General features: G+C 33.7%; 1 protein-coding gene across 1 annotated transcript; it reads right to left on the reverse strand.

The window, feature by feature from the left end:
- Positions 1-31,426: 31,426 nt before the first annotated feature.
- Positions 31,427-33,185, reverse strand: LOC114754443 (L-ascorbate oxidase homolog). The gene is made up of 2 exons (XM_028943202.1): positions 31,825-33,185; positions 31,427-31,727 (listed from the first exon to the last, which is right to left on the reverse strand). The coding sequence occupies exons 1-2, from the start codon at positions 33,183-33,185 to the stop codon at positions 31,427-31,429; spliced, it is 1,662 nt and encodes a 553-aa protein (XP_028799035.1).
- Positions 33,186-72,089: the final 38,904 nt, after the last annotated feature.

Below are 72,089 nucleotides of genomic sequence, written 5' to 3' on the forward strand. Positions count from 1 at the left end.
GTGCAATTGGGTGGTCTTTAGCAGATATTCCTGGTATTAATGCTTCAATTTGCACTCATAGAATATTGTTAAATGAAAATGCAAAGCCCATAAGGCAACCTCAAAGAAGACTTAACCCACTCATACTTGATGTTGTTAAAAAGGAAGTAACAAAGCTGCTTAGTGCTGGTATCATATACCCTATTTCAGATAGTGAGTGGGTAAGTCCAGTTCAGGTTGTTCCTAAGAAAAGTGGGATCACTGTGGTTAGGAATGAAAAAAATGAATTAATCCCCACTAGAATCCAGAATTCTTGGCGTGTTTGCATTGATTATAGGAAACTTAATGATTCTACAAGAAAAGATCATTTTCCTCTACCCTTTATAGATCAAATGCTTGAAAGATTAGCTTGTAAATCTCACTATTGTTTCCTTGATGGTTTCAGTGGCTATTTTCAGGTTCCCATTGCACCTCAAGATCAAGAGAAGACTACATTCACTTGTCCCTTTGGCACATTTGCATATAGAAGAATGCCATTTGGACTTTGCAATGCACCGGGCACATTCCAAAGGTGTATGCTATCCATATTTAGTGATTTGCTAGAGAATGGAATTGAGGTGTTTATGGATGACTTTACCATCTATGGAAATAATTTTGATGAATGCTTAGTGAATTTGGAAAAAGCTCTATCAAAATGTGTTGAAAAGGATCTTATTCTGAATTTTGAAAAATGTCACTTTATGGTTCAACAAGGAATAGTTCTAGGTCACCTAATTTCTGAAAAGGGAATAGAGGTAGACAAAGCAAAGGTTGAAGTAATTTCCTCTCTACCCTATCCAACAAATCTTAAGGAGCTTAGATCTTTCCTAGGCCATGCTGGATTTTATAGAAGATTCATAAAAGATTTTAGTAAAGTGACTTTTCCAATGTCTAAATTGCTGCAAAAAGATGCTTCCTTTGATTTCACTGATGAATGTAAGATGTCTTTTGATGAGATTAAATCCAGATTGACTTCTCCACCTATTTTGACTTGCCCTAATTGGAATTTACCATTTGAATTGTGTTGTGATGCCTCTAATAATGCAGTGGGTGCAGTTTTGGGACAAAAGGATGGTAAGGTTTCCAAGGTTATTGCTTATGCTTCAAAGACTCTAGATAAGGCTCAAACTAATTACACAACTACTGAAAAGGAGCTCTTTTCTATTGTTTTTGCATTAGACAAGTTTAGGCCTTACCTAATTAACTCTAAGGTTACTGTTTTCACTGATCATTCTGCTGTCAAGTATCTTTTCAGCAAGCCACAATCCAAACCGAGGCTCTTAAGGTGGATGTTGTTGATCCAAGAGTTTGACATTGACATCAAAGACAAACCTGGAGCAGAAAATGTGGTGGCTGACCATCTAAGTCGCTTACCAGAAACTACAAGGGGAGTAATCGGTTCAGATTCTGTTTGTGATGAGTTTAAGGATTGTTCTGTTTCTGCCTTGTCTCTCTTGGAACCTTGGTATTGCCATATTGTCAACTTTTTAGTTGCTGGTCTAATTCCCCCCTCTTTGTCTCATTTTCAGATGCAGAAGATTAAGAGTGAGTCTAAGCACTACATTTGGGATCCTCCAATCCTTTGGAAGGTATGCAGCGACCAAATCATTCGGAGATGTGTACCAAATGAAGAATTTCAAGACATCCTGCATGCTTGCCACTCTCAAACTTGTGGAGGTCATTTTAGTGCTAACAAGACTGCAAGAAAAATATTGGAAGCTGGTTTGTATTGGCCATCACTCTTTAAAGACTCTTATGAGTATTGCAAGAATTGTGACATTTGTCAAAGATTTGGTGGCCTAACTAAGAAACATGAATTACCCCAACACCCAATGCTTTTCTGTGAGGTGTTTGAAGTATGGGGTATTGATTTTATGGGCCCCTTTCTTCCTTCTATGGGTTTTACATACATTCTTCTTGCAGTTGATTACCTTTCAAGATGGGTAGAGGCCATAGCAACCAAAAAGAATGATGCTGCTACTGTTTTAAAATTTCTAAAAAATAACATCTTTTCTAGATTTGGCATTCCTAGAGCAGTAGTTAGTGATAATGGCACTCATTTTTGTAATAAATTGCTACAAGGGTTATTCACCAAGTATGGTGTGACACATAAGACATCCACACCTTATCATCCCCAAAGTAATGGGCAAGCTGAAAATGCAAATAGAGAAATCAAGAAGGTGTTGGAACGAATAGTTAAACCATCTAGGAAGGATTGGAGTGCCAGATTAGATGATGCTTTGTGGGCATATAGAACTGCATTTAAAACCCCAATAGGCATGTCTCCTTACAGATTGGTTTATGGTAAGATGTGTCACCTACCGGTTGAGATTGAACATAAGTCTCTTTGGGCTGTAAAAGCATGTAACCTTGATTTTGATTCTGCTGGTATGGAAAGATTATTGCAATTGCAGGAACTTGAAGAGTTGAGACTCGAAGCATATGAAAATTCCAGGTTCTATAAGGAGAAGACAAAGATGATTCATGACAAGCAAATCCTAAGGAAGACTTTCAAGGTTGGAGATAAAGTGTTGCTGTATAAAGCACGATTCACATTTAAACCTGGGAAGTTGAGCACTAGATGGGAAGGACCATACTTGGTCACTAAAGTTCACAAATTTGGCATGATAGAGCTGCTAGATGAGAAGAGCAGTAAGACTTTCAAGGTCAATGGTCACCTGCTCAAAATCTACAAGGAGAATTTTGATCCACCATAATTTCAGGTTGTCCCCTTCCTTACACACTTTAGTCTGTGTTTATTTGATTATTATCATTCTTGAACTCCATTTTTGAGCAAGTGTGGGGGAGGGCATAACTAGTAGCAAGTGTAGGTTGTTTTTAGTTTGTTTTGAAGTGTTCTGTTGTTTCTTTCCATTCCTTCCCTTACCAATTTTCCTTGCTATCTTTTGTTCAAATTTGCATTGAGGGCAATGCAAGGATCAAGTGTGGGGGAGTGAATGTTGTGTTTTTGTGTGTTCTGTGTCTTTTGTAGAAGAACCTCAGTTTTCAAAAACTTTTTGAAGGTTTAAGCTTGCTTCAGGATTTCTAATGTTACATTTGTGACTGATTTGATTTAGAAATTAATATCTTGAAGTGAAATTTTCTAATGCATAGAGATTAAGCATGATGTGTTCTTTACCTGAGGTGAATGAATATGGAAGACAAGCCTAGTTGGAAGGATTCTTTGAGCCTTTATATTCATTTCTGGTGTGTGCATTCACTTAGTTCTTATACTCTCTAGAACTTGTCTTAGTTCTTAATCAAGACCACATGTAACATTAGTATTCTTGAACATGATTGAGGCATTCATTCAATTTAGCTACTTAGACCAAATGGCCAACCCCTGCATGATTTATCCCTTGTTACCCATTTGAGCCTTTTTAGCTGAATTTTTCCATTCATTTCACTCTCATTTATAAAACCTCTTTCCTACAAGGATGCATATTTCATTTCATTAATTCCTTTTAGAATTCACTAGCATTTTGATGGATTCAATTGATGGATTGATATGAGGAGATGCATACTTGAACTTAAAAGAAAAAAAAAAAACAAAGAAAAGAAAAGAAAAAGAAAGAAGAAACATGCGAATGTAAAAAAAGAAAGAAAAAAAAAACAAAAAGAGAAAGAGAATAGAAAAGTTGAAAAGAAATAAAAAGGCAAGAAAAGAAAAGAAAGTGGGAATAAAAGCACCTTTATAGCTTTAGACTTCAAGATCAAGAAGTCAAATCCTCAATTGAATATTACTAATGCTATTGAATTCTACACATTGATTCACATATTATCTCTATCCTTCTATGCATTCTTGTGCATTTCTTCCTCACCCTTACATTACAAGCCACAAAAGTCCTCTTGATTCTTGAGTACTTATGTATTAGGTGGTGGAGAGGTAGAGCTATTACAAGCATATGGTAGAGCATTTGAATAAGTGAATTGAGTGAAAGAACCTTTGATACTTGTTAGTTGAGCGATACACTAATTCCCTTGTGTGGTCTTCTATATCTTATTCACTTGGATTAAATTACATATCATTGCTTGGTTTCTTTGCATTAGAATGTTCCATGGATGGATGTTGGTTGAAGAATCATTGTTGGTTGCAGTTGTAACCTGAACTTTTGAGCTTGCTTATTCCTTTCTTGCATCCTTCTCTTTCACAATATGTTTAGACTTGAATTGCCCAGGAGTGCAAAAGCTAAGTGTGGGGGAGTTGATAAGTCTCATTATTTACATACATTTCTAGCCCTAAACACATACTTTTGCGATCTATATTTACATACTTTGGGCATAATTAGGTTCCATTGTGTATAAGAGTTGGTGAGAAGAATTATGAGGTTTTGCAAGTGTTTTTACATGTTTTTATATGATTTTATTTGTGTGTACTTTTGATCCCTGCTTTGGCATGAATTTCAGGAAGTTTCAGTAGCATTTTCGCCATTCTGTCTGAGGCGCCACGGCGGATTGACGGAGGCGCCACGGCGGATTTCCAAGGTACTCTCGGTGAAAAGCGCCGCGGCGGATGGACTAAGGCGCCACGGCGGACGGAGGTTTTCATGAAGCTCAGGATCATTAATCAAAACGACGCCGTACAGGACAGGAGCCGCGGCGGATTGACGGAGGAGCCGCGGCGGATGACCGAAATTTCCAGATTTAAAAGCTGAAGTCGCGCGCTTCAACAGGAGGATCAGATTTCAGTTGCTCACTCTCCCTCCAACGCGATTTTCTTGCTCTCTCCGCCCTCTCTCATTTCTCTCTTCCATTTTCGTCCAATTCCATCAATTTCCACCGATCAACCATGGATCTTTCATCAATTCTTGCTGTTTCTACCCTAATCCAGAGTATGAGTAGCTGAATTTCCAAGTTCTTCTAGCAATGAAGCTGACCTGAGTTCATGGAGCTAAACAGGGAGTCATTTCAGATCTATTTCTACCTTCTATTCTAAGAGTCATTTGTTTCAGTTGAACAATTGTGATTAGAATGAAGATTGAGTGATTAGATTTATGTTTCTTGGAATTTAGATCTGATTGAACATTCAGATGTGAGTTGTGTCCTTTAGTTCAGTTGAATAGAGGATTCTCTGTTGATTTGTAAATCTAATTCGTTTTACTTGGACTGTTGTTCTGTAAATCTGAATTTTGGTTGAATATATTGATGATTCACAGTTGTGGTCATTCTTAGAGAATTGCAACTTGCTTCTCAAGTGTTCTTGTCAATTGATTTTCCTTCTCATAGATCAAAATAATGAATCTAGTAAGATAGTTGTTTCTGATCTATGTTAAGAGAGATTTGAGCAGTAGCTGAATCTATCCATTTAAGTGACACTAAGAGACTCCAAATTATAAGATTGAACAAGGAAGGTTGGATAAATTGCTAGGGGAACTACTATCTCTCATCTGAATCTCATTTGCAATTTACCTTTCATTAGATTTGTTTCTTGTTTTGATTTCTCTTTTTCTGAACTAAAGCTCTCATCTTGGTAATTTGATAATTAATAGTGAATTGTTAAGAATTGAAATACAACTTAAGGCTCCTTGTGAAGAATGACCTAGGTAGTGCCTCACTTGCTGCATTTCCCTAGTAAAACTTTGATTACCTAGCGACAAGGTTTATATGGTTCACTTGACAATGACATTTATATGAAACTCCCTGAATGGCTTAATTGCCAGAAGCAAACAATTCAAGCTCTTGAGATTGATACTCAATTAAGTTAAATAAATCTTTATATGAATTAAAGCAATTAGGGCACATGTGGTATAATCAGCTTAGCGATTATCTATTGAAGGAAGGGTATAAAAATGATACAATATGCCCATGCATTTTTGTGAAAGGATTAGGAAATGAATTTGTTGGTAATCACCATTTATATTGATGATATAAATATGATTGGAATTCCTAAAGAGCTTGAAAAGGAGGTAAATTGCCTAAAGAAAGAATTTGAATAAAGGACCTAGGAAGAACAAAACTTTTCCTTGGATTACAAGTTGAGTATTTGAAAAATGAAATCTTTGTATGCAAAGAAACTTATACAAAAAAGTCCTAAGACATTTTTATATGGATAAATCACATCCATTTTGTACACCAATGGTTATAAAATCTTTAGACATTGATAAGGACCCTTTTAGACCTTAAGAAATTGGGGAAAATGGTGTTGAAGAGCTACTTGTTCTAGAAGTACCATATCTTAGTGCAATTAGAGCACTAATGTATCTTACCAATTATACGTGACCTAATATACCATTCACTGTTAACTTATTAGCAAGATATATACTTTACCAACACGAAGGCATTGGAATGGAGTTAAGAAAATCCTTTGTTATCTCAAAGGTACTATGGACATGTAATTGTTTTACTTGAATGTACCCAAAACTAATCTTGTTGGGTATATATGCAGACACTGGATCTGGGTTTAACCCACATGTCAATAAATCACAAACAAGTTATTTATTCACATGTGGAGGTATAGCCATTTCATAGCAATCTATGAAACGAATTATATTAGTCACGTCATCTAATCATAAGGAGATTCTAGTGATACATTAAGCAAGCCAAGAATGTGTATGGTCACATCCCGAAAAATTTCATCCAGACATAGGGAGTTAAAAATCTAAATGAGGGCCAATATAGAAAGTAGATAGAGAGATGAAACAACTTTTGATATGAAATCCTGATAGGATCTGGGTTGGCATTTTCAGAATTATCAGTTTAGGAAGGATAAAATAGAAAAATTTGAGAAAATTCTAGAAAAAATAGTAAAAAAGTGAATTAGAAGTTTTGAAACCTCGATGGAGGCTCTAAAGGTAAAAATTATGTAAAAATGAATTATTACGGAATTTCCCGAACGCGTCGGTTTTTTAGGAAAATAGTGAAAAATTAGAAGAAAATAATTATTTTAAATAGTTAGAGGCTTCAATAATTCTAAAAAAATATGGATTAATTATCTAAATACTTGTTTGAATTTATAAAATTAGTTTTAAACCTTAGAAACACAGGAATTGATTTTTGGGAATTTATTTCCCACAGTTTTACTAATAGAGGCCTAATCGAGAAAAACTCAAAATAAATAGTTAGATGTGGAGAAAAATTCTAAAAATTTCTAGATCATATCCTTATATTAAAAGGGGATTTCATGTAGAGAAGTGAATTTTTGGAGGCCCAAAAAAATTATGGAATGTTACTAGTGAATAGTAACCAATAAAGTTTCAAAATGGTTTGGGATTGTGATTTAATTTGTGAACCATATTTTTGGGCCATCCTAAACCATAAGCAGGCCCCACAATAGGCCTAGAGAAGGCCCAATGTCGTGCAAGATCTGGACCCTTCAATTAAATTGAAACAAAATTCAATTTTCACACAAAAATCTTGGAATATTTAAGGCTAAATATACTTGGCATGATCTGAACTTCTTTAACACTTGATGGCAGCCAAGTGCCCCTCTGAGGTGGTACTTTGCACATCTAAGAGGGGGGGAGAGTGGCAGATTTGTGGGTCTATAAATACCCCTTCAAAATACTAAAAATAGGTAGAAAATTGGCAAAACAAAGGGAGATTCTGTCTAACCATTTTCCTAACCTAAAAACCAAAAATTGTGAATGATTTAGGACAAGGAATTAGCAAGCTTTGGTCAAGGATTGATCTAGGTATGTCTAAACCTCATTATGGGTAAGAGTAGAGCTTGTTTTGGTTAGGTTTTTGAATGGAAATTCAAGGGAAAATGTTGTGAAATTTCTGTTTGAATGCTTATACTGTAGAGAAGGATAGAAACCTTAAATACGATGTGGAATAAGCATGTTTAAGTGGTGTTTGGGTTGATTTTTGGAAGAAAACTAACTTAGGTTTCCTTATGCATCAATTTGGCCAAGGGAGAATCTTGGGGCAACAGTTTTTTTCACCTTAATTTAATGATTCCAATGAGTTTAAAATGCGTTTTTGTGCAGGGGGATACTAAAGGGAAGTGTTTAAAATCATTGGAATCAAAAAATAGAATTCTTAGAAACCTATATACCCCTATTCAGCCAAGATAGTTTGAAAGGGAAGAAGTTTGATTTTTATAAATCTGATTAGATATTTGAATTCTACATAAAAAATTGTGTAGAAATGAGCCAAGAGGTTATTGAAATCAAAGGAGGAATAATTTTGTTAAAAATCAAAGAAATAGGGGGGAATTAAGGGAGTTCAAGATTAAATGTTGTGTTCAGGTTGAATAATTGTTTATACTTGGATTAATGGGCTTTAAGGAGAGGAAATAAGGAGAATCATATTCTCTTAAGGAGACCGAATTATAAAAGGACTAAGAGGTAGTATTGAATTATAATTTGATTGTTTATCTTGCTTGTTTAATGTGATTATGTTGATTGCTTGAATTGAGGAACTTAAGTTGTGGTAATTGTTGATTTGATGACATTTGATTGTGCTTTAGCCAAATGCATAGAAACATGTCAATGTGAAAGTGTTGATGTTCCTCTTTTGGCATGATGCAAAATATGATTTTATGTGACTTGAGGATGTCTTGAAGTTTTATAACATGTCACATTATGCCTTGCTTGATTTACATGATGATTATAGTTTATTGCTATTGAGATTTCTACGAAATCTCATTTCCTCCTATGTTAAATTATGCATCAATAGGGAGTGAACCAAGTATGGATAAGGGTAAAGAATTAGTGTTGAGCTAAAGGGACCATATAAACTTTGTGACAATACATCAAGTTATGTTGTATTTTGTTGAGCTTTGCTATAAGTTTAAGGGATAAAAATGCCCTAAAAAGGGGCAATCTTGTGTCACATAAAATAATAAGCAAATGGATGAATCTAGACTTGAAATTTGGCAGACTTATATATCTCATTTTTAGCTTTAAAATAAGTAGTAGGTCACTTAATTTGGAGTTTGTACTAAGAGATATGCCCTTCCAAAGTTAGGCTAAAATACTGAAAATTTAAAAATTGACCACACGACTAGTGCAACTTATCAAATTTTTCAGCTCTATTTCAGATGGATATGAGGCAATGTGTATTTTTCTTTTATAGAAGCCATAAGCTTCAAATAGAAATTAGAACCACTCAGTTTCAATTTTTCTACATTTAGTTATGAATTTTCAAAATTTGCCCAAATTGCTGTGAATAGTAAATAGTAAATCAAAAATAGAAATTTCATATTTAAAATTTTTCCATACTTAAGTCTTATATACTAATCCTACAGGGTTCCAATTACTATATAGTAAGGTAATAAAGGAGGTGTGACAATAAATCACACACAAACTACTCATGGTTTATCTTTTAGTAAAATGATCCTGACAATATTTTACAATGATAATATTGTATATATTACCCAATTGAAAGAAGGGTACATCAAAGGAGATAGAATAAAATATATATCACTAAAATTCTTCTTCACTCGTGATCTTCAAAAGGGTTGTGAAGTTAATATCTGGCAAATTTGTTCTAGTAAAAGTTTAGTAGATTTGCTCACCAAGTCACTTCCAACCATAACGTTCAAGAAGCTTGCTCATTATATTAGACTTTGCAGATTCAGAGATATCAACTGACGTTATCAAGAGCGAGAGTAATTCTATGCTGTACTCTTTTTTTTTTTTTACTATGGTTTTTCTTCTTAGGTTTTACTAGCAAGCTTTTTAATGACGCAGCACTATGAAATATATTAATAAATGTTGCACTTGTTTTCTTCTACTAGGTTTTTGTCCCATAGGGTTTTTCTTAGTAGAAGTTTCCTCAATGAGACACATGTTTAGTTATGCATATCCAAGTTCGAGTGTTATGAATATAATATCTTTGTGGATGTCCATGTATCTTCTATTATCTCCTTTATCTCCTATCATTTGTAATATCTCCCATTATCTCCATTATCCACCATTATCTCATATTATTATGTAGATTCTATTGAAGATCTAAAATTGTGCCTATAAATAGAAGTCATGTATCATGTGCAGAGTACCCTTAAATGAAATAAGAAATATTCTCTTGTTCCTCTACTCTCTTCTTCTACTTTTCTTCTATATCTCACCCTTTATTTGATAACATTAAACAAACATATAGTTATCTTTTTGTTAGTGATAAATGGATCCTATGCATGCTTATACATGTTTTGAGAGGACTCAATACAAAATGTTGGTTGCTAACAGAAGTATTGTTAGTCCTTGATGCACCATGGTAATTTTGAGCTCGCTTGATATTCATCAGCGTCATTCTTGTGCTTGTTTTGTGGCTTTAGGCATGCTTGTTTCATAGCTTCGGCTATGCTTGATTTTACTTAATTTTGTGGACTATGTATCTGTACTTGTATTCATGGCTTTAAGCCGCACTTATTACCCTTATTCCATTGAAGTCCTACAAAATGATATGGTTTGTGATGTAAGATTTTATATTTTTTGCAATAACAAGTTGCTCTATGATGAATTTGTTGTATTTATTGATTTAATGAATTTGGGTAATTTATCTTTTAATTTATGATTGTACACTATATAAATCTTAAGTTCTTGCCATATTATATTTAAATTCAAATTTATTTCATTTATTTGTTTAGTATTTCACTAAATTTTGTAAATGGGATGTTATTCACTAGTAGATTATTTTCTTTTGCTTCAAATAGCACCGCTGACCCTATACCTCTAGCTAAATAATAAAGAGCCTCATTGAAGATCCAGAACTTGAAAATCTATTTTGAGTAACTGTTTACTAATGTGAATGCAAAAGTACATTTATGTAGTTATTTTTATAGTTAGATGCTCCATGTAATCTACGATTAGGTCTAGGGAGTAGAGCTCTAAATATTGTAGAGTTTTTGGGAAGTCCGATTTATAATGGAGACTCTGCCAAAATCTTTGCAAATGGCCTTATATTTTGTATTTTAACAATGATGTATAAATAGATGAATGTTTGGTTAGTGAGATATTTCCATTCATAATTACCCTAAAAAAATAATAGGTAAATAAATAAAATGTTTGTTATACATTTTTCTGTATGTGTTTAGGTTTGGGATTATGAGACCTCTCGTATTCCATGCCATTCATCTTCAAAGTTAGGGTGTGACACCTAGAACCTCCAAGCCTACCCAACCATAGATGAGTAGAAGAGATGAAAGTAAAGGTTGATGGTGTCACACCTTACTTTTAAACTATATTTTACTTCAATTGGAACCATTTGAAATCATTTCTTAAGGCTTTAAGTTAGAAAATTTTAACTTTAAAGTTTTATAAATTCGGGTTACTATTTATTATAACCCTAATAAAAGCCAAATTTTGAAAATTCATAACTAATTCTAGAAAAATCAAAATGAAGTGGTTCTAAGTTCTACTTGAAGCTCTTAACATGATCTTTAAAGTAAAAATACTCATCGGTATCTGGAACTTACCAATTAATCCCAGAATTCACACAAAGTAATACTGTTCATATGGTCAATTTTCAATTTTCCAGAATTTATACCCAACTTTAGAAGTGTATAACATTTTGTACAAAACTCCAAATTCAATGAAATACCACTTTTTTTAAAGCTAAAAATATGATATATATATATATATATAAGCCTACCAAATTTCAGCTCAAAACTCAATCAATTGCACAAAATCTCATTGGTCAAACTTTATTGTTTAAAAAGTCAACTTTTAACCCCTTTAATTGCCATTCGTAGTTATTCTTCCCTTTTCAATTCATGTGACCATTTCAACCACATATACCATGCTAAAACATGATTTCTTCATCAAATATCCACATACGTATCACTTTTGGTCATTAATACAAATATTTAACATAATTCACAGCAATCCATAATAATTACAAACATTGTTTTAAGAGGCATAACAACCAATTATCTCCCAAAATGATCTCCTTTTCCTTGTCTTTGTTTGGTCCAACTCCAAGTTGATAGATATTTAAAGACCAAGGAACGAGATTTCATAAAAATCTTAGTAACAATGAATCATAATTATCATCCAATTCATGCTATGTAAAAATGTGACATGTAAGCATAAAATCAACATCATTATGCAACATTTTATGTGCATATCATTTGCTATGGAAAGAGAGCAATCAATCAAGCCATTATTGTCACATCCCACAAAATTTAACCCTAATAATAAGGATGAAAAATTAAGTCAAGGGCCAACAGGAAAAGTAGACTAGCTGAAGAAGCCAGGCATGACATAAAATCCAAAAAAGGTCCAGACTGATATTTTTGAAATTATCGATCTAAGAAGGACAAAATGAAAAAATTTGAAAACAATTCTAAAAAAATTACCAAAAAATGGAAAATTGGTAAATTAGAGCTTTTAGATTTATATTTGAGGCTCTGGAAGTGAAAATAGCATGGAAATAGCTTATTAGGGAATTTTCTGGGGAAAAAAAAGGTTTTTTGAGAAAAATAGTGAAAATTGGGCAAAAATAATTATTTTAATTATATAGAGGCCTCAATAATTCTTGAAAAAATATGAAAAATTTATTCGAGGATTTATTTGAATTTCTAAAATTAATTAATTCCAGGCCTTGAAAGTGCAAGAATTAATTTTAGAATATTTATTACCGAAACCTTATTAGTAAGGCCCTATTTTAGAGAAAATTCAAAATAAATAGTTAGAAGTTGAGATAAATTTCAAAATTTTTAGGAGATTTTTCTATATTAAAATTGAGTTTTTGATGGAGAGAAATGAATTTTGGAGGCCCAAAACTATTTTTGAAAATAGAAACCAAAATAGTGAGTTTTGATTAGAAATTGATATTTGTGATTAGGTCATACTTCTTCTCGCTTTTTAAGTCAAATTTAGGCTTTATACTAGGCTAGGAGGGCCTAAAAATTTCATGCAAGCCATTGCCCAACAATTAAAGAGGCTTAAACCCAATTCAAACCCAAAAATCAAAAGAAAAATAAGAAGAAGGACATATGGATTGATCTGAAAATTTGAGGCATTTGACGAGGGCCACATGGCCCCTTATGTGGCAAAATATGGCGCCACAATAGAGGGAAGAGGGGTTAGATTTTTGCTCTATAAACACCCCCTAAAATACCCCAAAATTCGGCCAAAATTAGAAAATAAAGGGGAAATTCTATCCAAGTGAAATCTCAACACTAAATAGCACCCAAAACCCTCCAAATTCAAGGAAAATTATCAAGCTTCAAGCTAGGATCTATCAAGGTATGTCTAAACTTGATTTTGGGTAGATTTAAGGGTTGTTTTGATTAAAATTTGATGACAATTTTTAAGGTGTGGTGTTGCCTCATTTTAGTTTGATTAAGGTTGGTTTAGGAAAGGATAGGAACCATGAATATAAACTTGGAATTACATGTTTAATTGATATTTGGATTGAATTTTGGAAGAAAATCAATGTTAGAGTTTGTATAGACCCTATTCAGCCACTATGGTTTTTTATGGTTAGAGATTGTTTCAATATGATTTAATAATTCCAATGAGCTTAAAAGGTATTTTTGTGTAGGGAAACACCAAGAAAAAATGTTTAAAATCATTGGAATCAAAAATAAAAATTTTGGAATTCAATACTACTCTATTCGGTCAAGTCAAGATTAAAAGGAAGGAATGTGATTTTGTTAAATCTGAGTTGATATTTGGATTCTACATAAAAAATTGTGTGGAAATGACCCAAGAGATTGATGGGAACAAAGAGGAAATAATTATGTCAAAATCAAGAAAAAATGGGTTTAATTGAGTTTAATGTCAAGCATTAGTGTTTATGCTTGAATTGTTGGTAATTTGGAATCTGTTTGTGATCGGAACGATAGGCACTTTGCAAGAAATCAAAGAGGAGCACAATAATACCAAAGAGGCCGAATTGATTAAGCAATCAAGAGGTCGCATTGAACTCATAATTTGAATGTTTTCTTCCTTATTTAAATGTGTGTGTTATTTGATTTATATTGCCATGATGTGATTGAGCAAATTATGTGACTATGCATGGAATTATAGGTTGAATATGCCTTTGCAATGTGTATGAGGAATAACATAATAGCTTGATTGATTGCTCTCTTTTCAAGGTAATGATATGCACATGAAATGTTGCATAATCATGTTGATTTTATGTTCACATATCACATTTTTACATAGCATAAATTGCATGATAATTATGATTCATTGCTACTGAGATTTGTATGAAATCTCATTCCTTTATATTCAAACGTTCACCAATTAGGAGTTGGACCAAGCAAGGATAAAACAAAGGAAATCATTTTGGGAGATAATTTGTTGTTCCTCTTTGAAATAATGATGTAATTATTATGAATTATTGTGCATTAATGTAAACTATGTGGAATTATTGTAATATTGACCAAAGTGACTATGCATGTGAATATATTATCAATGATCATGTGTGAATATGGGCTATGTGATTAAAATGGTCATATGGATTGAAAAAGGAAATAACAACCAAGAATGGTAAATACAAGAGGATAAAAGTTAACTTTTTTAGGGTGAAGTTTGACCAATGAAATTTTATGCAATTGGTTGAGTCTTGAGCTGAAATTTGGTAAGCTTATAGATCTTATTTTAGCTTTAAAACAAGTGGTATTTCATTAAATTTAGAGTTTTGTACAAAAAGTTATGCCCTTCCAAAGTTGTGCATAAATCCTTAAAAATTGAAAAATGACCATATAAACAGTACCATTTTGCACGAAATCTAGGATTAATTGATGAGTTTTGGATGCTAATGAGTATTTTTTCCTTAAAGGTGGCACTAAGAGCTTTAAGTAGAACTTGAAATCACTTCATTTTGATTTTTTTAAAAATTAGTTATGAATTAATTTTGGCCTTTATTAGGGTTACAATGAATAGTAACCTGAATTTATGAAATTTTGGAAGTTCAAATTTTTTCAACTTAAGGCCATAAGAAATGGTTCCAATTGAGGTAAAATGAGGTCTAAAAGTAAGGTGTGACAATTATGCCATTTCTCATAACATATTGTCAAGGCATATTCAACATAGAATCCATACAAAATCACATAATTTGCTCAATCATATCATGGCAATATAAATTAAATAACACATACACATTTAAACAAGCAAGAAAGCATTCAAATTATGAGTTTAGTGCTACCTCTAGACTAATTATTCAATTCGGCCTCTTTGGAACAATTGTGCTGCTCTTTGATTTCTTGCAAAATACTAATCAATCAAGCATAAACACATTCCAAATTACCAATAATCTAAGCATAAACACTAACGCACAACATTAAACTTAATTAACCCCTTTTTTTCTTGATTTTTGACGTAATTATTTCTTCTTTGTTTCAATCAATCTCTTAGATCATTCCTACACAATTTTTCATGTAGAATTGAAATATTAAATCAAATTTATCAAAATCACATTTCTTCCCCTTCAATTTGATTAGCCGAATAGGTAGGGTTAGGATTCCAAAATTTTTATTTTTGATTTTAATGATTTTAAACAATTTTTCTTAGTGTTTCTTTACACGAAAACATCTTTCAAACTTATTGGAATCATCAAATCATATGGAAACAATCTCTAACCCTAAGAACTCATTGTCATATCCTAAAAATTTCCACTTGGCTATAAAGGATTAAAAATTGGGATGAGGATTAGTGTAGGGACTAGACAGGGAGATGAAACAACTTTTGATGTAAAACCCCAATAAGGTCCGGGCTGGCATTTTCGTAATGATCGGTCTAGGAAGGGCAAAACGGAAAAATTTGAGAAAAATTTTAGAAAATTTTTGAAAAAAAGGGAAAATTATAAATTGGAAGTTTTGAAAACTCGGTTGAGGCCTGAAAGGTGAAATTACGGTAAAAGCAAATTATTACGAAATTTTCCATAAACAGAGGAAAATTGAAGGAAAATAATTATTTTAAGTAGTTGGAGGCTTCAATAAAATTGGGAGAAAGATGAATAATTCATATAAATATTTATTTTAATTTATAAAATTGGTTTTAGGCCTTAGAAGCTCATGAATTAATTTTAGGGAATTTATTTTCCCTCAGATTTACTAATAGAGGCCTAATCAGAGAAAATTCAAAATAAATACCTAGAGGTGGCAAAAAATTCTGAAAATTTTCAGATCATATTATCATATTAAAAGGTGAATTATCATAGATAGAAATGAATTTTTGGAGGTCTAAAAAAATTATGAAATGTTACTAGTGAACAGTAACCGATAAAGTTTTAAATTGGTTTGAGATAGTGATTTGGTTTGTGGGGCCAATATTGAGCCCAATAAGGGCCCAATTTAGTGCAAATTCCAGACCCTATCAAAATTAATTAAAACAAATGTGAAATTAAGGGATAATTGTGTGGAATAATCTATATTTTGGCCACTTGGGATGATCTGATTATTTTGGCACTTGATGACTACCACATATACCCCTTGAAGTGTCCTAAATCTAGCCAATGGAGATTGGCAAGGGGGCAGATTAGATTTTCTATAAATACCCCCTCATAAAAGACAAAAAAATGTTGGAAAATAGAAAAACAAGGGGAGGTTCTGTCACTTTGTTTCCAACACTCACCAACCAAAATTCTTAGGTGTTTTAGGCAAGGAATTACTCAGTTTTTATTAAGAGAACATCAAGGTATGTTTAAGCGCTCTTATCCCTAAGTTCTACACTATTTTGGTTAGGGTTTTGAGTTACAAAATAAAGGGTCTATGCTGCCAAATTTTTGGTCCATTCTTCTGATGTCATGGAAGGATAGAGACCTTAAATACCAAGTGGAATAGACAAGATTAAGTGGTGTATGGATTGGTTTTTTGAAAAAAATTGCACCTAGGGTTCTATATGTCATTTTTGGCCTAGCACTCTTCATGCTGAAGGGAATTGTTTTGGCTTGATTTGATGATTCCAATGGGTTTAAAACATATTTTTGTCTAGTGATATATGGTGGGAAGTGTTTAAAATTATTAGAATCAAAAATAAAATTTTTGAAAATATATACCCCCTATTCAGCCAGTTACTGTTCATGGGGGAGGAGTTGGATTTTCAAAAATATGATTCCATATTTGGATTCCTCATAAAAAATTGTGTAGAAATGGGTTATGAGGTTATTGATTCTAAATGAGGAATCATTCTGTTAAAAATCAAAGAAAAAAGGGGGGAATTATTGAGTTAAAGTTTAAGAATTATGTTTAAGCTGTTTTGGGATTAATGTGGCCTATGTTTATGCTTGGTTTAATAGGCATTGTGAGGATGAACCAAGAGGAAGCTTTGTTCTTGAAGTAACCAATTGGACAAGTATTAAAAAGGTAGTTTTGAATTATAATTTGATTGTTTATCTTCCTTGTTTGATTTTTTGATTGCTTAGGTTAGAGGAACTTATGTTGTGCTTTTGGTTGATTGATTGATTGAACTTATGCTTTGGCTAAACACATTGTGGTATGCCAATGTGGCAAATGTTAATGTTACTCTCCTTGCATGTTATTGGATATGATTTCCTATGTTTGGGAATATTTTTGAATAGTATAACATGTCACATGTGAACTTACTTCATTTACATGACAATTATAATTCATATGCTACTGAGATTTCTTTGAAATCTCACTCCCCCTATGTTAAATTATGTCTCAAATAGGGAATGATTCATCCGATGCCAAGGGCAAAGAAATGGTTTTGGGATGAAGGAGCAATAGGGAATTCATGACATTTTGAAAAGTGGTGTAATATTTTAATGAGTTTGATGTCAATTTGTAATGGAGCATAAATGTTAATATGATGTAAATTATGTGTATATGACATGTCCTAATGTTAGAAATTTGAATGGTATAATGCCAAAGGGATGTGGATAGAGAAAAAAGGGAAAAGAATTTAAGAAAATAGAGTTAGGGGATAAGAAATACCCTAAAAGAGGCTAAATTTGTGACACATAAAATAATGAGCAATTGTTGGAATTTAAGTATGAAATTTTACAAGCTTATAGATATCATTTTTAGTTTTAAATCAAGTTTTAAAACATTAAAATTGGAGTTTTATGCTAAGAGTTATGCCCTTCTAAAGTTGGGCAAAAATACTAGAAATTCAAAAATTGACCAAATAAACAGTGCATTTTGTCAAATTTTCTGGTGCTTTTCTGCATGGAATTAAGTCCAATGAATACTTTTTCTCTATAGAACTCTCAGCAAGCTTCGTGTGAAAATGGGAACCACCTTTTTTTATTTTTCTAGAATTAGTTATGAATTTTCAAACTTGGCCCAAATTTAGAAGAACAGTATACGGTCAAAATTAAAGGTGAAATTTTGAAACTGAAATTTTTCATCCAAAAACATTGGGAAACATGTTATCATGGTTCCAATTGATGTATAATGGGATATTAAAGGAGGTGTGACACTCATAGTGGCTAAATAGGGTCTGTATAATCCTAACTTTTTTTTTCCAAAATTTAATCCAAACATCAATTAAACATGTAATTTTAAGCTTATATTCATGGTTTCTATCCTTCCCTAATGCTTCCTTACGGTGACTGAAATCGGACAGCATTGCACCTTGGGATTTGTCATGAAATTTCAACTAAAATAACCCTTAAATCTAGCCCAAATCAAGTTTAGACATACCTTAATAGATCCTAACTTGAAGCTTGATAGCTTTCCTTGAATTTGGAGGGTTTTAGATGCTGTTTAGAGGTAAGTTTTCAATTTGGCAGAATTTCCCCTAATTTTTTTATTTTGGCCATATTAAGAGCAATTAGGGAGGGTATTTATAGAGTACCAGATCTGACCCTCTCCCCTCCATTACAACACCATTTTCTGCCACCTAAGGGGTCATGTGTCTCTCATCACATGCCTAAAATTTTCAATCAAGCCAAGTGTCCTTCTTTTTTATTTTCTTTTGGTTTTTGGGCTTGAATTGGGCTTAATCTCTTTGGTAAAAAGGAGTGTGGGCTGTACAAAATTTCTAGGGCCCTCTTTGCCTAATATGAAGCCCAGAACTAATTTAAAAAGAGAAAAGAAGTGTGGCATGATCATAAATATTAATTTCTAATCAAAACTCACTATTTTGGTTCTTATTTTCAAAAATAATTCTGGGCCTCCAAAATTTGTTTCTCTCCATCAAAAACTCCTTTTTAATATAGGAAAGCCCCTAAAAATTTTGAAATTTATCTCAACCTCTAACTATTTACTTTGAATTTTCTCCGAAATAGGGCTTTACTGATAAAGTTTTGATAATAAATATTCTAAAACTAATTCCTGCAACTCCAGGGCCTGGAATCAATTTTTATAAATTCAAATAAATTCTTAAATAATTTTCTCATATTTTTACAGGAATTATTAAGGCCTCTACATATTTAAAATAATTATTTTTGCCCAATTTTTACTATTTTTCTCCAAAAACCTCTATTTTTAGGAAATTCTGTAATAAGTTATTTCTTGCCATTTCCACCTTCAAGGCCTCAATTGAGGTTTCAAAACCTCTAATTTACCATTTTATGATTTTTGGAGAATTGTTTTAGAATTTTTCTCAAATTTTTCTATTTTGCCATTCCTAGACCGGTAATTTCAAAAATATCAGTTTAGACCCTTTCTGGATTTTATGTTATGCCTGGCTTCGTCAGTTGGTCTTCTTTTCCTATTGGCCCTTGACTTAATCTTTTATACCCATTATCAAGGTTAAATTTTATGGAATGTGATAGATAGTAGAAGAGCTAAGGATCAGGTTGAGAGGATTTAGGGTTGAGAAATGAGCATAAAGTGATCAACGATGTCCCTTCAAGCCAAACTTCATTAGTATTAGGCTTAAGAAGTCAAATCTTGGGTGGAAATTGGGTTTTGGGTCGATTTTTGTAACAATCCGAATTAAAACTGCAAATTTGGAGAATTTGCAATTTTGCCATGGCCAAAGTGCATTTTGGTGGTGAATTGCACATTTCAGCACTCAAACACAACATTTTACTTTGGTCCTTTTTTGTCATTTTAAAAATATTTAATTAAACTTCATTTTCTCCCAAATCTTCCCACGAAATAAATCAAGAGATGTAGTTTCTACAAAATAAATTAAGAGGTGTAGTTTCAAATATTCCCAAAATAATAACTAAGAAGGAAACATAAAATTATGGACAAAATGTCCTTTTCAACTCTAAATGAAATTCCGACCTGGAACTCAAATAAATCGCAAATTAATCAATAAAGGACCATTAAATTTGATAAAAGTCCACAAAATGATATGAAACAACACTACAAAATATATAGGGACCTATCAAATAGTGTAATATATGCATTATGAATGAGAAAAGAGAGGGGGAGAAAGAGGTAACTGGAGAACCTAATGGTTATGAGAATTCCCAACACATGGAGGGAGCTTCTTTATATAGAGAATATCTTGAGAAGACAAAATATCAATATCTATATCCATTAAAGATATAACATCCTATCCACCAACAAATTTGTTGTAATAATATCTTTGCTATCTTAATTAATAAGATAATGTTTATTGTGATACTCAGTGTTCACACTATCAAATGGAGGGATTAACTACTTATTTAATCTTCTCATATTATTATAATTTAAACATTTTTAAATTTAATCATATAAATATGGTATGTAGATTATTGGGCTTATTGGATTTATATTATATTTAATATGAGAAAATCTCTTTATTTCAACCCCCATCAAAAGGGATCCAAAGCCTAATATCTTCCACTTACACTTGATGGATCTACTATTGTGCAATTATCATATCTCCCTTATTTCATGCTTAGTACCGTTCCATGACAACATGGGTATGATGTCTTCACTTTAGATGTTCATATACTAGAAATTCCCTAAAGGGAACCAACACATCAAAACATCCTCTCCGTTCCTACATTTTGATTCTCCATGGTTCCTCAAATATCTTACATTTACCGATACTCATTACTCACTACACATCTAATCCCTCTCAACTTAGTTTCTACTTCACTAAAAAAAAAAAAAGAAGAAGAAGAAGCAATCACTACCAAAATTTGTAACGGATTTTTATTTTGTCACTAAGATTGAAGACCAAATTTTTCTATTCACATAATTAGTGATGGAATTCCATCAATTGTCCATCACTCATTCTGTTACGAAAGGATTAAGATGGAATTTTTGTGTCAATAATTTTTATCATTGATTTCGTCACAAAATTTTTAGTAATGGAATTAGGTACGCAAAAATTTGTTGCTATTCCATTGCTAAAATGGTTGCCACGAACTTTTTTCATGGCTAATCGAATTCCATTGCAATTTCATAACTAATTTCAACTTTTATTATTTTAAATTATAACTCAACAACTATTTATATATTATAACTTCTAGCAATTCATGCCATTTCAACATATTTTCCAAAATATTTAGCATACTTTTTGGATTGAATTGTGCATACTTTGATTACATACATAGCAAAATGTGCTTTTTGCTGCTCAAGCTTAGCTCATAAGGTTATTGATATGAGTGTGGATAATTTGCTTTATTCTGAGTTGTTGTGAATCTTGTGAACCTTTTTCATTGAAGTAAGTGTTCTAGACTCAATGTTGGAAGCATATGAAGAGCCATTTGAAGCGTTCGAATAAAGCATGCCTAGGAAGCATGGAAAGCATATTGAATGTCAAGCCTTAAAAATTTAGGAGGGGCTGGCTCAGAACATAATCATGTGTTCTAATTTTAAAATATTTACATTTAATAGAATTTAATTATAAATTTACATTAAACAAAAAAAGACACATGGCCATTTGTAATTAGAGAATTTGACATGAAGGTTTTCGGGCATACCTGGAGTCTGCAATAAAGTCAGGTTGCCACGCGGAGATCCCATCACGGTGACGGAGTCGGATTTGGGAAACACAGCAAATACACTGAAGTAAGGGAAGATGAGGAAGAGTGAACTAAGAGAGGAGAAAGGGAGTCTGGAGCACGAAAAAAGGATTCCACGTTATGGCCCTTTTTCTCTGGAAAAAACCGTTTTTTAACTCCCCCTTTTTCAAATAAAAAACCGTCTCCTCCCACCTGCAACCGTTCCCTCCTTTTTGCATATTATGTAAAACGGCTAAAATTACAAGTAAGGACCCATATATTTTATAATTTACACCAGGACCCCTAATGATAAATGGGCTTGGGTCCAATCCACCAAGGGTGGACTGGCCCATTTTCTTACATCTCCCACTCACACTTGGTGGATTAGATGTCGCGGGTCTAGTCTCTTCACCTTCCCTCAATTTCATACTTAGTGCTTTGCCGTGACCGCGTGGGCATGACGTCTTCGCTTGGGTCCTTGTACTAGAAATCCCTTTTAAAGGATCAGCACAAGTCACCCTCTCCATTGTGTAGCTTGAATTTTAAAATTATGCCTCAGATGTCCTAGATTTACTTATATACACTTTTTCATGGTAAATCTAATCCCTCTCGAGTCAATAGTTGACTCAGATTACCTTTCTCTGATGTCTAGTATCCACACTTATGACCACAAAATGTCATAAGGGACATGTCACAGACACTAGCATAGGTGTGTATATCACAGTCAATCTTCCTTTCGCCCAAATATCACTTTGAAATGAATCAGTCGCTTTCTTAGCATACTACCTTAGATCGCATCAATCATGACCATAGGACATATGCCAAAGTAGCAGTCACTGAAACATATCTTCATGATATTGTCAAAGTCAAAGGACACCAATAGGAGGATAATTCCTCCCTGGAACTCACACAGCAATGAAGCAGGGATCTTTCACTTGCTTCCCTTTTGCGGTTCTCTCAGCACATGTGGTATGAAACACATGCTACGGTGTTACTCTTTTACTATAAGAGCGTATGTCGATTTAGATTTATTATCAACACCGTACAGACTTAGGTCCAGACACACTCAGTATCTAAACCCAAATTCTTCAACTTTGCTCATTGTTATGACGTCGACGTTGAAGAGTTTGTTGTCTGGCTACAGGTATTATGGAAGTGGGATTCCAAACTTCGATCCAGCTTTATCAACGTGGATCTCATCTTGACTTGCTACACTTTAGTCAAGGCGACATAAAGTTTGTGTTTCTTCTCTACCATATCAGCATTCATTGCTGCTTTACTGGTGAACACAAAGGTCTCATCTTTGTTCACTCCACTTGAGTGTCAAAGGCGGTTGCCCGTGTGAGAGAGCCAACCTTTTTAACCTATACGACATACTAGACATTGTATACTTTCAGACAGACACATAAAGTGAAAACGAAATATAATTTCATTAGTGAAGCATTCATATTACACTTTATGTATGCCAAGGGCTTGTACATGTTCTTTAAAAACTTTTTCGCCTATTGGCTTTGTCAGAGGATCTGCTACCATACATTTGGTTGAAATGTATTGTACAGTAACAATCTTTTGTGCTATGTAATCTCTAACAAAATTATACTTGATGTCAATGTGCTTGGTTTTGCTGTGATACTTAGGATCTTTAGTATAGGCTATGGCTGCAGTATTGTCACAGTATACCATCACCGGATTGGTACTCTCATTTCCAAATCCAAGGTGTTCTATAAATCTCTTCAGCCATAAAGCCTCTTGCACTGCTGCAGTGCATGCCACAAACTCAGCTTCCATTGAATGTAAGGCAATGCACGTTTGCTTCTTGCTACTCCAACATATGGCGCCATTGTTGAGCAAGAAGGTATAACCTGAAGTTGACCTTCGTTCTTCTTCATCTCCGCCTACATCAGCATCGGAGTACCCAACAAGACGCAGGTCACCTCCTTCATAGCACAGTGCATAATTGGAAGTGCCCTTTAAGTATCTCAAGATCCTCTTCACTGCTTTCCAATGCTTTTCACCGGGGTTAGACTGGAATCTGCTCACCAGTCCCACTGCATAACAGATGTCTGGTCTTGTACACATCATTGCATACATCAGACTACCAACAGCACTGGCATATGGAACTCTTTCCATCTTCTTTTTATCAGATTCGGTTTTGGGACACATGTCAGAACTCAAAGCCACTCCAGTGGCAACGGGTGTACTCATGGGATTGCAGTCTTTCATGTTGAATCGCTCAAGAATCTTGTTGATATAATTCTCTTGTGAAAGAGAAAGGATTCGCTTTGAACGATTTCTTTGGATCTTAACTCCAAGTATATACTCTGCTTCACCCATGTCTTTCATTTCAAAATTCGACGAAAGCCATTCTTTAATAGCCACCACCGAATCTAGACAATTTCCGGCTAATAGTATATCGTCTACATATAAGGATAATATGACAAAATTACCCTCAAACCGCTTAATGTAGACGCAGTGGTCTTCCTCTATCATTTGGAAGTCATATGAGGTTATTGCTTTGTGAAACCTCAAATACCACTGTCTGGATGACTGTTTCAATCCATAAATGGATCTTTTGAGTTTACAAACTTTACTTTCCTTTCCATTTTCAATGAAACCTAATGGTTGTTCCATATAGATTTCTTCATCCAGATCACCATTCAGAAATGCGGTTTTTACATCCATCTGATGTAATTCTAAATCTAAACTGTTTACTATTGCCAGAATAAGTCTAATAGAATTGAAACGCACAACAGGTGAGAATGTATCTTCATAATCTATTCCTTCCTGTTGTGTGTACCCCTTTGCCACTAATCGAGCCTTGTATTTGTCAATTGATCCATCCACTTTTCTTTTAATTTTGAGAACCCACTTGTTCCCAATGGCTTTACGCCCTTTTGGAAGATCAACTAACCCCCAAACTTGGTTCTTTTTCATTGAGTCCATTTCTTCTTCCATAGCTTTCATCCATTCATCTTTTGCAGGACCTGACAAGGCTTCTCGTACAGAACGGGGCTCATCATCCCCTTCTGGAGTAACTAAGAGAGATTCGCCTTCTATTTGAAAGCGTCTTTTGGGAACACTTTCCCTGTTACTCCTTCTGACGGGAGCTATTTGCTTATCTTTCTTTCTTTGTTCAGGTCTTGGTGTTGACCTTTCTTGGCTCCCACTCAGATTGACACACCTAGACGATTCTGGTCTGTCAATTTGTTCTGCACTGACTTGCTCCTGTGTCTCATAAAGAGATACAGTACGGTCAACATCTCCTCTATTAGGAAATTCAGTCTCAATGAATGTGACATCTCTTGATTCCATTTCAGTCACTGTTCCATCTTCGTTTTCACCTATGAAAACGTATCCTTTAGATTGTTCAGAGTACCTTATAAAGATACACTTCTTTCCTCTAGGACCCAATTTCCCATGCTTGTGGGAATTATCATGAACATATGCCGCTGACCCCCAGGGTCTTAGGACACTTAGATCCGGTTTGCGTTTTGTCCATAATTCATAGGGTGTGGAAGCGACTGATTTTGAGGGCACACAGTTAAGTATGAAGGTTGCCGTTAACAAAGCATCGCCCCAATATGAAATTGGTAGGTTTGCTTGAGCCATCATAGACCTAACCATGTCTAGAAGAGTTCTATTCCTCCTCTCAGCCACTCCATTCTGTTGTGGAGTGCCAGGGATAGTCAGTTGTCTAATTATCCCTTTTTCTTCACAGAGCTGTTTAAATTGATCAGATAAATATTCACGACCTCGATCAGTACGTAATGCTTTAATTTTACTGTCCATTTGATTCTCTACCTCATTTATGTATCGTATAAAGCACTCAAGTGCTTCAGACTTATGCGAGATCAAATAGACATGACCATATCGTGAAAAATCGTCAATAAAGGTAATAAAATACCAAGCTCCGTGTCTCGCCCTCACACTCATCGGACCACAGATATCAGAATGGATTAATTGCAATGGATTTTCAGCTCTTGTTCCCTTACCGAAAGGTTTTCTAGTTGCCTTACCAGCTAGACAATTTTCACATAAGGACATTTCCATGTTAGGGATTGCGCCCAACATTCCTTCTTTTGACAGTTTAATCATTCTATTTTGATTAATATGTCCTAGTCTAGCATGCCAGATATTCATATCAGGATTGCTTGAAGAAATAGCAAAACAATCATGAGCGATAAAACCAAAAGCAAGATCCATAACAAAAAATTTCTGGAATCTGAATGCTGAACCATAAAATTCAGAGTTGAAGGAAATGTCTGCAACTTTATCATGAAAATAAACATTAAACCCAAAGTCTACTAAGCAAATAACAGAAATTAAATTCCGTCGGATGTCGGAGCATGAAGCACATCATGGAGTATCAAGGTCTTTCCACCACGCAAAGCAAGCTTGCAGGTGCCAATGCCTCGAACCTCGATTCTCGCATTGTTCCCAACATAAAGCCACTTGCTTTGATACGGCAACCGACGGTATTCCACGAAGGATCCCCGATCCCTGCTTACGTGGTCTGTGGAGCCTGAGTCTATAATCCAAGAAGAAGAAACAGGTTCTGTTAGAAAAACAGTACTAGAAACATATGAAACATGTGAATTCACATAATTCACTAATACCTTTTCGCTTTCAGCCTGTTTGGAACAGTCACGTGCGAAATGGCCCATTTGTTGGCAGGCGAAGCATTTGACCTTCTTCAGGTCTAGCTTCTTCTTCCCGCCTTTCTTTCCCTTCTTCTTAAATTGTTTCTTGCCCTTTTTGAATTGAGGACCGCCCTTCTTCCCTTTCTTTTGGGGCTTCTTGCCCTTTTTGAAATTGGGCTTAGATTGGGAAGTACCAGCATCCTCAGCTAAATAAGTTTGTCCAGAGCTCTTGTAAGCCTCTAGACGTTCATCTTCCAGCTCCAGATGCTTAGCTACATCATTAAAAGTGATGATGTTTTCATTGTGGGTTAGGTTGACTTTCATGTGCTCCCAACTTGCAGGGAGTGACCTGATGACAGCCTGCACTTGCTGTTCATCAGACAGATTATGTCCAGCTTCCTTCAGTTCCCGGATCATATTGGCCATCTCTCTCAGATGTTGCTTCATAGGATTGTTTGGCTTGAGCTTATAGGTATCGAACTTAATCGTCAACCTCCTAAGCTTGGTCGTAGAGACACCGCCAAACTTATCCTTTAATGCTATCCACATGGCCTGTGCAGTTTTATACGACTCAAACTCGCACATCAGGTCGTCAGCCATGGAGCTCAAAAGTGTGATTCTTGCTATGCTATTCTTCTTTTTCCAGGTTAGATATGCCTCTTGGTCTCTCCTGTGCTGGGCCGTGTTGCCAGCTTCAGGTTCAACCATAGCAGTGGTGAGAGGCTCTATCGCATCCTGTTCTTCTAGGATATACTGGACCTTTCGGTGCCAGATGTCCTAGTTGTCCCCGTTAAGCTTTTCTCCCTTGTTCAATTCAGCAATTATGTTCTTGGTTGCCATTCTTAGTTCTGTGACAAATCTATCCCACATTAATCTATGTTCTCTTTAAAGAGAACCGAACCAAAGAACATTTCAGTTATATAGCACAATGAAGTATACAATGTAATGTGCCTATATTATCCTTAATCAGTAAATAATGAAATTACTAGATCCATGATCAGGAGAATACGTTTGTACCTCCCATCACACAGATACTAGCAACAACCATCATGTCCTATCAAGGATTTTATATAAGCACTTTAAAAAAAAATGTAACCTTTAGAAGTCTTATCTTCTAAAAGCTCCCACTTATAAAAGGCATACACATGATATTCACAAATAATCATACAACAATAATTCAAGTAATTTCAATAAATGAAATAACATACTTAGTCTGTTTACAATGCATGAAATCACAAATTCAAGGCGAATACAAATATTACATCATTTGATATGAACATAAATGTAATCAAGCATTGCTTTTCTTAGGCTTCTAAGTTTGCGCGTTTTGTTCATAAAAGAGGACACTAGCTCTATGGCCCAAATCCAGTAAGACTTTCTTATGGGTTTGCCTTTAGGTCCGCCTCTAACTCTTATTGCTCTTATGTACTCCATTATGACTCTTAGGTAGAATTCTGTATTCTTCTTATCGGTCATGTAATGGACGTAGCTAGCGAGCACACCATTGATTCCTTTTATATTTGTCAGTTTTGCTGCATCTGTCTCAGCTATACTCATAGCTAACGCGGGGTCAAAGGTTGGTTCACCTCTTCTCCTTCCTCAACTTCAATTTCATTAGGGAGATCTAGTGAATCTTTATGACTAATTGAGGTGCGATAGGGAGGGGTTCAGTGGGGAACATAGTTTCCGACTCAGGTCCGGAATCCACTAACTCCTCTGGGTCTTCTTGAGGAACCTCTTCAGGGTCCTCCTCAGGATCCTCATCCTCAGGTTCATATTCTGGAATTCCATCACCTAAGAATGAATATTCCAATGAACCATGATCGGTATTTTCAGTGCTACTAGAAGCCTCTTGCTCCATTTTCACCTAGAACAAAATAATATAAATTATTTTGAATATTCTGGAATTATTTCCGCATGAAAATACCAAAAATACACTGAAAATACTCACAAATAGACCCTTAATTGTCTCCAAAATTATCAAATTATATATCAAAATGAAGATCTTGATTTAAGGGATTTTTAGAGACAAACCGCACCTCAAACGGACCCTCCACGCGCCTACACGCGCCCCTAGAAGGAAAAATTAGCGAAAAACTGGGAAAAAAATTTTCCCACTCGCATAGTCGGCGCGTGTAATACACGCGCCTCCCTGCAGCTCGCCGCCGGTGACACGCGCCGAACCGGCGGCGTCCACGCGCCACGACCTGTCAGATGGTGGGCCCTACGTGTCCAGATGGCACGCCACGTGGCGGCACGCGCCACGTGGCAGTTCTGCTCCATTTTTTTTTTTGGGCACTAAAATGGTTTTTTTTTTTTGCTGTTTGGACTCGGCCCATGTCTGCCCCCAACCAAAAAAAACTTTTTTTTTTTTTTTGGGGCGGTTTTTTTTTTTTTTTAAGGAGGGCCAAAACGACGCCGTTTTGGCCCTGGAGGTTATCTTCAACCTCCAGCCGGGTCGACTTGACCCGGCTTCTGCAACCGGGTCGGGTCGACGGACCCGTCCCGATTTCTTCTCTCCTCCGTATCTCCGCCGTCCGGTGTCCGTTTTTAGTGTACTTTATGTCATTTTCTTCGTTTTTTCGAGCTCTACGCAATGGGATAAATTTTGAAGCCTAAAAACATGATTTTAAGCAACCCAAAAACGAACAAGCGTACGGCCAAAAAAATATACTGTATAAAACGATTTTCACAGAGGCAGAGAAGCAATCCAATATGTCTAAACATAAATATAAGACACAAAAACTATCATATTGGAAGTAAAATAGAGGATTTGCATAATATATTGAAGCAAATCACTTAAGGTGTACTGAAATGCCAAACCGTAAAAACGAATACGCAGAAGAACTCGGGCAGCGGAAGAAGAAAAGAAAAAATATAAACCTGGGCTCTGATACCAATGAAGGTTTTCGGGCATACCTGGAGTCTGCAATAAAGTCAGGTTGCCACGCGGAGATCCCATCACGGTGACGGAGTCGGATTTGGGAAACACAGCAAATACACTGAAGTAAGGGAAGATGAGGAAGAGTGAACTAAGAGAGGAGAAAGGGAGTCTGGAGCACGAAAAAAGGATTCCACGTTATGGCCCTTTTTCTCTGGAAAAAACCGTTTTTTAACTCCCCCTTTTTTCAAATAAAAAACCGTCTCCTCCCACCTGCAACCGTTCCCTCCTTTTTGCATATTATGTAAAACGGCTAAAATTACAAGTAAGGACCCATATATTTTATAATTTACACCAGGACCCCTAATGATAAATGGGCTTGGGTCCAATCCCCCAAGGGTGGACTGGCCCATTTTCTTACATGACATAATTGATATAAGTTTTTTCTATAAATAAATTATATAAATAACATAAATACATACCAACTAACACATGCAATGAAAGAAAGGAAAAACATAAACAGTATAATATATATATTTATATGACACATAAATATGAGTTAGTAACCTTAAATGATAACATAAATAAAACAAAAAAAAATACAACATAAATACCAAATGAAAATGATACATAAATTATATCAATTATAAAACAACGTAACATTTCACATAAATACATATAATGTAAAATAAAAGATAACACATAAATATATAATGTAATAACAAAATTAAAATGTATAGAGAATAACAGTAAAATAATATAAAACAACAACATAATATGTAGCAAATGTATAAAATTAAAATTACAAATGATAATTGTGTAAGAAGATAATTGAGTGAAGGAAGCTAATATAAGGCACCACTATATACCACATGAACGCATTATCCTACAAATTAAAGAGCTTATATACATCAAATTTTCAGACCAAAATCATATTGACAACATGTTATCAAACTTAGAAATTAGAGTGTAGAAAAGAGAATAGCAAGATAAGAAATTGAGAGAGAAAGTAAGGGAAAATTTCTCATTCACTTATGAGTACCAATTCTTTATATATGACCTTTATTTTTAGGCTTCCAACCATTGAAGCTAACCCTAATATGTTACAAAGAAATAAAGAGGAATGTAATGGCATTATTCATTGCGGAGTTTGAATTGAGCACATTCAAAACTAAAGAATCTTAATAGTCACAACATATAGTATTTGCGCAGCGGAGTGGCCATACTATAAGATAAACATTTATATGCATATGCGTCCACTAGCTAAGGATAATCATGCATCTTTGTTTTCTGAAAAAAAAAGGGAGGATAAATAGTTTGCCCCAATGATAAAGGGCACCATAATCTTTACTTATCGTAACAAAATATATTACAAAAGACTGCCAACGGGTAAAATTAGCGTAGGGTAGCTTTTCCCCTCGGAAAACCTCCTCTCTAGATTGTTAGGTGAGACTCAATCTGTAGTGATGCTTGCAATACAATTTTTTTGGCCTGAGACTCAATTATCACTATTACTATTACCACCAACGCGACAAGTTAAATTTGGTTTATTATTAACTTTTGGTCGCCCGTAATACTAATTTTGTTGCTGGTCATACAGGTTGTTGTATCCTTCTAATTTGATAGTTAATTAGAGTGTCTATAGTATTTGAGTTTGAAGTCTCCAGGGTCAACCTGTGTACTCTTAGCTGGCGTCTATTTTGTGAAATCATATTATGTGTTCTATATTATTTCTGCGGTCCTTTTATGTTGAACTAGCATTTTGTTAATATATTTGATCATTTTAGTTAAAAGAAAAAAAAAAGTTTCAGTTTAATTTTACTGATCACTTGGATCTTTATTTTCTAAGTCGATTTTATTCCCATTTTTAGTTAAATTAATTTAAATTTAACATGCTATTATATGCAAATGCAAATCTGTTTACAAATTGTCTAATTGATAGATCACGTCGGTAAGAAGCATAAAATAAGAAAAAACTGACATGCATATGGGGCAAAAATATATAGCTACATTAATAAAAGTGGTTTGATCATACAGATCAAAAATAGGATTATTCCAAACTCAAATTATCAAATTATTACAACACTCTACTGAACTTCCATATCAAAAGTTTCTTTCACATAAACGCAATATAACTAGAAAGACAACCAAAAAAAGAAAAGGAAAGAAAAGAGAGAAGCAATTAACGTATAACTTAGGTGTATACAGGCGGAGGCACTGGCATATCCTTTACGATGCCACATTTCAACACGAAATCTGGAAGGTTGTACTCATCTCTCAAAGATTTGTTTTCCGACAAATTGCTGATGTAGAGCTGTTGTCCCAGGTAGCGATTCTCAGCAATCTCCGACCTGAAATTCCACATTCCTGCGTTGTCGAATGTCAACAATATAGCCGCCCAAGATTTGGGGAACACTTGAACAGTGTGCCTACTCAAAGCATCCAGAAGGTTATAGTTCTTCCTCTTATCTGCGCTCCACTTTCCAGGCTCAATCCTGCAAAATCCAACAAGAGAAAAACAAAAAATTCGTCATGTGGTACAAGGGATGATAACATCACTAATGCATACGAAGGGTTTAACGAAACACTAACGCGACAGCAAAGAAGGAATAACCATCCAGGTTATATGATTGGACGCTCTTCTCATGATTCTCGATAATGATCTCAACAAACTCACGGAATGTGATGTTCAACACATTAGGCCCCTCAACCACATTTTCCAAACTGGCTGGTGGCTGATCAGGCATAGTGTTATATTTGAACACCTTATCAACAATTCCATAGTATTCTGCAAGCTTCATGGGTGTCTCAGGATCAACATGAGACACACCGTTTATCGCGTAACGAAGCTTCCCCTGTCCCCTACTAACTGAATGAACCAACCTAACTGTGCGAGCAATAGGAATCTGACCATATTTGTAAGAACCTTGTGGGTTAGGTCTGGCTGCGCTAGCCGTAAGGTTCCAACGGAAAGAGCGAAACTGGTTAAGAGACCAAGCCCAACCCACTGGTGCTTCAGGTAGGTCAGGTGAAGCTGGGCCTTTTCCATTTTCATAGCGAATAATGCCTTTACCAACAACGACAGTTTTAGAGAATCTTGTGGAAGCCACGACGTAATAGTCTTTAGGTTCTTTATCGGCAGTGACGAGTACTGTAAGGCACTGCCCAACATGGACATCAAGTGAATCGTACATGTTTTGAACAGTGTGAGATCCTTCCATTTCCACAAGCTTCATGGGATGGTTTTGGACTCTGAAGTTGAGCGAATTCTTAATCCCTACATTGCAAACTCTATACTTATAGGTCTTTCCAGGCTTGATTGTGAAGAGTGGTTCGTCTTTGCCATCTCCTTTCGCTGATTTGCCATTGATGAGAACCCCATCTGGTCTTCCAATAGATCGGCCACTGTCCAAGAACTTTCTAAGAGTTGCATGGCTCTTTGTGTGCCAATCACCAATTAGAAAATCAAACTCATCTTCTGGATCTGGGTAAGGAACAGGGATCAACAAACGGCTGAACACGCGAATCGGGCCGAAACCGCCGGCGGCTCGGTGTAAAGCTGTGGTGGGGAAGTAGAAGAAAGTTCCGATCTGGTCCTTAATCTGGAAGTGGTAAGTGAAGTTTGTTCCAGGAGGGATAGGACATTGGGCTCCTGGTGTACCATCTTGCCACGAATTCTTCCTGTGTTGGACGCCTTGGAAGGTGAAAAGAATTGGCTCCTCAAGCTTGTTGAAGACATTGATGACGAAATTGTTATTGGATGAACCATTGACGAGAGGTCCAGGGAATTTGCCATTGATGAGAATAACTTGTTGGGGAACTCCCAGAGGCGAGAGGGTGCCATAGGTGACATCCCATGTATAGAACACGTAAGGGTCTTCACCTTTAACCACTGAGAAAGCTCCAGCCAAAAGGCAAACCAGGAACACAAAAATGATCATCCCACAGGCCATTGTTTCTTGGTTCGTGATAACCTCTGGAGAAAGCAGTTACCCTTTTTTCTCTAATATGCTTCGAATCACTTTCTTCCGATATTAGAATGATGTACTTGTATTGCTCCTACCCTTTTGCCTTTTTGTAATGTGGAAGGAGATTAAATCTTCCTGATGTTCTGACAATTCGCATTTGGCCTAGCGTATATATAATAAGTTTGTTTTAGTAAAAGATAGCAATTTTTTTCCAAACTTAACAGCAAGTTTCAAAGACGTAAATCACTCTCAACTTGAACCACGAATCTAATTTTAGAAAACTGTTATGGCGCAAACTACGCAGACATTAATCTTTAGGCTTTGACAGAGGACTTGGTCACTTAATCATTAAATTTAATTTTATAGACATTATTTAGTTCACTGAAACCATACGCGCAAAAACTCTAAAACAGGCCTTAAACTTGATAGCTCAATTGATAAAAAAGAAAATGAAAAGCGTGATAACCTTCACTAGCGTTAATTGTGGGTGTGATTTATTTTCATCATTTCATTAAATAACTTTTTTAAACCCTTAGTCTAGCTTAGTTATTTAATATTAAGATTTGTCATTATTTTTGTATGTAAATAATTATTCAAAAATTATACGGTAAAAGTAAGTAAAATTTTATGGAGAATACTGAGGTCAATACAATTTTTTGTAAGAGATCCATTGTAAAGTCAATACGGCAAAATTAAACGAAATTTTGATTGAAGGTGTACTTTTTGGAGCCTACTAAAAAAAAATATTTGTCATTCGTAATGGATTTTTAAGATGTATTGCTTGCTTACCGTGGTTCTCAAAAATAAAAATCGTAAAACCTATGGGAAAGTATGACGCAGGATTAGTTATTAGTTTGATCCTTAATATAAAAGTTAGATAACTAATTTGTGAAGATCAAAAAAATTAGCTAAAATTTCACACTTTATTCTGTCCATACACTGTTTATCCGAACTTGGGTCAACTTTGAAAATTCATAACTAATTCTAGAAAAAACAAAACGAGATGGTTCTAATTTTCGCACGAAGCTTGCTAAGAATTTTATAGAGGAAAAATATTCATTAGACTCAATTCCATCCAGAACAGCACCAAAAAATTCAACAAGATGCACTATTTATATGGTTAATTTTTAAATTTTTAAGATTTTAGCCCAACTTTAGAAGGGTATAACTCTTAGCACAAGACTTTAATTTTAATGGTTTACCACTTGTTTTAAAGCTAAAAATGAGATCTATAAGCCTGTAAAATTTTATGCCCAAATTTCAAAAATTCCTTATTATTTTATGTGTCACAAGTTTAGCCTCTTTTAGAGTATTTTTATCCCCTAACTCCCTTTTCTTGAATTTATTTCCCTTTTTCCTCTTTCTACATCCTTTTGACATTATACCATTCAAATTTTCAGCATTAGGGCATGTCATATGGATCTAATTTACATCATGTTATCCTTCATACTTCATCACAAACTTAACATAAAGTTTGACAACACATTACATAATAGTCCAAGTCAATATAATATTCACAGTACTATTTCATCCTAGCACCAATTCCTTGCCTTGATCTATAGATGAGCCATTCCCTATTTGAGACATAATTTAACATAGGAGAAGTGAGATTTTTATGAAATCTCAATAGCATTTGAATTACAATTATCATGCAAATCAAGCTAGTTACAATGTGACATGTTATAGAACTTCAAAACATCCTCAAGTCACATAAAATCATGCTTAGTCTCATGCTAGGAGAGGAACATCAACACTTCCACATTAACACAACTCAATGCTTTTGCCCAAAGCATAAACCAAGGTTATTCAACCAATCAAAATCACAACACAAGTTCTTCAATCCAAGCAAACAACAAATGACATTAAACAAGTAAGAGATACACTACAAAAAAAGCAGTGTTTTGTAGCGGTTATTTTGCAACGGTTATAAATAACCGCTACTAACCCAAGAATTTGCAAAGGTTAAAGAAAACCGCTACAAATATACAACGGTTTGACTCAGAAATTTAAGTTTGCAGTGGTTAATTGTGCATTAGCCGCTATTATAATGAAACTGCAACAAAATAATGGTGCCAACATGGCGGGGACATTTGCAGCGATATTTAACAGCGATTTTGAGGTAAAAACTGCTAGGAAAATTATTGGGTCCGAATTTACAGTGGTTCTAAGTCGCATATTTTGTAGCGGCTCTAATAGAACTGCTGCAAAATATGAGATTTTACAGCAGTTTGTGCAGCGGTTCTGACAAACCGTTGCAAAATCTTCAAAATCTGCAACGGTTTGACAGAACCGCTACAGAAGCGGTTTTGTCGAACTGCTTTTGTAGCGGTTTTTCTGCGAACCACTGCAAATGCTATAGCAATTCACAGACCGTGACAGAAATCGTGGCAAAAGCCGTGGTTTCTGCCTTGGGAGCCTCCCTTGGAGGCCCTTTATATATTTGTATGTGCTTAGTTTTTTTTTTCACTGCATTTGTACTTATCTTGACAAGTTTTAAGGGGAGTCTCACTCTGAAAATCTTTTTCCAGGTTAGTATTTTTAGTATAAGCTAATTAAAATTTGTATATAAAATTTTTTTAATTAAGAATGCATTTTATGTTGTTGTTTAGAAATTATCTGTTTGCATTTGAATATGTTTATTTATTTATCTTTGTATTTTTAACTATCACTGCATAATTAATTTGTTTTTATTTTTGTGTAGTTATAGATTATAAATGTAGTGAATATACGAATTGAATTGGTTAAAGTAATTGTTGATGTAATATTAATTGTAATTAATTTATTATATATATAAAGATTGTTACGTGCATTTTAAGAACTGAACATATAAACTTTTTTAGTGACTGTTATAATTTATTTATTATTTTTTCATTACTGTAGACATTTGTTTTTATATGTTAATGTGATAATTTATATATTTATTTTATAAAAATTTCATTATTTCAATATTGATTTAAATAATTGTTTAACATTAACTATTTATAAATAATTTGAGTTTGTTGTACTTTACATATTGATTTTTACTTATAATAATTATTCATATAAAATTTATAAAAATGTATTTGTTACATAATTATTTAATAATTTGGATTATGTAATTAATTGATTAAATTGGATATTACTTAAATTGTAATTCCGTATTTTTTTAGTATATAGTTATAATTATGTCTCGACGTCATGGAAAGGCACCTATGAAATATTCAAAGCCGCCTCGTCGAGGTCGAGGTTGAGCTCATGATGATGATGAGTAGAGCATAGATATTAATTTAGGTTTCAATAATTTTGATGCGGAGATGATACGACAAGTGGAGAGTTTTATTGATGAAGATGTGGAGAGGGAACAAAATATCCCTCGTCATTCTACTGCACAGGGAGGGGATTTCACATTTGGATTATGCGTATGTCAAATTTATTACCTTTTTAATAATTATTTAATTATTTAATTATTTAATGTAATTGTGGTCTTTAACTTTACAGACCCTGAAGGACATATATATTAAGCCACATTGGTCATAAGACAAGTGTATGTGTTGGATCCAAACCATCGAATACTTGTAGAGTAGGACGAAAGGACGGACCAACCATTTGGTGCTGGTGGCACTGTTTTTAGTAGATACATTGCTGAATTTGGGCACAATTATGTTAATTTTCCCATATATTATGAGAACTGGCATAAGATGGAAACAAACAGGAAGAACTTGATTTGGACTGACATTGTAAAGGTAAATAATGTGACTGCAAGTATTATTTGTCATGTTTAAATATTATATTTAATTTAAAAGTAAATATAAATTTTTTTTGTATTTTGATGGTACAGAAGAGATTTGCTGTGATGGATGACCATAAGAATTATGCCCTTCAAAATATGGGCGATGCGTGGAAGAATACGAGAGGGCGGCTGTATACTGCTAGAAATGCGGATGGGACAAGACCAATAGATGAAGTGATGAGGGATGTACTGAAGAATGCCTCGACTGAGGATTGGGCAAGATTTGTATACTTTAGGAGATCACCTGAGCAGATGGTAATCTGTATATTTTTTATTTTTGTATTAATTTGTATGAAATTACAAGTAATTGTTTTAGTTATTTTGCATGAGAGATATAGGCAGTTTCTTGAAGAAACAGGAGGAGCCGGGCATGCCAGGCAATCCTTCATACTAATGGATTGAAGACTTTTACTGTGACCATGAGTGAGATAATGCGTGCATAATATAGTTAATATAATTTTATATTGTTTGAATAATTAATTATTGTACTATAATTATAAAATTTTTATTTGTGTTGCTATGTAGGAAGCACGAGCTAGAAGGGAAGGGAGGCAGGGTGATTTTGGTGATCTGTATATTGAAACTCATAGGCATAAGGATGGCACTCCCAGCTCGTAAGATGTTGAGAACATTATTGTAAGTATTAGATTACATTTTCTTATTATTATGTATGATTTTTGAATCAACATTTTAACTACTAATGTATTTTATATAATTTGGCAGGGTAAAATTAAGCATTACCAGACTGAACATCGCGAGTCACAAGGCTCAATGGATGCAATGGCTTCCCTTGAGGTGGCTCTAAATCAACCCGAGCATCCTGGTCGAGTCCGTAGCCTTGGTTTTGGTGCCAAGCCCAGTAAGATTTATGGCAGGTGATAAGGCAAGGCTTCATCATCCCGGTCCCCATTAGTGATGTCACGAGGGGTGGGCACAAATGCCCTAATGATTTAGAATTCCAGCAGCTGAGAGAGGAGCTAAGAGAAGAGTTGAAGGAGGAGGTCCGACAAGAGATACGGGAAGAAATGGAGGTGGTTGCATCCAAAATATTTCAGAAGATGTTTAGTGCATATAACCCTGGCGGCCTTATGCAAGATATCTAGATGCCTCATATGAATATTCCTTTTGATCTTACATATCATCCCCCATTTAATGTTGACCAGGCCAGCTAACGAGCAAGTCAACGGGAAGGTAATGATGATGACAGTGATGATGGTGGTGATGATGACGGCGATGATTTTGAAGTCCACTAATAGACTTCATTGTATTAGCATTTTCAGACTTATATTTAAATATTTTATTATGACTATGGTTTTATTCTGTAGAACTTTAATGTTTCATTATGTCCAATTTATTTATGTCTAGTTTAATAGATATGTTAAAAAAGATATTAACGTAAGTTCTAAAAAAAAAGATAAACATGGCATAAATATTAAAAATATTGCATCGTCACATTTGTAGCGGTTTTTAAAAAACCGCTACAGATAACTGAATATGCAGGGGTTATAACAAAAACTGCTATAAATTTTGAATCGGTTTTGATTTGCAGTGGTTATTTCTTCAAACAGTTGCAAAAGTTTTAATTTTGTAGCGGTTTTCACAAAAACCGTTGCAAATATTAAAATTTGCAACGGTTTTTTCGTATAACAGCTACAAAATACAATCTCCAGACTCTATAAATTCCCTCCCATACTCAGTTTGTTTTCATCTTCCATAGAGTTCCATAGCAATGGATAAATCATGGCTAGACATGCCTCGAACTTCACCATAATATTTAGCTGGCTTAGATTCTTTCCTCAATTTTGCTATAGCTCATGCAAATGCAAGTGGTAATATTATCTGTCCATGTCCTAAATGCAACTTTAGGAAGTGGCATGCGAGGGTGGTAGTTAGAGAGCACTTAATAGTTAAACCCTTCCCCTCAGGATATACATTTTGGGCGATGCATGGTGAAAGAAGCAATAATAATTTGCCTCCAGTAAATTCTCAGGCAGCAATGCATGTAGAAGATCCCGATCCCATCAATGATGCAGTGCGTGATGCTTTTGGGATGTATGCAAACAACTTACAAGATGATGAGGTTCAGGGTCCAGATCTAGAGTTTACAAGAAGTGACGATGCTAGAGGTTTTTTTGAGCTCATGAATGATAGAGAAAAACCTTTATTTCCAAGTACGAATATTTTTCAATTAAATGTTCACTTTAACAAATTAGATTATAAATGATAAAAAAAATTTATTCACAGGTGCAAAATATTCTAAATTGTCTTTCTTGATTAAATTGTATCACATCAAGTGTTTGTGTGGATTTACTGATAAGGCAATGTCAATGTTGCTTGAATTATTAAGTGATACATTTACCAATACGGATGTTCCGAATTCATTTTATGAGGCAAAAAAAAATGATCAACAAGTTGGGGTTGAATTACAATAAAATTCATGCATGTCCAAATGATTGTATGTTGTATTGGCGAGATGATGCAGATCGAGAGATTTGTAAGTGATGGGAAGCCTCTTGGTGGAAGTCAGTACGAAAAGGGGGAAAACAAAAAAAGAAACCTGCAAAGATTCTAAGATATTTCCCTCTAAAGCCGTGGTTACAACAACTGTATATGTCATCCAAGACAGCAGAGCACATGAGATGGCATAATGTGGAAAAGAACACTGACAGCAAGTTAAGACATCCACGAGATTCATAGGTATGGAAAGCTTTTGATTTGAAATTTCTAGATTTTGCAGCTAACCCAAGAAATGTTTGTCTTGCTTTATCAACTGATGGGTTCAATCCATTCGGGAATCTTAGTACCAGTTATAGCATTTGGCTTGTTGTCTTGATTCCGTACAACATTCCACCTTAGATGTGCATGAAACAGAGTTCCTTCATATTATCCATGATTATTCCAGGAAGGAGAGCACCAGGTAATGATATTGACGTGTACTTGTAGCCATTGATTAAGGAATTACAAGAATTATAGACTTCTGGAATACAGACTTATGACTCTTATGAAAAAAAACTTTTCAACTTGCATGCATCCCTTATGTGGACAATCAATGACTTTCTTGGATTGAGAACATTATCTAGTTGGAATGTTCATACCAGTCTTGCATGTCCAGTGTGAAACTTTGATGCGCAATCCATTCGACTTCCGTATAGTCAGAAATGGTGCTTCATGGGACATAGACAATTTCTTGATCAAAGACACAGATTTAGGTTACAACGTAACCGCTTTGACGGAGAACAAGAAAAAAGAGGTCCTCCTTTGATTTTGACTGGTGAGGATATATTTCAACAACTATATGATGTTGATATTGAGTTTGGAAAATGTAATGACACTGAAGGAATTAGCAGAAGATCACGAGGGACTTCCACAGCAGCTGAGCCTATGCAGTGGCGTAAGAGAAGCATTTTTTCACTCTTCCTTATTGGAAAGATAATTTGTTACAGCATTGTCTTGATGTTATGCATGTTGAAAAAAATGTATGCGATAATATCATACATACATTGCTTAACGATCCTAGAAAATCAAAGGATCACCTTCAAGCATGAAAAGATTTACAAGCAATGGGAATTCGTGAGGATCATTGGCTAAATGAAAATGGTAAATTACAGCCGGCTAACTTCACATTAACAAAACAGAATAAGGATATCTTCTTGATGATATTGAAGAATATCAAAGTTCCTAATGGATATTCAAGCAATATTTCAAGATGTGTTAATTTGCAAGCTTGAAACCTTACAAGGTTGAAAAGTCATGATTCACACATTCTCATGCAACAATTTTTGCCGTTAGCAATAAAGAGTACATTACCTCATAATGTTTCAACAGTCTTGGTTGAGCTCTGCACTTTTTTCAGGAAGTTATGTTCAAAAGTTTTGACTACTGAAAAGTTGGATCAGCTGCAACAAAAAATCATCCATACCCTATGTCACATGGAAATGATTTTTCCTCTGTCATTTTTTACTATCATTGTTCACCTGACTGTTCACCTTGTTCATGAAGTAAAACTAGGTGGCCCGATCCAATATCATTGGATGTATCCTATGGAAAGGTATAAATTTTTTTTAACTTTATTTATCATCTTATACTTTCAGTTAATTGGATTTTTTATTTATATAATGTTTACTTAATTTATAACTCATTTTTTAAATTATTCTTTAAGGTTTTTGGGTAAATTAAAATCTTATGTTAGAAATAAAGCTTAGCCAGAGGGTTCAATAGTAGAAGGATATTTAGGGGATGAGGTTCTCAATTTTTCCTCAAGCTACTTTGATGATATCGAGACATTGTACAATTGTCTACCTAGAGTTGATGATCGCCCTCAACATGCTTCATCCACAACAAGCATTTTGTTCCGTTTTGTTGGTAAACCTATTGGAGGATATAAAAATATAAAGCTTACTCCAAGGGAAAAATTGCAAGCATATAGACACGTGTTAATAAATTGCAGTGAAGTTGATCCTTTCATTCAGTAAGATAATCATTATAATCTCATATTTACCTTTCAAATTTTGACACGTGAAGTAATATTATTCATTCTATACTCATTTTTTTTATAGAGAGTTCAGAAGTGATATGAAGCGTCAGATGCAAAGTCATGTGAACACATCTGCAGAGGTAGACAAATGAGTCCATAGGGAATTTCCTGCTTCGTTTGCACGCCAAATAGCAAATGACAACATCTCCCACCCATCTGATCTTTCTATTCTTGCACTTGGTCCAATTGATCATGCACCTAGGTTTACAGCATATAATGTAAACGGATTTAAGTTTTGCACAGTTGCACGTGATCAGGGTTTGCTTACCCAGAACTATAGAGTTTTTGGCACCTTTAGAACTAGGAGTTATGCAAGCAGCAGCAATAACAATATGACTTTTGGGGGTGTCCCCTATTATGGGAAGCTGGTAAACATTATTGAATTAAATTATAATGGCTCTTTCACTATAACTCTATTCAAGTGTTCCTGGGCAAACACCACAACTTCACGTGGTATTATGACTGATGAATTGGGCATAACATCTGTAAATTTCTCAAGGCTTATTCACACTGGTGAATTAGAGGATGATGAGCCATATATACTTGCTTTAGAGGCATATCAGGTTTATTATGTGGAGGATGGAAAACATAAAGATTGGAATATGGTCGTTCATCTCAAGCCTCGAGACCTTTATGATATGGGTGATGGTGATGAGATCAACTATGAGAGTGAGCTGTTCCAACTAGCTAACTTGGATAATTATTTCCCTGATGGAGATGAGAATTTACCCCTTCTCAGGTACATATTATTCAACTTAAATTTTTATTAACTACATTTCTTATATATGTTTAAAATAAGTTTGTTTTTACCCTTTCTTTTTATTTATTTTTTCAGGGATGATGATGAAGACTAAAATGTTCAAGAATCTTTATATGTATATGTAATTTTCTTACCATAAATATGACTGTATTTCAGCTAAAATATAAGTGTATGAAATTTTATTTATTTTATACATTATTAGAAAATAAATTACTCAAAATGACCTTTTGCAGTGGTTCAAAAAAAACCGCTGCAAATTTAAACATTTGCAGCGGTTTTGTCACAACTGCTGCAAATGCATGAGTTTTGTAGTGGTTTTTTTCTTGAACCGCTACAAAGTTTTAAAATTTGCAGCGGTTCTTAATAACTACTAACGTAACCACCACAAATTTAAAACTTTTGCAGTGGTTATCATCTTAATCGGGACAAATTTAAAATTTTTGTAGCGGTTTCGTAACCATTGCCGTAACCGCTGCAAAATTCACATCTTTCTTATAAATACACCCCAATCGACACGCCCTTTGCTCCCTTCTTTTTTTGTTCTCCTTCTGACTTCCCTCCTTCTTGTTTCACTCTAGTTTCTGTTTCACTCATTTCATCAGGTAAATTATTAAATATTAATTTAATATATTTCTCTTGTTTTACTTTTATCAATTTTATCCTTTTTGTTACTTGTTTTTTTTTTCTCTTCTTTGCAAGCTCAGATCATAACATATTTTTATCCTATATAAATTATTTATTATAGATGAAAATAATATTTATTAACTAATGATAACACATTAGAATCTAAATTTCTAATAAAATATACAAATTACAAAAAGTATATATATTATTCATATTTTTAAACTAGTCATATTTTTTAAATATTTGGTGAATGAAAATCTAAATTATGCAAATGCAAAAAATCAATTACAAAAATAAATAAATTAATATTTTTTAACTGATAATTTATACAAATTTGAAATTAAAAACATTTGTAGTGGTTCTATACCGTTACAAAATCGAAACCAGCAAGAATTTGCAGCAGTTATCGAAAACCACTACAAATTTGAAACCAGCAAGAATTTGCAATGGTTATGAAAAAGCCATTGCAAATTTGAAGTCATCCTAAATTTGCGGCGGTTATTCAAAACCGTCCTAAATTCTATTTCCGAGTAATTTTTGACTCCAACATTTGCTGCAGTGAAGAATTGCGGTAGATTTAAAAAACCACAACAAATAATTGTACTTCTAAAAATAGTTGCAGCGGTTCTAATATGATTTTGCAGTGGTTCTGACAACTGCGGCAAATATTTACAGCGATTCTAACAAAAACCTCTACAAATTTTTGTAGCAGTTTGACCTCATTTATAGCGGTTTACCGAAACTGCTATAAATTACATTTGCGACACCCATTTTAGTAGCGGTTTTAAAAACCGCTGCAAACTCATTTGCAGTAGTTAAAATCGCTGCAAACGTATCAGAATAACAGCTGCAAAGTACTCTTTTTTTTGTAGTGATACAATCAAATTATAATTCAAAGCTACTTTTTGCTACTTGTCTACTTTGATCACTTCAAGGGATAATGATTCTCCTTGTATCATCCTCACAAAGCCTATTAAATCAAGCATAAATATAGGCTATATTAATAACCAAACAACTTAAACACAATCATTAAATTTTAACTTAACATTCTCTCCCCCTTTCTTTGATTTTTAATAAAATGATTCCTCCTTTAGAATCAATAATTTCATGACTAATTCCTACACAATTTTTCATAAGGAATTCAAATGTGAAATCAATTTTCAAAAATCAAACTCCTTCCCCATGAACAGTAACTGGCCGAATAGGGGGTATTTATTTCCAAAAATTCTATTTTTGATTCCAATGATTTTAAACACTTTCCAATAACATATCCCTACCCAAAAAACACATTCTAAACTTATTGGAATCATCAAATCAAGCCAAAACAATTTCCTTTAGCATGAACAATGCTAGGCCGAACTATACATATATACAACCCTAAGTGGATTTTCTTCCAAAAATCAATCCATACACCACTTAATCATGCTTATTCCTCTTGATGATTAAGGTTTCTATCCTTCCCTAAATCTTCCATAGACTGAAATTTGGCAGCATCACACTTGGAATATTCAAGCCAAAACCCTTACTAACCAAACTTGAAACTTAGAAATAGGGATGCTTAAGCATACCTTGATGCTTCCTTGATGTAAGTTGAGTGATTCCTTGCTTAAAACACTTGAGAATTTCAACCAAATGGAGCTAGAGCTATAGTGACAGAGTCGTCCCTTATTTTTCCAATTTTCCAACATCTATTTGTATTTTCTCGAGGGGTATATGTAGAAAAATCTGATCCACCTTCCCTCTTCCTATTTGGCTGAAATTTGCCACCTCATGGGGGTTATGTGGCAGTCATCAAATGCTAGAAGAAGTCAAATTTGAACAAGTGGCCAATTTCTAGATTTTTCTACACAATTATCCCTTAATTGTAATTAATTCTTGGAGTTGCCAGCAAGCAACAAAGTTGGGCCCTTATTGGGCTCAATATAGGCCCCATAAATGACTTGGGCTGGTCTAAAAAGATGGCCCACAATCCAAAATAAAATCTCAAACCAATTTGAAACTTTATTAGTTATTATTCAATAGTAACATTCCATAATTTTTTCAGACTTTCAAAAATTTATTCCTCTCCATGATAATTCACCTTTTAATTTGGGAACATGACCTAAAAATGTTTAGAATTTTTTGCCGCCTCTAGGTATTTAATTTGAATTTTCTCCGATTAGACCTTTATCGATGTCAGTGCAGGAAAATAAATTTCCTAAAATTAATTCCTAAACTTCTAAGGCCTAAAACTAATTTTATAAATTCAAATAAATATTTAGATGATTTATCCATCTTTTTTTAAAATTTATTTAGGCCTCTAACTAATTAAAATATTTATTTTCCTCTGATTTTCCCATATTTTCTCGAAAAAGCCTCCGTTTACGGGAAATTCCGTAGTAATTTATTTTCACCATAACTTCACCTTTCAGGCCTGAATCGAGTTTTTAAAACCTCTAATTTATACATTTTTCATATTTTCTCAGAAAAGCCTCCGTTTACGAGAAATTCCGTAGCAATTTATTTTCACCATAACTTCACCTTTCGGACCTCAATCAAGTTTTCAAAACCTCCAATTTATACTTTTTCTATTTTTTAAGAATTTTCTAGAATTTTTCTCAAAATTTTCTATTTTTCCTTTTCTAGATTGATAGTTATGAAAATGCCAGCCCGAACCTTATCAGGGTTTCACCTTAAAAGTTGTTTCGTCTCCCCATCTAGTTCTTACATTGACCCTCATCTCAATTTTTAATTTCCTATATCCAGGTGAAATTTTCCAGGATGTGACATTGTTTTTCTTAAAATATTCCTACTAATCATGGGCATTGAAATTACCTCTTGATGAAAACTCTTTAACAATGTAATCACCATAGGGATTACTTAGGGACAAAATGAATAAATATTAGAGACAAAGTAAATTAGAATCTTTTATTTAGGACTAAAAGATTGAATATCCAACTAGTTCTATTAAAAATGAAAAGTAGTATTTCATCTACTTTGTACATGGCATTTCATAGAAGAAAAAATTCTGAGCCATGAATTTCAGTCAAAAAGAAAACAATATTTAATGTATTATATATTTGAATTCGCACAAAATAAGTAGTAGGAAATTCAGGATCTTTTTCTACTTTTTTACTATAGTACCCTAAAGAAAATAGATAAAGAGATAAGTCAAACGGCTCCCAAGATAATTTTGAAGTTAAAGATAAGCTGTCAGGAAGTAAAAACCTCAATAATGAAATTGTCCTAAAAGCCTATTTATGAGTGAAATTGAAGGTAATAAAGAAAAGAAAGAATTATTAGAAACTTTTAAGGCCCAAAAAAATTGAGCAAAGATTATGAGATACTATTTTGGAGATTTAGAAGATTAATAAAGGGGTTTATTTCCCTAAAAGTGGACAAAACAATTTTAAAGTCAATTTACACGAAATAAAGGCCAAGGCTAGTGCCCCATATAAGAGAGTTGCAAGCATTTATTAGAAGAATATTTTGATGGTATATTTGATATTGAATTGTAATTGTTTTTGCCACTACACAAAAAGGCTTTCAAGTCAGATTAAAATAAAAACCGTTATGAAAAAAAGATGGTGGCAATTTTATAAATAAGTTAAAACTTCCCACATCAGTTGTATAAATAACCGTCATTGTTAATCTTACAGCATGATAAAAAGGGAAGATTGTAAGTCATTAGCTAAGATTGTTGGTTGTTTTTACAATCCTTAAAGTACATATTATCCACGTCGGTTTGTAATTACAACCATTATAAAACGTCCTTTAAAATTGCTTTATCCTAGCCCGCACTCTCATTTGTAGTTTTACTTTTTTGTGTTCTTTTCACTCTAGGCCGTGATGACCTTTTCCCACTTCTCTCCAAACAGCCTCCCACGGCCTTTTCTTGCATTCCCACCACTCCATCATTGCCGTTGAGGTCTCCTTCGTCTTCTCTTCTCTTCGTTGCTATTTTCTATCAAGGTAAGGGTTTCTTTTCCTCCTTTATTCTAAAGCATTCTTTATAACTGTTAGTTGTTCTGTTAGTTGTTAGATGCTTTCAAACTCATGGGTATTGAGTTTTTTACTCTTGAAACATGATTTTGGCAATGTCGTTGAGTTTTGTGCAGTTTAATGTTGTTATATAATGAGTTATGTGAATTTAATGCAACAGTATTGAGATTGGTTTTGATTGTTGGTTTTTCAAAGTAGATATTTAATTATTTCCTTTGATGATGCTTAAAATATTTGTTTGGGCAATTGGCTTTTGTAAATTTGATGAATCCCTAAAATATAATGGTTTGTTGTTATATCTTGAGACTTCAGCATTTTATCTTGAGTTAATCTGAGTTAATTGTGCTTGATTTTACTAAAGGGAAGTTTGAGCATTTGGAAATTAATTTGTGTTGACTTGATTCAATTTGTAATGAATTACTGCCTCCGTTCCTTATTATAAGAGACGAATAACCGAATTACGTTGATCAAAAAAGCAGTTAAAATTAGTTAAGAATAATCAATGTGTAAAAAATATAATTTTTTTTCCAAAAATGCCCTCATTAATAAGGAGAGAGAGCATGAGAGAGAACAATTAAATTATTGAAAGAAAGAGAAGTGGGAGGGAGAGAGAGTGTGAGTTGGAGACAATAAATATGGGCAAAATAAGAAATCAACACAAAAAAGTAGACACAACTTTTAAGTGTCTCTTATATATAGGAACATGTCATAAGTATCAAATGTCTCTTATAATAAGGAACGGAGGGAGTATTAAAGTCCCTATATTTTTCTTTGAAAGAACATAGTGTTGCAAAATTGTTGTTTGGTTGTGAATGAGATACCTAATATTTAAGGGAAAATTCTGCCAAAATTTTTTAAAATTACCCAAAGTTTTTGAGTAAGTGCTAGTCATTGAATGCCTAATACTTAATAATTTGAATAAATAAAATAATATTTGATTCAAATAGAGATTGGCTTTGGCTTAGGTAACCATAACGCCATTGCAAAATAGGCTTATAACATCGCTAGTCAATGCGGTTATTTGAAGAAGCAACATTAAAAAATAGCGGTGGCATTTTTATAATTATTTGAAAAGTTTTAACGTCACGTGTTATTACAGCCGACGTCCTAATTTCACACATAGTTAAAAAAAAAAAAAAAGGAAACTATATCGGCTATTAGAGCAACTGACATCTTAAGATTATTGAAATTAAAAAAAAATAAAAAAAATATCGCCGTTTGTGGCAACAAGCAACGTCAAAAGGGAAACGATGTCACTTGTTAGCACAGGCGATATCTTTAGTTTCATCTTTTTACTCTAGTAGCCACAATTCGCTTTCACTTTCATGCTTTTAAATTTTTATTTCCCTCTCACCGCCACAAAAAACACATTTAACCACGTCATTTTATAGCGATTAAAAAAAACACCGTAAAAAAAAGTGGTGGCATTTTTGTAATAATAAGGCGGTGACGGTTGACTTTTAATGGTGGTTGTATAGATAACCACCCTGAAAAGTTTTCAAATAGATCCTATCACACATTTTCATAGTTTCACAACATCGTGGTCTCTTCGTCTTCCCTACAACCCAAACTATATTTTCTGGCAAATCCTCACCTTTTACCGTCATGTTTGGCCCTCCCTTTGCCGTCTTTTTCCTTGCTGTCGTGTTTCTCCGTTCATGCTCACCTCTTCTCACAGTTTACTCATCTCTCACTTTGTGTGTTTCCTCTTAATTCATTCTTTTCCCTTTTGCTTATTGTTTTAAATGTTTGATGATATATCTGTTATATATCAAATGGATTTATTGGTTTTACATTTTGGACGTTTTATATTGTTTATGTTGAGTATCTTATATGCTTGAAGGGTTGGTTGGTGACATTTAAAATTAGAAAATTGTAGTTACTTCCTGTACACGGCATTAGAAACATGTTTAAATTTTTAAAGTTGATTGATTTTTAAGTTTGTAATTTTTTTAATAATTTTTTGATGTTTAATTTTGAAATTTTGTGATGAACTTTGATATTTACCAATAAATAATCTGTTAAGTGTTTGACTAATTTTTTTTTTCCTATTATGAGCTTTAATTGATGATAAAGTGTTGTTTCAAATTTCATGACAAATGGATATTATTTGTGTTTCCATATTGGATTTAGAAATTTTAGCTTTAAGAGAGTATCTTTTATGCTTAAAGAGTTGGTTGGTGATATTTGGAATTAGAAAACTGCAATTACTTCTATACACTTCCAGCATGTTTGGATCACAGTTACAAACGCCAAAAGCCCATTGGAAATGGTAAAACTGAGGTTACAAACTGAGTTAGACAAAAAATATTGTTTGGTTGAGCTAACTTTTCCAACCAACTTCTGGGCAAACTTTTGATGAGCTCCAACACTGAGCACAGGTGCTTTTGGAGCGCTTGAAATTGAGATTTACCGGAGCATTTATTGATCATAAAAATGTTACCTACCAACATTAACCCTCACTACATTTTCCCTCTACCGAATTTATTCACAACGAAGGTCGCTACTTGCTGTCTCCCATGTTTCTACGTCAATGATGAATGTGCTCAATGGGGATGAGGGTGAATGATTCACGGTCAATCTCGCTCAAGCTCTAATCCCACTGTCTCTCTCTCTCTCTCTGCCCTCTCTGTGTAGAAGATGGTGAAAAAGGTCGAGAATGGTGATGAATGGCGATGGTGAAGGTGGAAGGGAATGATGGTCTCAGGTCCTACTCTGCCACTCGCTGTCAAAGATGATGAAGGAGGGAAAAGGCAGTGATGGTTGTGGGGGCATGGTATGCGTTGGTAGATGGTGAGTGATGGATGATTGAGGACGGTGAGGTTGGGTCTTGGGTGTGTGCTGGTTCCCCCCCTGGAAGGCTGCGTGTGTGAGGTCATATATATGGGAAGGGGTGTTGAAGAATAATCCTCATTCTTCCACCGTTATGCTCCCTCCAGCTTCATGAGAAGATGATAATGATATCCCCTTGCCCTAAATGAAAACACACAGTTTTATTCTCTCTCTTTTTTTTTAAATAAATCCGAGGTCCTTTGTTATTTATCATAATAATTAGAGTTAAAAAACATTGACTACCCCTCTATTTTATTTAAATTACAAAAACCCCCCTTCTATTATGAAAATGTCTGTAAACTTCTCTTCAAATTAAAATATATGTTATACAAACGTCCTTTATATTTTTAAGATTCAATTTCTATCCATCCAACTGTTAGTTGACTGTTAAGTTTGACTTTTAAATTTTTATTTTGACCAAAATATCCTTCTTTAACATAAATGTTATTTAAACATTTATATCTATAAAAAAAATAATTTTTGATACAACAAAAAATAATTATAATACATGTATTTTCAAAATTTTTAATATATTATAAAAATTTTAATTTCAATTATATAATTTTAGCTCCTCATGAAATATTGAAACTTAGGATTTTTTTAAATGGCTAGAAAATATTTTGAATGCTTATTTTCTTATCACATAATATAAATTATGCAAGTTTGAAAACTTATATAAGTCATTCAAATTTATGTTTGCATTAACTAAATTACTTAATTTTTTTTGCCCAATACGGTAAAAACATTAAACAAACAACAATTTTCAAAAATACAAAAAATAAAATTAAGGTAAAGGAGAAAATTTTTATTTTTTAATATAGTTTTAACCAAGATTTTGGGATATAGTATTATGAAGGGTAGTTTAGCAAATAGAAAGTATTTCAATATAAATTTGAATTAAAAAATATCTTTTTGAAATATTCTTAACGGAGTTAATTGCTTGGATTTAAGTGTATGTTTTCAAAATAGAGGGGATGTCTGTGTAATTAAGACAAAATGTAAGGGAGGTTAGAGTATTTTACTCTAATAATTATCTACAATGTGTTTTTAAATTTTTCTCAGTAACAAATATTCTTATTTTATAATTTCACAAATAAACTACTTACATTTTATTATAATAATTTTACATATTTTTTTAAACTATTATCACATTAAAAACATAAAATTTTAAACACTACTATTCAATAAAGTCCATGCCCCTTTTTAGTCATTTTACAACTAAACTAACTTTTCTATTAATTATCCAAACAACTTTCAACTTTTTCAACTGACTTTTTAAAAGCATCTATCCAAACCTAAATCGCATTACACTAACTGACTTTTACTCTTACTTCAGTTACAAAAGTTAATTGGGCTAGAAGTCAATTTTGCTCAACACCAATCCAAACATACCCTTCATTAGAAACATGTTTAAATCTGCAAAGCTGATTAATTTTTAAGTTTGTAATTTTTCTTAATAATTTTTTGATATTTTATTTTGAATTCTTGTCAAATTTTTATGATAAACTTTGATATTTACTAATAAATAATCTGTTAAGTGTTTTGGCCAATTTTTTTTGGTTATAAAGTTTGATTGATGATAAAGTATTGTGTAAAATTTCATGGTAAATGGATATTGTAGCACTTCAGTTTGTCATCCAATTTTATATCGAAAGGAAGTAATTGGAACAATTTAATAACTGCTTAAGTTAAAAAAAATTGAACTTCTAAATTTCCTTTTTTAGGTTACTATTCATTGTAATTCTAAATTTGGCCCAATTTTGAAAAATCATAACTTAATATGTTTCACTAGGTACTCATCAAAGGATTCATTTTCCACTTTCCTTGTGGTAAGGAATTCTACTTCTTTTTCGTCCCTCACCGAACGCAGTTGGTGTTCATCCCTCACAGAAAGTAGTTCAAGTAAAACTGTTCCTTGAAGGATTATCATGTAATTGGTGTCTCGTTGGCTTAGAGAACCAATTCTATATTCTTCTACTATCTATTGCCCTCCCCTTCTGGTTTGTAGATGGCCATCTAGGCTTTCCTTTCTGTTGAACATTCCAGGACTTTGAAAATTTTCTCCAGCTGAGTTATGCAATCCTCAGCCACTTGCATATTAAGAGTTCCCTCAAAAGTAGGTGAATTATGCTTACAAAAATGCACAATCCACTGTTGTAAACTATCAGGTTTTACAGCAGGCCATACCTGCTCACCTATAGGCTCCTAAGGTTGGACTGGGTAGACCACCCTGACTCCTATTGGTTCAGGTTGCTGTATTTGTGTTATAGCTATTGCTACCGTTGCTGCTATTACAATATCTCTCTCCTGTTCCTGTCAAGCTTTGTGCAACTCGTATCTCTTATATTCTTCATTGTTGCATATCCAGTCTATTGAATATCATTTGAATAGGGTCTACAGGGAGTCTGTCCTGAGCATCCCTTGTTTGAGCAGTTCATCTGGTTCTCACTATTGTTGATTATCTTCTTAACTACAAAAGGAACAGGATCATTATATACATATGTACCCTTATATTACATTTATAATTCTATATATTTATAGCAACATAGTCAAAAGGTCAGTCACAGTCATAACAATCACCACCAGTCATCACATAATAACACCGTAATTAACTAGCTAGCTAACTAACTAAATTAAGAAGGGAACGAAAAAGTAGATATAACAAATATCTCTAACACATCTACTAATTGTTCAAAAGTGCACATATCAATGCTATTGCAATTTCCCTTGATATGATCTTGCCATATAGCAGTCTCTGGGAGTGCAGCAAACAGAGCTAATCCCCAAGCTGTTTTATCCAGGGTTTGATTCTCTCTAGTGACCACCTAATGCAATAATCTAATCTGATATAGGAATTCCAAGTAGATTGTAGGTTACTGGTTTTCATTCCTCTTAATGTGTCAGCCCCTAAAACCTAAACTCCTATATCAGTTCTCCAAATGTGTAAAAATTTTTCTAGACTTCTAGTAGTCTTTTCTTTAATAGTAGGGTCTTTGTCCTATTGAGACCTACCTCGTCAGGGTTTGACCTGGGTACTAGATACGTACTGCGTCCTGCTTCCTCATTGCCTGGTCTGGGGATCAGTATACTTTGTGTATCATCATCCATGTCCACATTCTGTATCTTATTAGATGCAACTTCTGATTTATCATGTGTCAGGAAACCAAACATGTGTTCCAGTCTTGTATAATAGTTCATAGGGGGTATAGGATCCTCTTCTGGCAATAACCACCATTCAGGGTATGGTTCCCCAACCATCCTCTGATTCACTATCTCACTTGAACTGTCCTTTTCACAAGTCATACTATTTTTCTACAACTTATTTGGACTATAATAAATTCATCCACTTATAGCATAAAATCACACAACTAGAGCACACAATAACATGCCACAACTTTTGCTTTGATACAAAAAATGTAACACCTTAGTTTGTCACCCAATTTTATATTGAATGGAAGTAATTGAAACCATTTAATAAGTCATTAAGTTAGAAAATTTTGAATTTTTTAAATTTCTTTTCTCAGGTTACTATTCATTGTAACCCTAAATTTAGTCCGAGTTTGAAAAATCATAACTAATTCTAGAAAACTTGAATTGACATGTTTCCAAGTTCTTCTTGAAGCTTTCAACAAGATCTTTAAGGAAAAATACTTTCATATTGAAATTTTAGCTTATGTGTGCTCAGTTTCCATGTCAATGTGTACTGTTCATTGGGTCAATTTTTTAAAATTTATGCCTAACTTTGGTATGACATAAATTTTTTTGCAGAAAACTCCAATTTTTATGAATTACCACTCATTGTAAATCTAAAAATGAGATATGTTGATCTAAAAAATTTCATAGTCAAATTCCTTCATTTGCTCGAAAACATGTGTGGTCAAACTTTAGCTCATTTTAAGTCAACTTTTATCCCTTAGGTGGTCAATTTGCCATAACTCGATTTTAGCAACTCAAGCATATTTGAACCATATTTCATAGCATATATCAAGCTTATTTGCATAGGTCATAGATCCTAAATATTCAACAAGTCATCATACTCACAATTATTACAATATTAAACATAAAATTCATCTAGTGCCACCAAATCATTCTTTAAGATGTGATCACCTCCTTACCTTTTCCATGACCACTTACGGCCCCTAATGGTGTTATTTTGGACATAGAAAAGAGTGAGATAGAAATCTCAGAAGCAAAGAACCACAATTATAAAACCATTCCAAAATTTTCATACCATGAAAGAGAGCATCAAACCATTCCAAAAATCAATTCAAAAGTGAATTAGCGAAGTCATACAATGCAATAAGTCAAACACATTATCATCTAACAAGTTCATCCATAACATGGTGCATAATCAGGGAATTGCACAAAGTAACAACCAAGCAAGATAACATCACATTATATGTTGTAAGCTACCTCTTGTTTCCTTGAATTACACAACCTCTTGCTCTTATTCTTGAGTTCCAATTTGTTCAATAATAATGCCTATCAAAAAATAAGAATAATGGCATTCCAAAACAATAACGCCATTCCATTAAACAACTCTTTCTAAAACCCTACCCTTTAACTTAGGGTTTTAGCATCATCATTCTTTACATAATTCCTATAAGTTTTTCCTACACAATTTTTCATGTAAAATCTATATTAAAACTTAGATTCATCAAAGTCCAACTCCTTCCATCCTTCCATCTTTTTTCAACTTTGCTAAATGGGTTCCTTAAGGTTCCAAAAATTTTATTTTCAATTTTAATGCTTCCAAACACATATTCTCCATATATCCCTACACAAATTCACCTTCTAAACTCATTGGAAGCATCAAAACAACAAAAATCAAACCCTAAGATAGCATATTCATCTTGGCCAAATAGTGTCTCCTAATTACACAAATTAAAATCTTTCAAATAACAGTGTTTAATCACCATGAAACAACTATTTCCTATCCTCTAACTCATGTATCAAGTTAATATCAATCATAATCCATCAAGGAGAATTTCATGTAGCACTAAAACTTAGGGTTTTCAACCATCAAACTCTACCAAAACTAAGTTTAAATCCATCAATCCATAGAAAATCAAACACTAGATAGGATAGTCATGCTTTTATCTTGATTAAAGACTTGAATCACCTTGTTTTTACTTTGTTCTTCCTCTTCTCTTTCTCTTGTCTCTCTTGGCTAAAAATGTTATGCCTCCAAGCTCTCCAAACCAACCAAAAAAGTAACCCAAGAGGAGAGGAGATGGTATTTATAAAATTACCTTATGTCATGTGGTAATCCTTTTCCCCCTTAATTTTTACCATAGGACACTTGCTTCATCCCTTCTCTTTTTCCCTTTCCATGTGCCATATGTCCCTTTAGGCGTCCTCCAAATTGAATGAAGGAACCATTGGATGGGACACATAAGTTCCCATGTGTAAAAATTTTAATATTTTATTCAAAATTCTAATCTTCCAATTCTATCCTTCAACAAATTGAATTATTCTAATTAGGTCCTCACATTCCTCAAATAGCACCATATAGGTCAGAAGAATGGGGAAAAATTTGGCCCCCCAAGCTTATGGTCTAAAAATTCAATTCCTTGCTCTAGTAGCTTCCTTTTAATGAGAAGAGGTTCTCTTGATTTTCTCAAATTTTATTTGCCCTATAACTCTTTCAATTGAATTTTTCCCAAAATCGGCCCTTAACCAATATAATTTTAGCTTTAAATAATGTAAAACTCACCTCTACATCTCTAGAGGTTGGACAATTTTAAAATTCATAATAATCTTTCAAATAAGTTTTCTAATTTTTTTTCATAAATTATTGAAGCCCCTATATATTTTAAATAATTCAATTTGCATAATTTTTCTCTAATTAGCCAAAATTCTAAGAAAATACTAGGCCTCAAATATTATTCTATACATTTAATTTTATTTTTTTATAATTTTTGAGAATTTTTTGGAAGTTCAGGTGCACATTCCCACTCTGTTTAATATTAACCGGATATTTTGAAAATGACAATTTGGTCCCTAGTCTGATTTCAGTTCAAAAATTACACCGTCTATTTGTTCGCTATCCTGATTAACCCATGGTCTATTTTTATTTCTTATTTTTAGGGTTAAAATTAACAAGAGGTAGCATTATCATCATCACCAGGCAATGAAACACTACTAAAAAAGGGTCATTTTCGTCTATTCTGGAGGCCTTTTTTTGTCTATTGAAGGGGGGACATGGATGAAGGAGACGTAGATAGAAGTTTTACACATGTCTGTTTAAAACAGACGAATATAGGACATCATATTCGTCTGTTAAAGTTGAACAAATGAATATGAAGCCACATATTCGTCTGTTCTCAGCTTTAACAAACGAATATATGTCCCATATTCGTCTGTTCAGCTTGAACAGATGAATATGTCAAGTGGAGAAAAAGTTTTCTACATGCAAAATTACACATTTGCTTTACAAAAAACCCTGAAAGATGGAACCAAAATAGAGATTACAAGCTAAATTCAACCAAAATAACAATAGTCCAGCAGAATCAGATCCATTTCATACAAAAAGAATCCACATTCTGACCATATGTTTTAACTATCAAAATAACCTTACACTACATGCATGACACAAGAATCTTAACAACATTCTTGCCATATGTTTTAACCTCATGTATCATTTTGAGAATAAAAATTTTAAAGAAATTGTCTTGCCAAACAATCTTGAATAGCATCAATCTCTTCATCAGTGTAAAGAATCCACATTCTGACCATATGTTTTAACTATCAAAATAACCTTACACTACATGCATGACACAAGAATCTTAACAACATTCTTGCCATATGTTTTAACCTCATGTATCATTTTGAGAATAAAAATTTTAAAGAAATTGTCTTGCCAAACAATTCATCAAGAATCTGTAAGTAATAAGAAGATTGAATTCGTCAAGATTCTAAATTAAAGAAAAACAACAATTTAATGGAAAAAAGCAAATAATCATAATTAAACTAACTATTACCATCTCAAAATTTTTAATACATTGGGACTTAATAATTTCGTACATGAAACGGATAATATAATATCCGCGCTTTGCACTTCTTGGTTGTAGATGACACTGTAAAATCAAAGTGAGTAAGAAAGATGAATATATGTATATATATAGTTGATGACATTAAAGAATTGAAAATGAAAACACTTACTTTTGGTTTGTGCCAAATAGTCTTGCCATTTTTTCCCTCACACTTCCCACCCTGTATATAATATGTCTTAAAAGACCTATGACGAAACAAAAATGACCAGACATTAAAACAATTTAATGAAGTAGGGAAACTAAATATATGACGACAAAACTTACATGTTGAAGACATATTTCATTTCATTACTTGGGGGACGACCCAATGAATCAAACCTATAAATGACATTATCTCTGGGGTAAGGAATGCACAATGACCAATGTCCACTGAAATATTTTTTTAAAAAAATAGAAACCAGTAAAGATTCATTGAAAATTAAATATACAAATATACAAATATAGATATAAGGTACTTACTTTTGAATGATTGGAGCAAAATAACAAGGGAAGTCAGTGTCCGCAATGGCATTATCCACGTATCTCATCCGCCTATCAAAAGTATTCTTCACAGGTTGCAAAGCGGCTGGACACATGAATCCATACAAATATCCCTTTCCTGTAGAAGAGCACAAGTTGTGAAAGTATCTATCATCATCAATTTGATATGAAACAAAAATTAGTTCATAAAAATCAGCAATTACAAAATATAAATCATAAAATAGAATCATATTATTGCCAGATGTATTCATGCAGTGTCTAGCTAATCTAGGGATAGAAAGTCCTTAAGATCCTTCTAGTCCAATCCAAAATGATATGTCCTTTGCTCCCCCACAATCCCAATAGGCATTTGTATATTGACTTTGTTAACTGATTCATAAATTTCATACAGTTGTGCCAAATAGGAAAATTCAGTAGCATCTTCAACGTCCTAATAGAAAGATAGAATAAAGATAAGTAACATAAGTAGTATATGAAAGAGAAATCTGAAAATGCTAGTGTGTTTTGTACTATGGGAGATATGACGTCAACGAGTCTCCTAGGCTATAAAATGAAATATCCTTTTCCTTGGCCTAGCTTGCTAACCTCGTCACTGGGAAACGGCACGTCTATATCTACTTCCTCCTCTTGAATAGCCATAATCGTCACCTTGACTGAGTCTGCTGGAAGGTTTTGATGATGAATTTTAGACCCTTTTGAGTATTTAATGGCATTAGGAACATCATGCATATTTGGGTCATCTAAATAGAGAACACGAGATTCTCCATCATTTGGTGTGGGACTAGGGTCAAATAGAGCTTACGGCACTTGTGAATTGAAGCTCCCTTTTGTGCTTCCACAGGCTGAGAATTCTAAGCACATGGTAGAAATGAAAGAATGGAATTAAATGGAAACAATGTTGGCAAAATTCAAAACAAATTAATTAAGTTGTGATTAATTACACACCTGAGGTGTACGTTCTTGTTGTTGAAATTGCCCAATTTGCATGCTTGAGACCAAAGATCATATCTCCTCTTGAATCTCAGACATAAACTCATTTTTGAAGAATTGATGAACCTCATCACTTGTCATAATCTCTTAGCGAACTTGTTCTCAAACTTTGTCCATCAGGGCAGCACTTGGGACACTTCTTCCTGTAGAGCTTTATGAACTGGAGCCAAAGAATTAGGTTAAACCAACTGTCTTTGATAACCCTCTCACTCGACTAGGATGGTCTAACTTCCCAGTTACAGCTACCACATGTCCATCTTTCCACTCAGAATAAAAGAACCTTGACTGCTCTGTTCCTCAAGTGCATCCTATAACATACAAGTAATAAATGATAAGTAATTACAATTTGAACAGAATGTCAACACTATTTTAATTTGATTGTTTTAATTTAAGTACTTACAATTTTTTTAGTAATGTTAGCAACAATCTGATTGATATATTCACCTTTCTTCATCCTTGCATGCTTCCACGTTCTATGTCGAGAAGGAGGAGGAGGGGCTAGAATTTGAGGTTTAACTTTGTAGCTTCTTGCATTCTTTTCAAGTCAGCTTCCATGATCTCTTGATGTGCCTTTCTGTAACCCCCACGAGACATGTAATGCTAGTATAAATTTTTAGAATGTTTGTCTTTATTTTGAGCACTTAATTTCTACAGAAAACAAACAAAAATGAAGTTAGTTCAATGAAATAGAACTAGTCTATATGGACATATTCACTGAGTAGAAGTTTACCTAAAATTCAGGATCTAGACGTGACGCCACAAATTTTCTCCAAGTGTCTTCATTAAGAAATGAGTAAATATCACATGGGTTTTCATCCTTTTTAGCACCTTGAATGTAAGTACGAGTAAGAATTGTCTTAAAATCTTTCCATCACTCACATATTTGGTCTAGCCATCACCTTTTCATCTCCTCTATGGGTGGGATATCATAGGTTTGCTGCAAAGTTCATGTGTAATAAATGAAATTAGAATATTTAACAATAACAAGTATTATTTAAAAGTATAAAGGTCAAAAAGTTACATATCAACATATCTTTCCAAATCACATCCTTCGTTTTCTGTGGTACTTCTTTCCAGTTAGAATACAGAATGTTCACTTTGTTTCGACCCAGAAGGCCTATGTAGCTTATGAACCTATCTACCTCTGGACCAACTGGATTCATATCATCATCAAAGTCCACGTGCTTCCTTTGAATTTTCTCGTGACGTACTGTTTGCTTTGGCATTCTTGTGGTTCCTCTACCTCTTTTTTCTGATAGGTTCATCGTTCCCTTGATCTTCATCAGAATCGTCCATGTTTCTATCATCATCCTCCATGTCCTGTTAGTAAATCAGAGTAAAACAAGTGAGTCAACTATAATAAAATTAATGAAAAAAATAACAAACGTAAACACAAAATTCTATTATAGTGCATAACTTTTTTGTTAGATCTTACATTATGCATTATCCCATACCTTTACAATGATCATCTCTAACAGCATATTCATCATCATCTACCAATTTTACTCCATTCGTTGAAGGTGGATTTGCAGTGAAAGGTGGTGTCTCATCAATGTTCAAAGTTGGATCACCATCCTTTCATTTTTTACCTTGAAGTACAATTGCAAATTTGGTATTGGCAGGATCTGTGACATAAAATACTTGTTTTGCTTGGCTAGCTAAAATAAATGGCTCATCTTTATAACCAACCCTATGAAGATCAATTAAGGTAAATCCAAATTTTTGATCTATTTAAACACCATTATTGTTGACCCACTTACACTTAAACATAGGAACTTTGAAGTTGGTGTAACTTACGTCCCATATCTCTTCAATTACACCATGATAGGCCATAGATGACAATTTAGGGTTTTTATCTTTGGCGCTAGAGAAATGCATCGCTTCAGCTATTACTATTACCCCACTATTCTGCACTATACTTTTGTCATCTCGAGCTTTTGTGCAGAAGGAATACCCATTTATATCATATCTACTCCAAATGGTGACATCAAATTGAGGCCCCCAAGCTAACCATTCTATTGTGTTAGAAACATTTGTCTCCCTTCAAACCTGTTCCTTAAACCACACAATAAATATCTTGTTATGCTCCTTAGCTATCTGTCTATCACTTTTCTTTGGATATTTGTCTTTAAAATCCGCTTATGGTTATCTAAGTATGGTTGAACTTCTTTCATATTATTTAAAATGTATAAGTGCACTTGGAACAGTTCTTCATAGCCAACGCTCTTCACTTTCAGCCATCGAGTTCCCTTACCTATCCCATCATCATGTCGAGCTTCTGCCTCCACCCTAATAGGTATCCTTTGCAAAAGTCTATGGCCTCTTTAGCTACATATCTTTCAACAATTGATGCCTCAGGTTGATAAGGACTCTTAGAATAGCCTTTTAAGACTTTCGTGTATCTCTCAAATGGATATATCTATCTTAGATATAGGGGCCACAGAGCCTTACCTCTCTTACTAAATGCACTATTAAATGTACCATGATATCAAAAAGTACCGGAGGAAAATACATTTCTAGTTGACACAGGATAACATACCCCTTGTTTTCTAATTCATCTAACTTTTCTGTGTCAATGACTTTGCTGCAGATAGCATTGAAAAAAAAACACAGTCTAGTTATCATATTTCTCACATCATCTTTCATAATACCTCAAATAGCCACTGGTAATAGTTGCTGCATAATGATGAGATTCACTCCAACTAACTTTAAATCATCCATTGAGACAAGCTTTTTCACATTAGAAGAATAACCCTGTGTCACATTAATGTTATACAAGCATGAGCACAAGCTAGTTTGCTCTACTTTCAACAATGTGTGTGCCGTTGGCTCCAAATAAGCCCTCTTACCACCCTCTTTTAGTTATGGATGTAACCGTTCTCTTATTCCCATTTCAGTTAAGTCTAGTCTCGCATTGATTTCATCCTTAGTTTTTCCTGGTATGTGCAAAAGAGGACCAATAAGGCTATCACAAACGTTTTTCTCCACATGCATCATATCAAGACTATGTCTAACATCAAGATTACACCAATATGAAAGATCAAAGAATATGAACCTCTTCTTCTAAATGTTTTTCTCACCTACAATCCTCTTATTTTTATCAAACATGACATCAGTTCTTTCCACCTTACGATAAACTTCGTCTCCAGTTAATGGCTTAGGAGCCAATCGATGTTTTCGTGAACCATTAAAAACCTTTTTCAATCTACGGCGTGGGTGGAACTAATCAAGAAACCTCTTATGACCAAGATAAATTGTTTTCCTTCCATGCTTAAGTTGGTGGTAGTGTGTGTTCGCTTCACATATAGGACACGCTTTATGTCCCTTTATACTGTATCCTGACTAGTTTCCATAGGCAGAAAAGTCATTTATCATCATGAAGATAATTGCATGCAGCTTAAAGGACTCTTGCTTGTGTGCATCAAACACATCCACATCTTCCTCCCACAATTTCTTCAAACCTTTAATTAAAGGTGCCAAGTAGATGTTGATATTGTTCCCTAGCTGTTTTGGTCCTGAAATCATCATAAACAATATCATATACTTGCACTTCATGCATAACTAGGGAGGTAAGTTGTAAATCACAGGCAAAACTGGCCATGCACTATATGTGCTATTGAGAGTAACATAAGGATTAATTCCATCTGTACAAAGCCCAAGACGAAGGTTTCTTGGCTCACTACCAAATTTTGGATACATTTCATCTATTTTCTTCCATTGAGGAGAATCAGCATAGTGCCTAAGATGTTTTCCATCTAATATTTTCTCATCAACATACCATGTCAACTTTTTTGGCTCTGTTGCATTAACAAACAAACCTTTGAATCGTGGTATTATCAGAAGGTACCATAGTACCTTTAAAGGTTGCCTTTTAGTTGTCTCCTTAGCATTACCATCACTATCTTTGTTCTTCTTCACTTTATATCATGAAAATCTACATTTTGGACACTCACTAAGATCAGGATACTCTTCCCTGTATAATATGCAATCATTAGGATATGCGTGTATCTTTTCATATCCCATTTCCATCTGAGACAAGATTTTCTTTGCCTCATAGACACTATTTGGAAGAACATTATCAGCTGGAAGCATATCACCCAACGATTGAAGTAACTCCCTAAAACATTTATCTATCCATCCATTAGTTGCCTTCAAATTGAATAATTTCAATATAGTTGTCAACCGTGTACAAGTACAACACCCAGGGTATAAAGCTATTTCTATATCACTTTGCAAGCTGTCATTTATATGTGATCGTGTGGAGAACCCCAGTCCAACATCATGAATCATAACATGCATTCTATCATTGAAGCCACCTACAACTTCCCCTTCTTCAACCAATAGCATTGTTCCTCTTTCGCCATGCCATATCCATCTTGTATATCAAAGATTTATCCCCTCACAAAATAAGTGATCCCTTATACCATTAATAGTCAATTGTCTCTTATTTAAACAATTAACACAGGGGCAAAAATACTTTCCACTTTTGTCATAAGCATTCCTTTTAGTAAATTCAATAAATTCTTCTACCCCCTTCTCATACTCCTTAGATGTTCTCAAAACACTCATCCAACTATGATCCATTTTGTTAATGTATAAGTAATTCTAAAAAATTTAATTTAATTCAAGACTAAATTCAACAATAATTCTATTCAGCTCAATTCCAAAAAAATTAAAGCAACTCAACTACTTTCAACAATTTAATCTTGCAAATTAAGCAATTTAAAAAATTTACAAATATGGAACATAAATTAAAACCTTTTACAATAAATAAAATATTATCTAATATTAAACATTTTATAAACAAAGAAATAAAATTTATTAATTACATAGTCAGCATTTTAACATAAACATTTATTTTAAGTATTAATAATATTGATAATATTCACATGATGATAATAAATAAAAGATGTATTTTTCTATTTAAACTCATTAATTTATCTAATCTAATCATTATCAATTGTTTATAGCCCAAATTCATATAATTCATACCGATAGCCATTTCATCAAACACTATAACTACTACAACAAAAGATTTAAAACTGCTGCTTCTTCATAATTCATGGATATAATTGAAAAAAAACTAAATAATATAAAATCAAAAACTCAATTCCATTCCATTGGTTATACATCTACATTTCATCAAAAATCCAAATTACAATACAATCACAAGCCTCATAATTCTAACAAGTTCATCAAACAGCAACATAATAAGTAATATATATGATTAATTAATCCTTAAAAGATATATAACTTACGAAGTGAAGAATGAAAAATGAGGGAGAGCTGCAGCTAGACTACATACCCACAGTGAGTTGGAAACATACAAGGAAACAAAATGTGAGTAAAAAAGAAAAAGAAAAGGAGGGAAAAAAATGAAATGGGGGAGGGAAGTCAACCTTCAATTGGAAAAAAGGGAGCTAATGTGTTGAGGGGAGCAGAGCTGAAGGTTGGGGGAATGTTTTAGAGGGGGGGGGGGACACAGGGGGCCGGGGTATTGGGGGTTAGGGGGGCTCTTACGAGGGGTGGGGGGAGGGGGGCGACCAGGGTTTACAGGGTGGGGGACACGGGGGGTGGGAGTGGGGACACAAGGGGTGGGGGTGGGGACACGTGGGTTTGTGGGGGGGTAAGGGGGTTGGGTTGCCGGGGGGACCACAAGGGCCGGGGTGGTGGGGTTAGGGGGCAATGTAGGGGTTAGTGGGGTCGAAAATGGGTGTGGGTGTGGGTATGGGTGGTGGGGGAAGATCGAAATGGGTGGGCACTGAGAGTGGGTATGGGGGTGGGGGCCAAGTTGGGGGGGGTTTAGAGAAGGGGTGGGAGTTGAAGGTTGGGGAATGGATTTTAGAGGTGAAAGTGAAGGAATGGAACTGAAAGAGAGGGCGAAAATGGAGGTGGTGTGCTAAAAAGGGGAGAAGAGTAGTGTTTTTTGGGGGGAGTTTGTTACACCTTACTATCGGCTCCACTTAGCGTTCAACCAAAACTACTTTAGACCACATTGGATGGTCTTGGACTCAAAAATAATCCAAAAAATGCTAATTTTTGGATTTTTACTGTTCATGTGGTAAAAATCCAGTTTTCTAGTCCAATTTCAAAAAATCATAACTTAATAAAAAAAAATCAAAATGGAGTGGTTCAAAATTTTATAGAAAGCTACTTGAATTCTCTTTCAAGAAAAAATAGTCTTTTGAACAATTTCATTTGAAAAAGTGTCAGGTTTTTGTGAAAGTCACCTCTGTCTTTTTGATAAAAACTCTTTTTCCATATTTTGGACCTTAATTTTGAAGAATCATTAAAAATTGTATAGTTGGCCATTTTTAACGTTCTGCCTATTGATTTGAAGCTCATAACATGAAATTTAAGTGTACCAAATTTCGTGAAGAAATTCATTTGAGAACTTAATAAAAACATGGCTCGAAATTGCCATCCTGCTCAGGGTTACAGCATTAAGCATATATACTTATGCATGACCAAACATAATTGTTTCCTTATGGTTTATCACCATTTTTATCCTTGGATTTTCAGCTTCTCTTTTGATGATTCGGCCCCTAATATGTTAGGTTACATATAGGGATGAGATTTCAATGAAATCCCAGTAGCAAGATCAATCAACCAAAACATCAACATGCATCATTATAAAGCATTTCAACATTAGCTATCATAGGAGAACTAATCTTCTTATAAATAGGCAACCTCAACATGCAAGGCCATGGCAACAAATGCAAGGAGCAACTATAGCACAATCATCATAGTTCAACCATACAATAGTAAGCATTCATGTCATAAATAACAATGCAAAGTTAATATTAGTGGCTAATTAAATCCGACTACCTTAATCCAATGCTCTTTGATTCTTTGACCTTCTTCCTCTTCTCCACAATTAACAAACCCTAACATGATAAATCACAAAAGCACAGCAAGATTACCAACCATTCCACATAAAAATTAACAACATAGCTCAAGTAACTCCTAAATCCCCTAAAGCTTCCATCTTTGTTCTTAGAATTTTTAGAGTTTGTTTCCTTACCCCTAAAAATCCTTTCTTGGTTCATTCCTACATGGTTTTTCATGTAGATTCCAAATATGGGCTTGGATTTAAGAAAAGAAAATTCCTTCCTCAAGATCCAAGGTTGGCCGAATGGGGTCTAGATTTTTCCAAAAATCACAACTTTGATTCTAATGCTTCCAACACTTGTTCTTTAGGTTTATCCTACACTATTTTCCATTTTGAACACAAAGGAAGCATCAAAAAATTGAAAAATACATCCTAGGTTACAGTTTTCATTTTGGCCGAATAGTCCCTCTTGAAAACCAACCAAGAGATCTTTCAAAAACAACATCAAACCACTGGAAACTACCTTGATTTAAAGTGTTCTAACTATGTCTAGAAACCAAAATTTCCCTCCCTTCTCTATATTCATTTCAGCTAGCACCCAAGGAAAGGATAAACAGAATTTTCCAACCATCAAACTCAAGAGAATCAAGCAAAGAACAACATAGAATCAACTACTAACCTTAACTCCAAGCTTACTTGATCTAAGATGGTTGTTTTCTCCTTAGTTGTACTTCAAGATGACTCTTTTCCTTTTCTTCTACCTCTTGGCCGAAACATAACCAGAAAAATGGGGAGGAAGAGCTCATTTAATGTGCACAAAGTATCTCATCTACCAGCATTAATGAGATGCCAAGTGTCAAATACCTACTCTTTCTTGAAATTTCCCTCTTAATCATTTAATTCCAATTGTAATTAATTTTCAAAAGTAAAACTCTCCTCCACTTGAGGCTTGACACTTGCAAAGTTTAATTACTCTCTAATAGGGGCTTAACAAATGGCAAATTGTGGGTCAAGTAAAGTGTAAGACTCTAATATACACTTTATCAGTGCACTTTTACTCCAGGTTTAATTTCTTTTCTATAATTACAGTACTTTGGCCTCTGTAATTATTTTCTGCTAGATCCATGATTTATTCCCCTCAATTTTCTCTTCCCAAATGCCCTCTTTAGCTCAAACTCAATTTTTCATTAATTAAATAAAAAGGAAAACTATCTTCCTTCTCATTATTGATTTTTCCACTTGTCCAAATAATTAGGAAAAATCTAGGATATTTGATGGTCTATTTTTAATCCCATAATCTCTTATAATTCCCATAGGAATCTTCTTGAGATTTTATTCTCCTTCCAAATATTTATTTGGAAGTTTCAGAATAAAAGGCCTCAAATTAGCTTAAATCACCCTTCAATTCCTTTATAATTTTTTCAAGGGTAATTTGGTTATAAAACCAATTATATAACCTCATATAATTCTTATTATTTTTTCTTAATTTTTTGAGACTTGAAAATATTTTTCCATAATTATTCTTGACCAATTTTCCTTAATTAGTCAAACTTTTTATAATTGACTTGGAAAATCATAATAATTATTTTCCACCATAAATCTTCTATTTCTCCTTATCCTTTTTAGCCCTTAAATGTTTGGAAATATCCTTATTCCTAATCGCCATATTACTGGATGTGACAGAGTTGGAGGCGGGAATAAAGGAAAAAAGGTGTATGGGCCCTAAAATTGGGCCCATACTCGTTTGGTGAAACGTCGCTAGACGAATATAGAGGCCCACATTTGTTTGGTCTTGTAGACCAGACGAGTATGGAGGCCTATACGTGTTTGTTTTGGCCCAACAGACGAGTATGGGGTTATATTTTCATCTGTTTTCAATTTCAAACAAAAATAGGAGACGAAAATGGAACTTTTTGTGGTAGTGAAATATTAACACCATCTTGCATTTAGATGTTGAGATTGAAGTAGTATACGCCTCTACGCTGTTGAGTCGCTATTGATCCTCCTAGGACTCTTTAGATGGCCTGTGCAATTAGGATGCTTGTACGTTCAATCAAATCCTTACTGTGTCAACGAGCCATTCTATTAAACTCAAATAACATAGTAAATAAAATGATTTCATACTAAATTCTAAAGAAATAATTTAACTTAATTAAAACAATTAAATTTAAAAATAAAATGATTAAAATATAAAGCAAATTAATACAATCAGTATATAAATAATAATCAATCGAAATATTGTAAAAGAATAATTAAATAAACAAAAAATCAAATATATAAAAATAAAAAATTCCATTAATTAACAATCAAAACATTATTAGATAAAAACATAATTAAATAATAAATAATAATTAAGAAACATTTATATAAATAATAATCGATTAAGATTTTATAAAATATAATTAAACAAAAAAATTAAAATGTTAATAAATATAAATTATTAAATGAACAATTATATTAATTAAAAATTAAATATTGTTAAATAAACAACAAATATAATTAATAAACATGCAAACTTGAAAAAATTACAAAAAGTTATATAAATAATGATCACTTAAACTATTATAAGAAGAATTAAATAAACAAAAAGCATAATTAATAAAAAATGAAAACAAAAAAAATTCAAAAGTGATCAAATGAGGGGGTGGATTTATATAGACGCTCACTTTGTAGTGGTTTTTGCTTAAACCACTACAAATTTCTGTATTTTTGCATTAATTTGCAGTGGTTGTCCCCAAGCCACTATAAAACTAAGACACATGATTCCTGGGCATGAAGTAACGCGATACTTTGTGGCGATTTGAAGACAACTACTGCAAATTAACACAGAAACCAAGAAATTTGTAGTGGTATGAGAAATCGCTACAAATTGGAGGGATGATTGAAATTCTATGGCAATTTATCCTAAGTAATCGTTACAAAATACCTGCTACCAACTTGGTACTAGCTTCGCGCCATATGGCACCTATTTGGTGCCAATTTCATAGTGGTTTAATCAAAGAAACTACGACAAGATAAAGCACTACAAATATGGCACCAAGTTGGCACCAATTTCATAGCGGTTTTTGGAGCCAATAATTGCCATTAAATATGACACAAAATTCAGCTTGTCAAAGGGCTATAAATTTGTGGCGGATTAGCAAAAAATTGCTACAAATTGTGTACTTTGTAGCAATTTTTTGCCACCGCTGCAAAGTAACCACTGCAAATATGAATTTTTTTTACAATGAATCCCTTGATTAATATCCATAAGTTAGTTATCTAACTTATATTTATGATTGGATGGAGTATTTTCTTTAGACAAAAGTAATTTAACTAGTATGAAATAAATAATTTATTAATTTGATATTATTTAATTGAGTCAAGTAGCCTCATTAAATACTTTGGCCCCATCCATGAATTTGAAATCTAATAATTATACAAGCTAAAGTACATATTTAACTTTATAAGTTAATTTGTTAAGTTTATAAAGTGTATTTTAATTTTAACATCGTTAATCTCATTAACAAAAAGTAATGCCTTTTAAATGATGATTTTGCAATTAAATGTCAACATATATTATTAATCTTTAATTCAAAATTTGTAATTATTAGAAAGATTTAATATATATATATATATATATATAAATCTAGTGAATGTGTTGTCTACTCCAAACTACCTAAATTTATTGAATCAATTTTTTGTTAGTGAGATTAACGGTATTAAAATTAAGAGAGTGAAAATGTGTCACAGTTCTCCTTATATCCCATTATATATTAATTGAAACCAATATAAGCTATTTCATAACACGTCCGGGTGAAAAATTTACAATTCAGGATTTTACTGTTCATCCTGTCCGTACACTATTCATATGAAAATGGGTCAACTTTAAAAATTTATAACTAATTTCAGAAAAATCAAAATGATGTGGTTCCAATTTTCACGCAAAGCTTGCTAAGATTTTTATAGGGAAAAAAATACTGATTAAGTCCAATTCCATCCAGAATAATTCCAGCAAATTCGTCAAAAGGTACTGTTTATTTGGTAAATTTTTGAATTTTCAGTATTTTTGGCCAACTTTGGAAGGGCATAACTCTCAATACACAACTCCAAATTTAATGAATTACTACTTGTTTTAAAGCTAAAAATGATATCTATTTGCGTGTAAAATTTGATGCCAAAACTCCAACAATTTCTCATTATTTTATGTGCCACAAGTTTGGCACGTTTTAGGGAATTTCTATCCCCTAATTACTATTTTCTTGATTTATTTCCTCTTTTTCTTTCATTCACATTCTTTCCACAATGCATCAAGCATGATTCCAACATTGGAACATGGAATAACAATATAATTTATATCAAAATGTCATCGATAACTTATCATAAAGTCAACATAAAGTTTGCTACACTTGATAAAAGTTTTCCAGCATACCATAATATTCACAAAGCCATTTCATGCCAAGGCCAATTCTTTCCCTTGCTCCATGCTTGGTCCACTTCCTAATTAGGGTATAAAATAACATAGGGGAAATGAGATTTCAAAGAAATCTCAATAGCATATGAATTATAATTATCATGTAAATCAATACAAGTTTAACTGTGACATGTCATGCAATCCAAACCATTCCCAACTCATAAGAATTCATGCCAAATATCATGCAAGGAGAGGAACATTATATTATCCATATTGACACACCACAAAGCATTTGGCTAACACATAACCAATGTCAATAAAACAATCAAGATCACCACCAAGTTTCTCCAATCCAAGCTACTACAATCTCAACTAACAAGCAAGAAAAACAATCAAATTATAATTCAAAGCTACCTTTTTAAAGCTTGTCCAATAACTCCTCCAAGGAGCAATGCTTCTCCTTAATTCCTCCTCTCAATTCCTATTAAACCAAGCATAAACATAGGCTATATTAATCACTAAACAACTTTAATCACTAAACAACTTGATTCCAACACTTTAACATTAACTTAACAATTTCTCCCCTTTTTCTTGATTTTTAACAAATTGATTCCTTCTTTAGAATCAATCATCTCATGACTCAATCCTACACAATTTTTCATGAGGAATCCAATGGTGTAATCAAATTTTTAAAAATCACATTCCTTCCCCCATGAACTCCTCTTGGCCGAATAGGGGGCTTCTTAACTTCTAAAAATTTCATTTTTGATTCCAATGATTTTAAACACTTTCCAACAACATATCCCTACATAAAAACATGTTTTAAACCATTGGAATCATCAAATCAAGCAAAACCAAATTGCTTCTACATGAACAGTGCTGACCGAATTGCTTCCCCTTAAACCCTAACTTTGATTCCATCCAAAAATCAATCCATACACCACTTAATCTTCCTTATTCCACTTGATAATTAAGGCTTCTATCCTTCCCTAAACCCACAAGGTCCATTGAAATTTTAGCATAATTTTCCCTAATTTTTCAAGCTAAAAGCTTCAACTAACCAAGCTTGAAACTTAGGAATAGGAAGGTATAAGCATACCTTAACGTTTTCTTAGTTTATGTTGAATGATTCCTTGTCCAAAACACTTAGAATTTTAGGTTGAAGGGTGCTGGAAGCAAAATGGCAGAACCTCCCCTTGTTTTTTTCTATTTTTCCAACATTTTTTGTATTTTCTAAGGGGGTATATATAGAAAAAATCCATCTGCCCTCTCCCTCATGATTTGGTCGAACTAGGACATCTCAAGGGGTGTATATGGTAGTCATCAAGTGTCCAAAATATTCAGATCACTCCAAGTGGCCATAATCTAGATTTTTCCACACAAATATCTCTTAATTTTTGCATTTTTCTTTAATTAATTGAAGCCTCCAGATTTTGTATGAAATTAGGCCCTTATTCAGCTCAATGTGGGTCCCACAAATGCTTTGGACTGGCCCAAAAAGATGGCCCACAAACCAAATCACTATTTCAAGCCAATTTGAAACTTTATCAGTTACTATTCACTAGTAACATTCTATGATTTTTTCAGACCTCCAAAAATTTATTTCTCTCCATGATAATTCACCTTTTAATATAAGAATATGATCTAAAAATTTTCATAATTTTTTCCCACCTCTAGGTATTTATTTTGAATTTTCTCTGATTAGGCCTTTATTAGTAGTTCTGAGGGAAAATAAATTTCCTAAAATTAATTCCTGAGCTTCCAAGGCCTACAACCAATTTTATAAATTCAAATAAATATTTAGATAAATTATGCATCACTTTTTCAAATTTTTTGAGGCCTATAACTAATTAAAATAATTATTTTTCTCTGATTTTCTAATATTTTTCCCGAAAAACCTCTGTTTATTGGAAATTCCGTAATAAATCATTTTCACCAAAATTCCATATTTTGGACCTCAACCAAGTTTCTAAAATCTCTACTCTACACTTTTCCTATTTTTTAGGAATTTTCTGAAATTTTTCTCAAATTTTCCCTTTTTGCCCTTCCTAAACCGATAATTACGAAAATGCCAGCCTGGACCTTATCGGGGTTTCACATCAAAAGTTATTTTATCTCCCTGTCTAGTTCCTACATTAACCCTCATCTCAATTTTTAATCCCTTATAGCTAGGTGAAGATTTTTGGGATCTGACAAAATGCACATTTTTGTACATACTAGATTTTCTATTTAGGACTGAAGGACAAAAATGTACACTTTAGTCATTGCAAAATAAAGTTATGTACATAAACTAGAAATTTCTCCCACAATGTATGAATTGGTATATTTGATTAGATTTGAAATTCTAATAGATTTCTTTATCTTAGATAGCTCAAGAATTACTTAAAATAGACTGTATAATCATAAAAGATAATGAATCAAATCCAATTTCAATGCAATCCAACCTTATTAAGAGTTTAATCCCAAATTCTACCTCTATGTGATCTTGTGGGCTCCTTTTTCTTTGATTAATACACTAATTTCTCGCTTTTGAGATATCTACTCTAAAGACATAGGCATATTCTCTCAAGAAGCATTACATTTTAAACTTGCTAATTGAGCCAACCTATTTAAACCCCATCACCTTCTTGTTCTGAAGT

Source organism: Neltuma alba, unplaced genomic scaffold (assembly GCF_004799145.2).
Source record: "Neltuma alba isolate B1F8T4 unplaced genomic scaffold, ASM479914v2 tig00010141_pilon, whole genome shotgun sequence".
NCBI lineage: Eukaryota > Viridiplantae > Streptophyta > Magnoliopsida > Fabales > Fabaceae > Neltuma > Neltuma alba.

Coding starts and splice junctions, on each gene's coding strand:
- LOC114754443 (XM_028943202.1), bottom strand. CDS start 33,185: ATGGCCTGTGGGATGATCATTTTTGTGTTCCTGGTTTGCCTTTTGGCT. Junction 31,728..31,824: donor TATTCCTTCTTTGCTGTCGC/GTTAGTGTTTCG, acceptor TGGATTTTGCAG/GATTGAGCCTGGAAAGTGGA.